The sequence below is a fragment of the Vicia villosa genome, linkage group LG3 (genome assembly GCF_029867415.1).
Source record: "Vicia villosa cultivar HV-30 ecotype Madison, WI linkage group LG3, Vvil1.0, whole genome shotgun sequence".
Taxonomy (NCBI): domain Eukaryota; kingdom Viridiplantae; phylum Streptophyta; class Magnoliopsida; order Fabales; family Fabaceae; genus Vicia; species Vicia villosa.
The window spans coordinates 184,120,565-184,180,772 of record NC_081182.1 but is presented as its reverse complement, the minus strand read 5'-3'; the positions used below and the strand labels follow the sequence as shown (position 1 = coordinate 184,180,772).

Below are 60,208 nucleotides of genomic sequence, written 5' to 3'. Positions count from 1 at the left end.
AAACTTCACTTGTTTCAATTATCAAACTCATACACATATCACAACTACATCAACTTCACATACTCAATTATCGCATAATTTTAATGTGACTCAATGCAAGATATGTGACGCTATGCATGTGGTACCGAATTGTGAACCCAAAGTTTCACCACTTTCCGATTCAATATCTAGAATCCAAGCCACGCTTCCGATCCGGACAAGACCAAAGCCCACCCAAAATGTAAACATATAGTCTACCGCTTCCGATTCACTCTAGAATCTAAGCCTCGCTTTTGTTTCAAAGCAAACCACCTTTGTTTCAAGGCACACTATGATATGAATGTATGTACAATGTTAACAAACATATGCAATTAAGATCATCTCTACCATCTTAACTTTCCGCATATCACAATAATTCAACTCTATGAATTATCCACCAATTTTACACAACATTCACAACACACACACATCATTAACATATAAGAGGCCAATTAATCAATTACGATTCACACAATCCAATTAACACTAGTAACCATACTATCTCATGTTAATTCTCATTTTGCCAATTATACATGAACACACACTTTCAACATCAAGCAATTAATCATTAGAATTAATATTAACTAACTACTCACAGAGAATCAATATTAGCACAACATCATTGGCATGGAAATATATATTTCTCAACATACATATTCAAGACAAAACACAATTACGGACAAATCCGCAAAATACCGTAATTTACCGACAAACCGAATAATTGATCCAACTTCAAATATATTCCAATCAATTAAACTCATTGCAATTAATTTAACTATTAATTAAATCAACTAATTAATAATTACACTTCATTTATTCTAAGTTACTAATTCATTTTTTTTATTTCCTAAAACTAATATTTAATTAAAAAGATATCTAAATTCACACTATTTTGGTCGGTTCGTAAATATCACTTTTCAACAAAATAACATCACCATGTTAATCTACTAATTAAACTTAGCTACCACGTAAATTTTCATTAAATTCCGGATAACTAATTATACCGCTTAATTCCGCTATTTGGTCAAACGGGACTGTTTGAATTACATACGGTACCTACTTTCTATGTTTTTTTCATTTGTGCTACAATATTCTGCAAACTACTCTCACATTTCCATTATTTGAATAATTCTCCTTGTAATTATTGCTTGAAAATTGTTAATAACTCATCCATGATCAAGGTGCTTTAAAATTCATTTTCTATAGAACTGTAAGCAATACTATTTAATATATTGTGACATAGCACATTGCATAATTTCAATTGAAATTAATTTCTCTCAATAAACATAACAGCAACGCGGATGGTTAATACACAGCCGCCACTGGGTATAGTTTACATCATAAAAGATTACACCAAACTACCAACAAATGAGGCGTTAAATACGCAACCAATAATTTGTATTCCATGAATCCCAATCATTCTAGCTCAATAACAGATACTAGTACTATATCACAGAAAATAAACATCCAAACAGGATCATATAATTTTTGCAAATAAAATTCTAATTTCAACATAATAAAAACTTAATCATGTTAATCTACCCATTGACCCAATCATACTAACCCATAATAATAAGGATTCTCCCCCTTACCTCTTAAATTTCTTCAAACCCTAGCTTTTGCTCTTCACCTCTCTTAGCCTCCTTTCTCCACTTTCTCTTCTCTTTAAAAAAAATCAGCAAATGAAATGGTAACTCTCCTTCTCATAAAACCCTTACTAACTTAATAACTTATTATCTTAATGGGCTTAACAAAATAACACCCCGAATTTATTTCTACTTCTAATAAATAGGCCCAATTCGATAAAATAAAATAGTCCAATAAATAATATGCTCCAACAAATAATATTATTATCCTTAATATTATATTCCGATTAATCCAATTAAATCCGACTTTTTCTCAAATAAGTAAAATTCAATAATAATATTATTTCTCTACATACTCCACTTTATTAATTCTTCGATTAACCGAATAAATTCTAACTTCACTTAATAATTTGAACACGTTTCTCAATAACATCGGCGATCCAATTAATTATCAAACTTCGTCCAAATTAAGTAAATAAATCCTTATTTAATTTAATTAGCCAAATAATAAAATTCGCGCTGTTACAAAGGGCATAAATCAGCTATCAGGAACATCATATTTTCAACAATACCAACAACAACAATTCCACACAGATTAGTCGATACACACCAAACCTTCACAGATTCATAAATTTCATCACTAAACACAAATATGACAGAAAATCATAACAATCCCAATCCCACATACCAACTATCATAATCTCGGTTATAAGATTCGAACCCCACCCTTACCTTGGATTTGAGATCGCCTCTAATATCCGATCGAGTGCAAGCCTTTTCCCTCTTTGCCTTTTCTCAGCAATCCTTGATCGATTCCTCTTCTGCTCAAAACCTCGTTCCTCTTTGTCGGCAACTTCGTTTCACGATCTGTTTCCAACAACTTCCAAAACCCTTATTTCTCTGTGCTCAGCAAAACCTAATATTTTTCCTTTTAATCCAATAAATCAAATAGTAATAATAATAATATAATTACTATTATTTCTTAATGGGCCAACTAATCGTACACCTCCACATCGCTATATATACCACTCCACAACTAAACCAAATTAAATAATAATGTTATTACTAATATTATTTCTTCAACAAAATCAACTTTATTAATTCTCCGATTAATCGACTAAATAATCCAATTTTTAACTTAATAATTTCGATCGACATATCAATCCAATTAGCCTCTTAAAATAATACTGATAACATCCAATTTCAAAAAAAAATCCGATAAATAAATCCTTAATAATTTAATTAAATAATTACTTAAATTCGGGATGTTACAATCTGCTGGTAGCTAAATCTAGGTATTCGGATGGGGAATGGTGCGTGGCTGGAGACTTTAATTTAATTTTGGATTGAAGTGAAAGGAAAGGTTCCAGTCAGCTAATCAGGAGCTTTGAGATTTCGAAGTTTGCAGGTTTCATTGAATAGTGATACTTGATGGATGTTCCTAGTAAAGGAAAAAGATTCAGCTTGTTTGGTGGTGAGGGGAGAGCCATGAGCATATTAGATCGGTTTCTTGTGTATGAAACTATGATAAAAAAATTGGATATTATGGGGAAAATAATAGGTAACAGGGACATCTCCGATCACTGTCCAGTTTGGCTCATGGTGATGGTTCGAATTGGGGTCCTAAACCGAATCGTGTCAATAACGAATGGTTAGGTAACAAGGATTTTCTAGATTTCATAGAGAAGGAATGGAAGGGAATCGAAGTAACAGGAAAAAGATATTTCATCCTTAAAGATAAATTAAGGATTCGGAAGAGTAAACTCATTTCGTGGAACAAGTTGGTTTTTGGCAAGCGGGAATTGGAGATTGATCAGAATGTGCAAGTTATTAATGAGGTAGATGAACTTCTTGCTTCTTGCAGGGAAGATGTTACTGGAGAAGTTTTATCCATTCGTAGTGAAGCGGTTAGACGGATGTGGCTCGATTTGACGATCAAAGAGAACATGATCCTTCAAAAGTCGAGAATGAAATGGGACAATGAATGAGATTGTAACTGCGGTTTTTTCATAAAATTTTGAAGGAACGAAGACGTAGGAATTACATAGGAGTGTTACCATCTAATAATGGCAGACTAGATTCAGTGGGGGAAGTCAAGGAAGAGGTTAGAAGACTTTTTTCCAAATCTTTCAAGGAATAAGACGATAGCCTCCCTTTACTAGAAGATATCAGCTTCATATCTTTATCTCAGGAGGATTCCAACTCCTTGAAGCTTCCATTTTCAGAATCTGAAATCAAAGAAGCAATGTGGGGATGCGATAGTTCCAAGAGTCCGGGACCGGATGGATATAACTTTTTTCTTCGTCAAAAACTGTTGGGCTTTTTTGAAGACTTTATCAGTTTCATCAATGATTTCCATGAATATGCGGTTCTATCCAAAGCGATCACATCATCTTTTCTTACCTTGATTCCTAATAATAACATACCGCTTGGCTTAGAAGACTATCGACCTATTTGCTTAGTTGGTTGTCTTTATAAGTTAATTTCAAAATTGTTATCTGCAAGACTCAAAAGGGTTATTGGCAGGATTGTGTCTTCTAGTCAAACGGATTTTGTTCCCAGAAGGTAGCTGATGGACGGTGCTATCGTAGCCAACAAAGTTGTGGATTTTGCTACAAAGGAGAGGAAGGCATATGACAAAGTTAGTTGGCAATTTCTTAGATTTATGTTGAAAAAGTTGGGATTCGGTGATAGATCGATGCGGTGGATGGAGGCAACTATTTTCTTGAGTCATATGTTTATTCTTGTGAACGGGAGTCCTTCAAAAGTGTTTGTCATTATGAGGGGCCATCGTCAAGGAGACCCTATTCCCCCTTTCTTTATGTTATTGTAGCCGAAGCACTGGCTGGTTTGGTTAGGAAAGCACCCGAAAATGGCAATTTTACTATTTTTTCAGGTTAAGGAAGCTTGCTCGGTCGATATACCCCAATTTTCCGACGACACATTGTTGATAGGTAATGGAGGATGGCAACATGTTTGGTCTCTAAAGACGATTCTTAGAGGATTCAAGTTGTTTTCGGGGCTGGGAGTTGATTTTTACAAGAGTAAATTAATCGGCGTTAACATTAGTCCGCATTTTCTAATAGCTGCAGCCAATTTCCTCTGTTGTAGAATTGAAGAGAAAGAGTTTACTTTCCTCGGATTACCGATAGGGTCGAATCCAAGGAAAATCTCATCTTGGATTTCATTGGTGAAAAGGATAAAGGACCAGTTTTGTTGTTGGAAAGGAAGAATGTTATCTGTAGGCGGTAGAATCACTCTGATAAAATTTGTTCTGAGTAGTCTAGCTATATTTCATTTATCATTTTTTAGGGCTCCGATGAAGGTTCGCTAAGAGATTAATTCTGATCAAAGTCGTTTTCTATGGGGCGAATACGTGGGGAAGAAGAAAATCCATTGGATAGGGTGGAGCTTTTTGAGCTTACCGTTGAAAGAAGGGGGTTTAGGGCTGAAAAAATTGAGGACTTCAATTCCGCATTGTTGTTAAAGTGGAAATGGACGATACTTGAAAGGGAAGATGCAAAATGGAGGGAAGTTTTGTCTTCTAGATACGAGAATATTCAGCTGCTTGTTCAAAATGATATCGTGTCTTATCGTAAAAACTCTAAATCTATTTGGTGGAAAGAAATTATTAATTTGGAGAATCGGTATTTTGGAGAGGAGTTTTTTAGAAGATGCAGATTTATTTCGGGAAACGTTGTTAGAATTTCTTTTTGGAAAGCGGCATGGATCAAAGACGAGAGTCTGAAATCTCTTTTTCCTAAACTTTATGCTTTGAGTTCTATGATAGGCTGCAGTGTGGGTGAGGCAGGGAGTAGAATCCGTAACAGGTGCACTTGGGGGGAATTAGGAATTCCAGTTTCTCTTGATCCTAGTGTTATTTGTGCTAAGGCATCCTTGAGGTTAGTTTTTCCGGATGTTAGCATGAAGAGTGACGAGAAGGATCTAGTCATATGGAACAATAATTTGCTGGAGGGATACACAGCCAAGAGCGATTTCAAGGTGCTCCATGTTTCGTCCGTGCAGAATGAAAGGGTATTAGAAGCGATTCAGCATCAATAATTTGAAAAAGTATGGAAGACGTCGATTTCGTTTAGAACCAAAGCTTTCGACGGGAGGTGTCTTTGGAACAGGTTACTGACAAAAGATTTGCTTTTTGTTAGAGGTATTGTGTCAACACCGTCGGAGTTGTCATGTTGTTTTTGTTCCTTTATTGAAGAATCATTACATCATATTCTTCTTACTTGTACGCTTGCGAAACGGGTTTGGGACGATATAGGAATTTGGTTTGGCATTTGAGTGGAGCAAGGCTTATCGTTAGGTAACAGTTTCGCTTTTTGGTTTGATTTCTTCAGGAGTAAGAAAGCGAGAGTTGGCAAGGAAGGCTTTAATTGGTTGGTGGTTTATTTGAGCATTTGGACTACTTGAAATGCGTCGATATTTAAGAGCGAATCTTGTATTTTGTCAGATTTGGTTTGGAACATCAATATTTTGGTTTAGAAATAGTCTATGGTGGGGATATTACTCATACCAATAGCAACTTTTATAATTTTTGCAAAGATCCTTTGCATTATTTAGTTTAAGTATCAATGGGTTTGTAATTTTCTTTTTGGCCATTTTTATATTTTTGTATTGATAACACTGAAACACGCTACATATTTGACTCGAATTGCACATGTTTCTTATAGTTTTAAGTGTTATTTTCTTGTGTTATGTTTGTTTTTGTCTTACTTCCAGGTATCAGGCTCATTTGGACCCCGCCTTGAAGAAACAAAGCTAAAAGGCCAATAAATTGAGTTTTTCAACGAAATTGTACTCATGGCGTTCAGCATGGTGGCAGCTCTATGAGACGTCATGACGTGTCTGCCCTCACATAGGAAATAACTGCCACGTTCCCACGTTCTCCACTATTTTCAACGGTGGCGGGCGCCGAGCTAGGGTGGCAGCCGCTGTCTTCACAAACTTTTGTCCCGCCCAAAAGGAGTAGGAGGGCACTCTTGTAATAGCATGCCTTGAAGTTCATCTAGAGTGCTCGTGTTCATTTGCAAGGATCCAACTTAGTTTACAGCATTAAGCCTATACTTACTATTTGTAAAAGCAATAATTCATCACATCGAGGGATTATTGCACAGTAGTTGTAATTGGGTTGCAGCACTTTTAATCTTACCTCCATTTTCTTTCAAGTCAAGTTTACTTTCTAGTTGTATCAGATTAAAGTCTCCAATTTGAAGCAGGTTTCTTATTTAAATTTTTTGCATTTTACTTATTGTTTATCTTGCTCTCGTTTAAGTTAATTTACTATCTTGTTTTGTCTTTATTGCTATTTTAACATGATCAACTTTAATATCCCTATTTCCGTTTCCATGTCTGGCTAAATATTTAAAGGTTAGAATGTGAGGATCATCGTCACAATAACATTCCATATATTGTATCTATAGAAACACTTTAGGGGGTTGTTTTGATTTTTAACACAAGTTTTCTGTACTTAAATGTTTTGGGTAAGATCGAAAGTCGTCCAATCTTCAAAGTTAAACTTGGTTAGTTTTTAATTGTTCAAAAAGGGCGAAAGCGTTTTGTCTAGTTAATTAGAAATCTTTAACGCTTTCAGAAAACGATTTTGAAACTATTTTTGGACGCGTTCATGGGTTTGAGCGAAAGCCATGAACCTCTTTTTAGTTAAATATTCCAAGTTAAAACAAGTTTCTATTAAGTCAAGAAACCAATTTCTTAAAAATAGATTTACTACTTTAACGCTATAAGCACATTTTATCAGTGACAATGGAAGACATTAATTAGAGAGTAAGTTTGGTTCTTAGTACGCGAAAGCGATAAGTTCCTGTTAAATTGATTATTTTCAAGAGTAGAAAATATTGCCCCATAAGTAGTTCTATTAAGAAACAATTAGAGTATTATCTAATTGATGTGAATTATATTCGAGCCTGTCTTTTTATCAGAATTTACATATCTTTTAGTTATTTATTTAACTGTGCAATCGAACATTGATTTGATCCGCCTTAGATAAACACCTTAATAATAGAAATCCATAGATTGACAATTGGTCTCTGTGGGAACGATAATCTTTTGTATTACTCTGACGTGATTCGTACACTTGCGATTTAAACCATATCATGTATCTAGGTTGGAGTACCCCTAGTTCTTCTTTCAATTTAACCTAGCTTACAAAAAAAAACTATGAATACATCTTAAAAACAAATAAAATCCTTTATCCTTAAATTAAGCGCCACATTCGATTGCATAATATTCCCATAATATTCTGCATCTTTAACAATCAAAACAAATTCCAAAAGTCCAGCTTAACTAGAGATGTCAAAATGGACTACCCGGCCCTAAACGGGCCGACCCTGATGGGCCCTAGGATTTTTAAGACTGGGCCAAAAAGGCCCTGTGTAATATGGGCTCGAGATTTACTACCCGAGCCCGACCTTAGATGAACTTCGGGCTACCCGGCCCTAAATGGGTTTTTTCATTTTTAAAAGTTAAAATAAAAACGCCATAATATTTACTATAAATAAAATTAAAAATTATGTTATTTTAAACATAATACATTTTAAGTGCTATATTATCTCTTATAAATACTATAATGTGTTTCTAAATATAATATATGTCTAAATTGTGTAAAATACTACTTGAATATTTATTATAAGAGAAAAAAATAATATAATACGATGGAAGAATGTTGATTATATTAATATATAATATTTAAAAGAGAAAGATTGGATAGAATAGAGTTATAGAGATAAAATTTAGTGAAATGAGAAAAATAAATGTGCTATTTTGGAGTAAGATAGTTTAAGGCATAAATAGTGTTTTTGTCTCTATAAGTTAGCGAGTTTTTGTGATTAGTCCCTAAATCTTTTTTTTTAGGTCTGAGTCCTTATATGTCAGGTTTGTGTTGTTTTTAGTCCCTGACGTTAGTCTTCTGTTAAAAAAAGGGTGAGTTGGCAAACGACGCTGATGTGGAATGTCATTTATTGTTTATTTTGTTTAATATTATGCGGACGTGGATTGAGACTTAATTTAAAACCAAATTAGGTCATTTTGGCATTTCGTCCCTGCAAATTAGGTTTTCCAAATTTGGGAGGAGAAGTGTTTCACCATTGGAGAATGGTAGAGTGGAATTTGAGACGACAACCACGATACGACGACAGTTACTTCTATTCTTCCTGTGTAGCATTTATCCTTCATTCCTGTGTAGCATTTATCTTTCATTCCTGTGTAGCATTTCATCTCCTGTGCATTTAGTTCTCTTCTTTCATTTATTCAAATCGCAGGTCATGAGTTTCACTTTGGTATTTCACTACTGTGGTGTCGTTTTTTTTACCTCCCCGTTTCACTTGGGAGGACGGCACGCTAGATCCTTCACGTGAAATTTGGAAGGAGAATGCGCCCGTGGTGGGATGAAGGAATTGAATTGAATAAAAGAAAGACAGACAGACTGACTGACTATTTTTGGTATTTTATTAGCTCGCTGAGATTCCTTGTGAACCTCATGCCTACATATCCCTAATGGAAGTCAGAGCTTAATGTAGTTCGGGGAACTAATTAATTATTAATTACTTTTGGGTGCCTTGCTTGGAGCTCAAGGTTGAAGCTTTGAATTAAATCTCTGTTTACAGTAAAGAGACATGAAGTCATCTTTATAGAGAGGTATTTCTACTATTCCACCACAAACATTTTAAAAGAGTGACAGAATGATTGAATTCATTTCATTAAGAAAGTGACCTTACTTGTGTGTTTGCAAGTATGCTAGTATCTCTTAAATGAAAGAAAGATGCTCGTCCAAAATAGGGAAAGGGTACAAGTATGGGTTTGTTTGCCTCAGAGCATGCCTTTCAGAGTCTTAAATGGGAGACTTTGATTGAAATTGAAATGTGTAATGTTTGTTTGTTTGTTTGAATGTGGTGAGATAGAAGAAAGATCTCTCTATAGAGATAAGCTATGTCTATCTACTGTATAAAAGATTTGACTTTTTAGCTGGCTTGAATGAGGCCCAAGCTTGAGGCTTTTGATTGATGTATTATTTATTGACTCTGGGAGATAACTTTACTGGGGAGAATTTAAACTAAGGAGTTTTTGTGTTCTGTACAAAGCCCAGAATTGAGGCTGACTCTACTTAGGGAAACTCTATTTGTGTGCCTTGTATGAAGCCCAAGGTTGTGGCTAACTGCTGATGATAACTGAGTTTTTTAAGACTATAGATGACTCTATTTTGTGTGCCTTGTACAAAGCCCAAGGTTGTGGCTGACTCTTACTAAGGATGGTTATTAATTTGTGCCTTGTATGAAGCCCAAGGTTGTGGCTACTCTAACTAGGGGGAATATTATTTTCTGCCTTGTACAAAGCCCAAGGTTATGGCGGACTTTCAAAGAAACTGAGTATGGAAGACTCTATGGGGAAAATATCCTAGAGATTAGGAATCTTTGATACAGGGGAATATGGTTTATCTGCCTTGTACAAAGCCCAAGGTTGTGGCTACAAACAAGAAGGACTCACTGGGGGAGTTTTATTCTGCTAGAGGATAAACTAATTTATTATTTTTTATGTTCTTTGGAAGCTAACCCTTTCCAGGGATTTTGACTCAGCTGGAGAAGTAGTCTATTAAAAGACTGAATTTTTATCATGTTTTTTTGGAGGCTTACCATTTCCAGGGGTTTTGACTCTTTTGGGGAATTATCTCTTAAGAGAATGAATCTTTGGAATTGAAGGAGTGATTTTGGAGGCAGACCCTTTCCAGGGGTTTTTGTTAAAATGAAAGAATGAATGGAGGCTAACCCTTTCCAGGGGTTTTTGAATGATGGCAGAAAGATTATCTAATGAGACTTCTTGTTTAAAGCCCAAGATTAAGGCTGACTCTTGCTGGTGATAAGCAAATATGGATCCTAGACTCTGCTAAGGAAGATTGATGAAGATAAGGGTGACGGAGACTGTCCATGTCTCTCATTCCAAAAAGTGTACTCAATATGAGATTGAGACAATCTTAGCTTGTTTAAAGTCTGGTTTAAATTGGAAGAAACTCACCAGGGTATGTTAAAGGGTGACTAAAGACCTGTTCCTATGTTTATAAGAAACCTGATGGGTCCTTGTATACAAGCTCAAGAGGAAGCTGGAAATGCTTTTAAGAAGCCTGTGGGTCCTTGTACAAAGCCCAAGAGGAGGCTAATCGAGGGTCATCGAGGGTCCTTGTTATAGCACAAGAGAAAGCTATGTGGTTTTGAACTTATTTTGGCTTTAAGCAAATGGGTAAGAGGTTTCACCAGGAATAATTCCTCTTTGGGTGGATGTGTCCTATTTTTTTGGATTCTAAGGTTTTTGCCAAGATGTTTCACCGGGAATAATTCATCTTGGGGGTTTTGAACTACAGATCTCTAATTAGGAAAGAGCCTTCACCGGGAAGACATTCTCAATCCTAGGCCATATTCCTATAATATATATATATATAGTTTAACTGTCCTAGGGTTTACACTCAAACGTAGTTCTAAACAATATATAAACAGTTCTATATTTGACAGTAATTTAAATAAAGACTGTAAATTGAAAGCTTGTAAAGCCTAACCTGGATGGAGTGGAGGCCTTTGAAGAAGTATGTACAAAGCCTTACCAGCAATTGATGGATAACAGTTGAATATATATGATAAACAGTTAATGGTTTTTGAAAACAGAAGAAGTGAAGATGGACATAGGTCACATAGGTATCTGAAGAGTTTCACCGGGAATAATGCCCTTCAAATACCAGAAGAATGTTTTGAAAACAGAAAGGAGATTTTGAAAATACAATTTTTGAAAACAAACTATGAAAAGAAAGAAGGTGTTGGACTTACACTCTATTAGAGGCCCACTTAAAAATGATTTACTGTTTATGAAAACAGTTGAAAAGATACGAGGTTCTGTTGTTTGAAAACCTCGATCGTCTGTTTACTTTGAAGTTTGAACATAATTTGAATTTTGACAAAAGTCAACTTAATTGAAGTACAGACAAAATCTATACCTAATTAAGACCTAAATGATTAGGGTTTTTAACACTAAAACACTTATGAAATATTAGGTTTTGAAATTTTAATGAAAACATATATTGAAATATATTTTAAAATACTTAAAACAACACCATTTTTAACCTAATAAAAATATATAAAATAAATAATATTTTTATGATTTTTTTTTATTATTTATAAAATATATATATTAATCAATAAGTGCATAAAAATGAATTAAAAAGGAGTTAATTTGATAGGTTAACTAATTGGTTAAAGTTGTGAAGAAATTAAGTGGAAAAGGTGATAAAAAAAATGGTTTTGTCACCTAGAGGGCTTGAACTCGCGCCCTCCAAGTCATTGGCCAAAACTCCCACCATCTGGGCTACGCGCGCAGTTTGTTATTCACACGCATCCAACATAATATATTTTAAAACAAGCCAGAAGATTCAAATTTTGCGCGCGCCATGTTCATCTTCTTCCTCGAGCTCAAAGATTTTCAAATTTCTAACTCTCTGGTTTCTCAACCAAATGGCATGATGTAAACATCAATCTTGTGCCAAATTCCCTCATGAATTCAAATATGTAACTAACATTTATTTATATTAGCTATAACTATCTAATTTCTCAGAGAACTCTAAGAACACATGAACACTAAATTTGAAATTAAATGACAAGCAAGATGAATAAATGAATGATGATCGAGGGTTTTCAATCCTCTGATGATGCTGAACAAGATAGAATCGAGCTTTATCACAAAGAGTACTTAAATTAAAGAGATGGAGTTCAAAAACTTACCTCTGAAACGGAAGGTCGTACGAGTGATGGAGAACTTCTGGGCTTGTGTGAATGATCCTAAAAGCTTCCTTGGGACTCAGTGATGCTAACTGGATGTTTATTGTGGCCTGAATCCTTCTGAATTTCTCTACTCGACTCCTTCGATTTGAGCTTCAAGTGAACAAGGAGGATGATGAATCTGCAGTTACAGATGAGCTGCGACCATCTGGATAGCTTCACTACCTCCTATGGAACGTGTCTGGATGACTGGTGTTCTGGCCTGGGCCGAGCAGGCCCAGCTCCTCTCACTAGCCGAGCAGGCCCAATTCATTGGGCCCATATACTGGATAACCGTCAAGGAGTTATCCACGCGCGAAGACCACGCGTCACGCAGCGGGGGATTCGGTCAACCACCTCCGAACCCTACGCTATGATCATCCGGAACGTGAGTCTCCTGCTGACTCAGCCCTAGCATGGGACGTTCTGGCAGTTCCCTAGCACGTGGGCCTCCAGTTGGATTTGGCCCAATTAGGGAACCTTGGCCCAGCGCTGGGGGCTATAAATACCCTCTTTCACTAGAGGGTCAGGTATTCTATTCTTCACTCTCAACCCTCATTCTCTGATAGCTACTAACTTAAGCATCGGAGAACCTTGCAGGTACCCCCCCCCCCCCCCATCTTGCTCTCCAAGCCAGATTCTGCTGCCTTGACGATTCTTCTTATCAGGTACGATCAGTGGCGCCGTCTGTGGGAACCTTGCTCCCCCTTCTTTAACAAAGATCAAAGCATAACCTTTCACGATCGTCATGGCTAACAACAACATCCCAAGCTCCGACCCCTTCCTTCTGGAACATCTGATCGAAGATTCTACCCGCGAGGTGACGAATCGCCGCCGGCAAGAAGAACCTCAACATGCCCTTGCCGGACAGGGAAGGTCGAGACATGAGACTTCGCAACCTAGGAGGCAGCGGGTCCAGAACGTCCAGCAGCTGCAGGGCCTCCAACAGGTCCAGAATGTCGAACAAAACCCTCCCGAGGGACACGTTCAGAACGGGGAAGACCAGCAGGCCCGAACCCACAATGGGCCTGAGCGCCCCCAGAATGAGAATGAGACCGACGCCAGAGATGGGCACGCTGCTTCCTCATTCACCCACACCTCCGACAGGCAGAGGACCCGTCATGTAGAAGAGGAGGAACCGCTCAACATCCCCGAGGATGTTGACCCCGTCACTGTCCTCCTGCTCAAAGAACTGCAAAAGACGAACAGCCTCCTCCGACTTCAGGACGACCGTATCCACGAGCTGGAAAGGAAGCGACGGTACCGCTCCCCTCCGCGGAGACATTACCGGTCGCGCTCCTATTCCTCCTCGCGCTCACCTCCGAGGAGGCACCGCCGGCGTTCCCCATCTTCTTCACGCTCGCCACCTAGAAGACACCGCCGTCGGAGATCATATTCCCGCTCTCCACCGAGAAAGAGCAGGAAGAACCAGAGACCAGAGGCCACTGAGGCAAGAAGCCTCTCCCCCGAGCAGGGTCATCAGGGCCCCTCCAAGGCTGTGCTGAAACCCCGCGAGCGTCCCTCTCCTCGGGATAATCGCGCCGGTCCCAACAATGACCAGGAAAGACCCCGACGAGGCAGACATTCAACTTCACCAAGACCGAGCGACGAAGAGGACTTCCGCAGCCCTTTGTCCGAGAACATCCGAAGAGCCCGCCTTCCTCGAGGGATGGAAAAACCCCCGGCGTTGGACCAGTATGATGGAACCACTGACCCCAACGACCATATTCGGAGCATCGAAGCGGTCATGGACTACCACGTCGTCAAGGGCTCTATCAAGTGCCGCATCTTCCCGACCACCCTCAGGAAGGGAGCAATGACTTGGTACAGAAACCTCCGCCCCAACTCCATCCATTCCTGGACCGACCTCAAGGAACTCTTCCTGAGCCATTTCACAGCCTCCCGACGACAACCAAAATCAGAGGCCAATCTCGAGGCCGTGATACAAGGGCCCAACGAACCTCTTCGGGATTACCTTGACAGGTTCAATAAGGAGGCCGTCCAAGTACAAACAGAAGACTACATGAAGAGATACCTCTTAGAACGGGGACTTCTCCCCGGCAGTGACTTTAAGAAGGCCATTAAGATTGAAAAGGTCCACTCCATGAACGCCCTCCTTCGCAAAGCTCAAGCGTTCATCGCGTTCGAGGAAGGAGAGGCTGCTGCCATCAAAGCCTCGCGAGGCAGTGACGCCGCTCGCAGTTCAAACTACAAGCACCCAGGTTCGAAGAGAGGGCATGAAAAAAGGAAAGACGATAGATCTCTCGACATCAAAGAGCGCCGAGGACCATCTGGTCGCTTCAATGACTACACCCCTTTGAACACCTCGCGGGAGAGGATCCTGGCCGAATGCCAGAACACCGACTTCAAGAAATCAAACATCAGGCCCCCAAAGTCGAACCCCGCAAGGCCGGGAACCGACAAATCAAAGTATTGCAAATACCATAGAAGTCACGGCCATCTGACCGAAGAATGCATCCATCTCAAAGATGCAATTGAAACACTGATCAAGGAGGGCCGCCTTTCAAAATACACACAGAAAGGGGAACCTTCCCGAAGGGACGACCACAGGAACTCTGACGAAGGGAATTCGCCGGATAACAGGCCCCTACAAGTAGCACTGTCCGTCACTCGCCCAGAGGATTTCGTGCCATCAGCCGGGATCCTCACCGCACTCAGCAAATGGGAAAATTTCCCATTCACCATGGTCGTCTCCAACGGCGGGGATCCAGGCTCCCTCACCATCAGTTCAGTCAAGAGAAAGTTCGATGAGTTACTCAGCGCCAACGCGGACCTCGGCCCCACACTGCAGAAGTTCCGGGGAAAGTCAGAACCAATCACTTTCTACCCGGAGGAACTGCCCGGCGGAGCTCCAAACGCCACAATCCCCCTGCTCGTCCGATCTAGAATGGCGAACTTCGACGTCCGACGGGTCTTGGTCGACGAAGGCAGCTCGGTCGACATCATGTACTCCCACCTCTTCCAGACACTCCAGCTGGACGACTCACGTCTCACTCCCTATGTGGGTTCGGACCTCCAAGGTTTCAACGGAGCTACCACCAAACCATGGGGTTACGTCGAGCTGATTGTCACCTTCGGAGAAGGGGAAGCCTCCAGGCAAGTCAAAACCAGATTCTTGGTGATCGACTGCAAAACCCTGTACAATTGCATTATCGGGCGCCCCACTCTAGCCGAGCTAACCGCCGTGCCCTCCACTATTCACCTAAAGATGAAGTTTTACACGAGGACAGGACGAGTGGCCACCATCAACGCCGATATCGAAGCTGCCAGGAGAATCTTTGACGCCTCCGTCAAAGGACTAGAACTGATCGCCCCTCCGACCAACTCCAACAAAAAGCCAAGAGCCGAGGACAAACATCCTCGAGAAGACCAGCATCAGACAACCAACGTCAGCTCAGTCGACCTTGATGCACGGTTTACAGAGGAAGAACTGAAGATCGGGGAAGAAACGCAATCAAAGGCAACTCATCCCGTCCGACCTATCCCCGACGGAGATTTCGAGCTGGTCCCCCTGGGCGACAACCCCGATAAAGCAGTAAAGATCGGCAAGGGCATCCCAGATCTACCAAGGAAGCAGCTCATGGCCTGCCTTCGAGCCAATGCAGACTTGTTCGCCTGGAGCGCCGCAGAAATGCCCGGACTCGACCCCGAGGTCGCATGCCACCACCTCTCCATCAATCCAGCCGCGAAGGCCGTAGTTCAACGTAGGCGTCGGCAGTCTCCCGAGAAAGCGGAGGCTGCCGAGAAAGCTGTAAAAGACCTCCTAGAGGCAAATTTTATTTCCGAGGCCAAATATTCTACTTGGCTCTCAAACGTTGTACTTGTTAAAAAATCTAATGGAAAATGGAGAATGTGTGTTGATTATACCGATCTTAACCGGGCATGTCCAAAGGACGCCTATCCTTTACCTAACATTGATAGACTGGTCGACTACTCGGCCGGCTATAAACTATTGTCTTTTATGGATGCTTATTCAGGTTACAACCAAATCCCCATGGCGAGGAGCGACAAGCAGTGCACAGCGTTTATGACGGAGTCGGGCAACTATTACTACAACTTAATGCCCTTCGGCCTCAAAAACGCTGGGTCCACGTATCAACGGATGATGAACAAAGTTTTCCGAGGAGAGATCGGCGACACCCTCGAGGTATATATGGACGACATGATCGTCAAATCTCGAGAGGACGCCGACCACACCTCACATCTCGAGCGGGTGTTCGAGCGGGCCAGATCCTGCAAGATGCGCTTCAACCCGGAGAAGTGTACTTTCGGCGTCCGCGCAGGCAAATTCCTCGGTTTCTACTTGACCGAACGAGGAATAGAAGCCAACCCGGACAAATGCCGAGCATTCTCCGAACTACCCACTCCTAACAGTAAAAAATCCATCCAAGTCTTGAACGGGATGCTCACCGCACTATCGCGTTTCGTCGCGAAATCCGCCCAACACGCACTCCCTTTCTTTAAACTACTACGAAAAGAAGCGACCTTTGAATGGTCCGAGGAATGCGAGCGAGCACTTTCACACCTCAAACAAGTGCTCTCCAAACCGCCCGTCCTTTCTCGACCCGATAACAACGAGCCTCTATACCTGTACTTAGCCGTTTCAAACGAGGCAGTCAGCGCGGCTCTGATCCGAGAAAACGAAAGCGGGCAAAAGCCCGTATATTTCACCAGCAAAGCCCTGCAAGGCCCCGAGGTGCGCTACCAACAGATCGAGAAAGTCGCCATGGCCCTAGTAATAGCGGCCAGAAGGCTGCGGTACTATTTCCTCGCCCACACCATCTTCGTCCGAACAGATCAACCCATCAAGCAGCTCCTTAGCCGACCAGATATGGCCGGCAGGATGCTGAGGTGGTCCCTCGAGCTATCGGAGTTCGACATACAGTACGAAAACAGGAAGGCATTAAAAGCTCAGACTTTGGCAGACTTCGTGGCAGAGATGACCTCGATGGCCGACTCCCCGGATCCGACCAAGAACAAATGGACCATTTACGTAGATGGCGCCTCAAGCAATTCAGGAAGCGGGGCAGGAATTATCCTAGAAAACGACGAAGGACTCATCATCGAAGTATCTTTAGTCCTATCTTTCAACACGTCGAACAACCAGGCCGAATACGAAGCCCTCCTTGCAGGTCTGAGACTTGCCGAGGATGTGGGCGCACGCGAGGTCAAGATCTACACAGACTCCCAACTCGTCGCATCCCATATCAGCGGCGATTACCAAGCCAAAAACGACGTACTCGCCGAGTACCTCATGCTAGTCAAGGATAAGATGAAAAAATTCATCAAAGCAGAAGTCGAGCATATCCCCCGAGAACACAACTCGCGCGCCGATGTGTTATCCAAACTTGCGAGCACGAGAAAGAAAGGAGGAAACAAGTCGGTCATCCAAGAAATCCTACCCAGGCCAAGCATAGGCGAAAACGCGCGGGCTCCACAAATATTCGCTATCGGGGACAACCACTGCTGGATGACCCCAATATATAACTTCCTCACGAAAGACGAACTCCCCGCTGAGGCAAAGGAAGCCTCAGCGATTAAAAGACGAGCCTGTTCGTATACTATCCTCGAACACAACCTGTACCGACGAGGCTTCTCCATCCCTCTCCTCAAATGCGTCGACGCTTCACAAGCACTTGAGGTACTCCAAGAGCTTCACGAAGGAATCAATGGCCAACACCTCGGCGGACGATCACTGGCGAGGAAAGCCCTCAGAGCCGGCTACTATTGGCCGACCGTGCAGCAAGATGCCAAAGAATACGTCCAGAAATGCGATAAATGTCAGCGACACGCCGACATGCACCTGGCGCCCCCGAACGAGCTCAAATCTCTCTCCTCGCCTTGGCCTTTCTCCACATGGGGAATGGACCTCCTCGGACCTTTCCCGGTCGGGTCTTACCAAAATAAATACCTAGTGGTCGCTGTGGATTACTTCACGAAATGGATAGAAGCCAAAGCGCTCGCCAAAATCACGTCCCAAAACGTGCTCCGCTTTTATAAGCGGAACATACTCGCTCGGTTTGGGGTGCCACAGGCGATCATTACCGATAACGGCACCCAGTTCACGGACAAAAAATTCCAGGAGTTCGTAACCAAACTCGGGACGAAACAGCACTTCACTTCGGTCGAACACCCTCAAACGAACGGACAAGCTGAAGCCGCCAACCGGGTCATTCTCCGTGGACTGAAGAGAAGGTTGGGCGAGGCAAAAAAGGCTTGGGTCGAAGAGTTACACAGCGTCCTCTGGGCGTACAGGACGACCCCACACTCGACCACAGGCGAAACACCGTTCAGGTTAACCTATGGCACCGAAGCTGTGATCCCCGTGGAGATCCGAGAACCATCTCGTCAAACTGAGTCACCTCTCGAAGAGGAACTCAATGACGAAGCTATGAGAGAAGAGCTCGACATGGTCGAGGAAATCCGGACAGGATCCTCCCTCCGAGAAGCGAAACTGAAACAACAAATAGCCTTACGCCATAGCACTAAAGTTATCAAACGCGGATTCGAAATTGGAGACTTGGTCCTCCGCAGAAACATGAAAGATTCGCGCGAGGGCAAAGTAGCCCCGAACTGGGAAGGTCCGTATCGAGTATACGATAAAACCGAAAACGGGGCATATTACCTCGAAAACCTTCTCAGCGAAAAACTTGCTCGACCTTGGAACGCTGAAAAACTCAGACGCTACTACAGTTAGAAACAACCTAACGCTACCCGACCGCTCGTAACGAACACGAGGAAAAGCTGGGCAAGGACTCGCGCCATGGTACAAGCGCGTATGCTCCACGACAGCTTCAGTCGGATAACCCTACCAGGAGACAAAGCCGACTACGCGGCGGGCCTTACACACAGACCCTCCGCGGAAGTACCTGCACGGCAGAACCCCAGCTCGCGATGGGATCGTTCACGCCGCGAGCACCTGGCCCCGACCGCGGCCTCGAGCTCGCTTATAGCGCACACCTGCTCTGCGCACCCGGACCGTTCCCCACACGCCCGGGCCATAAACCTCGGCCGAGCACAAACATAAATATTCGATTAACAGATAAGCATAAATATTGGAACATAAAACGCAGAACAATATTAAAAACCGACCAAAGTGGCCGGGGATATCCAAATATTACAAAAACTATCCGGGCATCGCCCAACTAACTACATTGGCACGCAGGCCACAAAACATTGGCACGCAGGCCACAAAACGGCGGGCACGCAGGCCACTATCAAGAAATTGTCTAGACATCACAATCCTCCTCCTCGGCACCGTCGTCCTCACCCTGGGGCTCCTGCTCATCTTCCCAGTCCTCGAACTCCGGATTTGACTCAATCCGACCGTCCACAACCTTGTTGTACGGACCGATGCCCTTCGTCACCAAGCGCGGATTGAGGGCTTTCAGCTGATCCACTGCGGCCTTAAATCCAACCCCCAGAGTAGCGACACAATCAACCTCCAGCTCCCTCACCTTGCCCAGAAGCTGGGAGCGGGTCACCAAAGCTTTCTCGTCCTCATCCTCCTCGGCAGCAGGGAGATGAGACCTCTCTAGCTCGGCAATTCGCTCACGGAGCCTTTCCCCCTCTGCCTCCAAATCCCTGACTTTGTTCCGCTCTTTGCAGAGGTCTTCGACGATGCCGCTCTGAACCTCGTACTTATCCTTGTACTATTCGAACTCGTGCTCCAGCTCATCATACTTGGTCTGCAGAGCATCATAGTCCTTCTGAGGGCAGACCCTTTGGGCATTGAGGGCCAAGGCCAGGGCGGCCACCCTCATCATTCCTTCAAGATCCTCGGACAAGTCCTTATCCCGGGCCGCCCGATCACGCCTGACTATATGCCTCACCTCCTCGCGCTCCAGCAACACATTCCTCTTGGAGAAGATCCCCCTGTGCAGAGTACATGAGGGCAGCACAATGTCCTCCTCGGACGGGTTGTCATTGATAAGGGGGCGGAGTTCGGGAGTCCCCTCGTTCTTTTGTTTTTTCCTGGTCGGAGAACTCCCCGAAGTCGTCCCAACCGACGAAGGGGAGCCACCGTCAGGCGCACCCGCAGCAGCCGCCTTGACCTCCTCTACCCGAGATCGCTTCACGGTCAGCTTGATGGGCCCCTTGTTCTTTGCCCTCATCTTCACAATCTTGTCATGCAGGTCGGCCATTTTTCCTGCAAAATAAAGAGTTAGAACCGAAAGGATATTATTCAAACAGGAAATAGTTATCTCACCTAACAAAATTATCGCATCCCCGTAACTCCCACACTCGAGGATGGCTTTGGTGTTGATATGCCGAGGCTCCAGCATAGGACCTCCATCTTCCTCGACTAAGGGATCCCCGTTGGGATAGGTACATACTGCCGGTCTAAACCCGTCCACGAAAGAAGCGAGCCGCTGATACCCCCCCCCCCCCGTATCGCGCTCATTGAGATCCTCGTCCCGGAAGATGTAATAGTCGGTCCCATGCTCGAAATGGTCGGGTTGCCACTCTAACGGGAACCGAGCAGCTGGGCCCACTCTCCTCACCCCATCCTCAATATACTCGCGCTCCTCGAACAAATGATTCTCGGCATCAGGAGTGAGCGGCTTAATTATAAAATACCGACTCTTGAAATGCTTGATAGAGTCCTGGTAAATGGCGAACAGCTTTTTCGGCTGCTTAAAGGACACCCAACTCCACTTGCCGTCCGGATCGCGCAACCTCTGCAAATGAAACACTCTGAAGAAAAGAGGCAGAGTCGCTTCGACCTCCAAGTACCCGCATACGACCTCAAAGGCCCTTAAGAATGCTAAAGCATTGGGATGAAGCTGAGACGGGCACAGGCGCAACCAACTAAAGACACTCCGTTGCAAATGAGTGAAGGGGAGACGGAGACCAGCCTCCTTAAAGACGAACTCATACATAGCGAAACGGGGACCGGGGAATTGCGAGCAGATCCTCTGGTGAGATTTGGGCACAAAGGCGCCCCAAGAAGGCTCCTCGTCTTGGTCAAGGTCCTCGATGACGTTAAAGGCTTCCTTGGGACGACTCGTGAAGCGCAATGCAATCGTCCTCGGAGCAACGGCCACCCATTCCTCAAGTTTCTTCGGGGAAGTCTCGACGACGGGAACACCCTCGTCCTGCGAGCAACCAACAGCTTCATCCCCGTCTGATATGTCGAAGACGACATCGTCTTTGTTCTCATCGGCCATTTACCTGAAAAGCAGAGGAAACAGTGAATTCGACTGGTCAAATCCACCCATCCACCGCAAGTCAAGTGAAAGGGCGAGGAAAAGAGACGAGGGGAGAATTCCACCCCCCTCGGACAACGACGAGCCAAATTAGAAGCACCCGCGAAGTAAAGCCGCCACGTACGGCGATGGACGGCAGGTGCATCTAGCTCCCCGGCAAACTCACACCCTAACTGAGGCATGCCGTCTCCTTCGCTCGTCTCACGCAAATTGTTCACTATTAAGTCTAAAGCATGGACGTCTAATCAACTATTCCTGTCCCGCTCACTCAAATCTTACTCGGCAAACACATGAAAGAAATAACAATCTCCTACGACTACTCGGCAAACTCATGAAGCTTGCTCGACGCACTCATCAATCCTGCCCGCCGCACTCGAAGCTAAAACATAAAACTTAAATAAAAGCAAGGAGGAGACGAGGAACTTACTTGAAGTAGCAGAAGAAAGAAGTGCGAGACGAAGAGGAGAGCTGTGAGCGAGTCTTGTAGGTTTGCAAAATGTTAAGTGACAAATGAATGGTCTTCTCGCTCTTTATATAGGGAAAGGAGGCCAAAGGGTGTCATGATAACCTAGGCAGCCTAGGAGACGCCATCATTGATTACACCCCCAAGGCAGCTCCCTCCACGAAAGGGTGCCACGTCACGAAACAACTTTGGAAACCCAAACGGCGCAGTCTGCATTTATGCCCAAAAACGGCGCTGCAATGATGACAATCTCCAAAACTGCCACCTGTCAGCCACACTCTGACAAGCAGCAACCCAGCATGCCAAGAGGAAACCAAGGGACAGCCATCTCCTCGACGGGTCTTCGAGGATACCATCCGACCACCCTTGGCTCTTATCCCCGGCAGCAACCTTTTCCCTCGCAGACGTAGTCGTACGACGAGATCCCTATTGACGACCAACATTCGTGCTCTTGCTCGGCCAGCCTCTTGGCTAAAGTCATCACTCTCATAAGACTAATGACTTGGGGGGCTCCTGTTCTGGCCTGGGCCGAGCAGGCCCAGCTCCTCTCACTAGCCGAGCAGGCCCAATTCATTGGGCCCATTTACTGGATAACCGTCAAGGAGTTATCCACGCGCGAAGACCACGCGTCACGCAGCGGGGGATTCGGTCAACCACCTCCGAACCCTACGCTATGATCATCCGGAACGTGAGTCTCCTGCTGACTCAGCCCTAGCATGGGACGTTCTGGAAGTTCCCTAGCACGTGGGCCTCCAGTTAGATTTGGCCCAATTAGGGAACCTTGGCCCAGCGCTGGGGGCTATAAATACCCTCTTTCACCAGAGGGTCAGGTATTCTATTCTTCACTCTCAACCCTCATTCTCTGATAGCTACTAATTAAGCATCGGAGAACCTTGCAGGTACCCCCCCCATCTTGCTCTCCAAGCCAGATTCTGCTACCTTGACGATTCTTCTGATCAGGTACGATCAACTGGCTTTGCTTGAAACCTCCTGAATTACTCTGTGGACCTCCAACTGCAAATGCTCCAAAGTGAAAGCAACAATGGCGTTCCTCCACTTACAGAAGTGATCCAGGTGCTTGGATCACCTCAAATGAACCCCCTTGAGATGTTAGAATGCTTACTTTCCAAAGAAGAGCTTTGGTTTGAAGAAAACGATTCTTCTTGCCAAAGAACTTTGAAAAACCATAAGCATGAGAAGAGAAAGAGAAAGCAAGGATTATAGTTGCTTTGGTGTGTTTTCTGAATGAGAAAGAGCCTTCTATTTATAGGCAATTGATTCAGAGCAATTGTGTATAGTGAGCTTGCTTAGTGAAGTGAGTTTGGTTTCTTAGCCATGAAGAAAATTTGAAAATATCCCAAATGCAATGATGCATTTTCGGGCTAGCTTCCCCAACCATTGATCTTGCATGATCTTAGGGAACATTTCTGATTCAGAGGAGGGTTCTAATTGGCTTAGAGCAAGATTCCTTGATGATTCACCATTTGCCATAAATTCAAAAATGCAATCATTACATAATCACATGCCTTTGTTTTTGGGAATCTTCTCTAATCCTTATGCAATGATGAATTTGGATGTATGGCATGTTTTCAGATGCATTAGAGGTCGGGTAGCATCATTTAGAGAAGTTACTTGCACAAAATTGCAAAGTTCAAAAATGATGCATGACCTATAATTTTACTTCATGAGGCCAACTTTGAACAAGCATAACTCTTAGCTCAAAATGAATTTGGGGAAGGTTGAGCACAATTTGGAAATCCCTAAACATGTACTTCAAATCATTAGTTTATGGTTTCTTCAGAATCATTTGGGAAAATTGTGAAAAATGAGCCCAAAGTTGGATGAAAACTAGGTTAAAAACACTTAGAAAAATTTCTAAGTTTTTATGACCTAAAGCTTCAAAATTCCAAATCTCTTAAATGGTTGATCTTTTGAAAAAAGTTCCCTTGTAAGATGTTGTTTTATTTTGCAAGATCTACAACTTTCATGTTGGAAGTTTTTTGAGTTGTGTAGGTGAAATTTTGAGTTCCCACAATGCCCTCAAAAACCCTAATTCCCGACTTTTTGCTCCTTGATGATTTTTCTTGAATTTCTTTCGTCAAATGACTTTAATATCCATATATTGATGATATTGATCTTTGAAAGTCATGGTTTGACCAAAAATCTTAAAAGTCAAAGGTGATCCCATACAGTTGACTTTTTCCAGATAAGGTGAGATTTTGGACTTTTGTGTGGAATTAAGATCTTCTCCTCAAATGAGTGATGTAAATGGGTTATATTGAGGTAGTAGAGGTTCTTGGATCATGTATTGAGTTTTGGATCCATGCCCTGATTAAAAGTCAATTATCCAGATGAATTAGGTTAAAAACCCTAATTGTCGACCAGATGAAATTGGTGACTGTGGATCTTGAATTGAGGTGTGATGTCCAGTGGATCTTATTGTATGGATCATTTGAAGATGATTGAAGTCTTTAATAGATGTCCTGGAGCTTTTTAGGGTTTCCCAAAGGTGATCCCTGATTTCAGTCCTTGATAGGCTCAAAAACCCTAGTCTGGTGACCTGAGTAAACCTGTATTCAGATGACTGGGTGTCTAATCAATCATAGGTGAATATAAAAGTGAAGCTTTTAAGTCCTATGATTGTGTTAGAGACCAATCCTTTTATTGATTGATCCTTTGCCTGAGTTTTCTTGTCTTTGAACATCCTTGATTAAATGCCAGATGAAGAAGTGACTGCTCTGGGTACTTGCTTTGACCTGATGAAAATCCTGAAGATATGTCATCTCAGGGGGGTCAAAAATTAGGGTATGACAACTACGGGGGTGTTTTTTTAAGGGACTACGTATTATACTACACAGGGGGTTGTGAGGAATTAGTAGAGATTGATCCTGATAGATGGAGCTTATTTGAGGCAACTAGTATAGTGAAAGACATTACTCAGCTTGAGCATTCGTAATATTTGTTATGGTGGTACAACAATGGGAGAGATAAGTATATTACGATGCTTACTGACATTGATGCTGATGAAGTATGTCAATATGCCATGAGAATGAAAACTGCAGTGCACATATATATTAATCCTAAAGATGTTGAAGGTAAACGTATTGTTGATGCTAAAGTTAAAGAAGTTGTTGAAGGTAATCGTGTTGATGATGTTCAAGTTAATGAAGTTGGGGATAATGTTGATAATGATCAAATAAATGAAGTTGGTGAAGGAAATGATGTTGGGGATAATGTTGATGATGTTCAAGTTAATATTGAAGGTGTTGAAGGTAATGATGCTGATGATGTCCATACATATGAAAATGAGGATAGTGAGGATAGTGAAGATAGTGAATTTCAAGTGGATGGTTTATAAGATAGTGAAGATGAGAGGGCACTTGGGTTAGATGATTGCTTTGATGATAATGATAAACAAGCTACTCCAATGAAAAAGGTCAAAGTTACACCAAGGAAACACAGAGATACTCCAAAGAAAAATCCAGTTGGTGTTGAAAATATAACATCATCAAGTGTTGTGGATAATGAGATGGATGTTGATAATGTTAGTGATCATCTTGGTAGCAGTGACCCTGATGTATCTGGTGGTGAAAAGGAACCAATGTATCCAAGGTTTAAGATGGAGGAGCTTAGCAAGAGTTACAAGTTCAAAGTCGGGTTGGAGTTTGGATCACTTGATGAGTTTAAAGAAGCAATTATAGAATGGTCAATATTAAATGGGGGAGAGATAAAGTACGTGAAAAATGACAAAGTGAGGGTAATGGTAGTTTGCAAAGGTAATTGTGGTTTTTTAGCCCTTGTAAGTAAAGTTGGCAATAAACGCACATATAGAATGAAGAGGTGCATTGGAACTCACACGTGTGGTAGGATTTTGAACAACACTTCAGCCACATCCAAGTGGGTTGCTAAAACGGTGGCGGCTAGGATTGCATCCTCAGATGGTGTTAAGATTAGAGATATTGTGTTTGAGATCAAAAGTAACTTTTCTGTTGGGATTACTATGAATAGGGCATGGAAAGCCAAACAAACAGCAAAGGCACTGATTGAGGGTGATGCAATGAAGCAATACAATCTTTTATGGAGATATTATGTAGAGTTGAGGAGAGTTAATCCAGGAAACACTTGTAAAATTAACATGACAAGGATTGCACCAACAATTAAACCAAGGTTTTGCATCTTTCTACTATTGCTTTGATGGGATTAAGAAGGGCTTCATAACATCTTGCAGGCCTTTCATTGGGGTTGATGGATGTCATCTCAAGACTAATTATGGAGGTACTCTTCTAATTGCAGTTGGTAGAGATCCAAATGATCAATAATATCCTTTAGCTTTTGGAGGACATAGATCAAGAAAGAATATGGGTTTTTTATCTCTGACCAACAAAAGGTATAGTGCATCTCTATGTCTTTTTCTGGTTATTTGGATTCAATCCCTATGTGTTTTCTGGTTATTTGGATTTAATCCCTATGTGTTTTCTAATTAATTATTTGGTTTTCATCCCTATGTGCTTTATGGTTATTTGTTTTTCATCCTTAATTCTTGAAAATTTGTTTGAATTTGGTATACAGGGTTTGATACCTGTGTTTGAAGAATGGTTTGAGAGGCTAGAGCATAGACTTTGTCTTAGGCATTTGTATGCCAATTTCAAAAAGAAGTTTGGTGGAGGAAAACAAATTAGAGACTTAATGATGGCAGCTGCAAAGGCCACATATGTTCAAGCTAGGGATGATAAAACGAAAGAATTGAAGGAGCTTGATATGAAAGCATGGGAGTGGCTAGCAAAAATACCTACAAAAGCATGGTGTAAGCATGCATTTTCCTTCTATCCCAAGTGTGATGTACTTATGAATAATGTTTATAAGGCTTTTAATAGCACTGTAATAGTTTCCAGGGATAAACCTATCCTAACTATGTGTGAATGGATAAGAAAATACCTAATGAATAGGAATGCCAACTTAAGAGAAAGGGTTCATAAATGGCAACATAGGATAATGCTTAGACATAGACTTAGGCTAGATAAGGAAGTGGAACATGCAGGTAATTGGGTTCCAAACTGGTCTGGTGAAACAATTTGGCAAGTAGAACATATCCACACCAGGAATATTTTCATTGTGGATACATAAAAAAAACATGCATTTGTAACTTTTGGGAGTTAGTAGGAATCCCATGTAGGCATGCAGTAGCTGCATTAGGTTTTAGGAACTAATGCCCTGAGGAATTTGTGGATGATTATTACTCCAAGGATACTTATGTGAAATGCTATGGCTATGGAGTAAGTCCTATTAATGGACAAGACATGTGGCTAGTGGTTGAGATGGAGGAAATGTTACCTCCTGCATATAAGAGAGGACCTGGAAGGCCTAAGAAATTAAGGAGGAGAGAACCATATGAAGACCCCAATAAGGGGACGACACAAACAAGTTATTATTGCACAACATGTGGTGTACATGGGCATAGTGCAAGAAGTTGTAAGAGTCAAGTGGTTGGCCTTGAAGCTCAAAAGGGAAGGTATGTATCATGTCCATTATCTGTTATAGAAATGTATATGTCTCAAGTAATCCTTTTAATGTTTTGATTTCCAAAAAATATTCAGAGAAAGCCAAAGAAAGTTGTTGTTGGACAACCATCTACAAATACAAGTCAAGCAAGTCAACCTCCATCCCAACCAACTCAAGAACAAACTCAAGCAACCCATCCTCAAACCCAACCAACTCAAGAACAAAGTGAAGCAATTATGCAATTATGCGGGCCTAATGGGTTACCCGCAACCTATATGGGCTAGCCCTAATGGGTAGCGGGCTTTTCAGGGCTGGGCTAAAAAGGCCCTGAAAAATATGGGCTCTGATTTTAAGGCCCAAGCCTTGTGATTTTTTGGGAGTGGTGGGCCGGCCCATATGGGCTAGTCCGTTTTGATAGCTCTAAGCTTAACACACGGTCACGATGTTTGATGATTCTGCATAAAACATCTTTCTTGACATGTTTCTCCATATGTCTTTGAAAATAAATCAAACACATAATTCTCATCCCAGCATAGAACAAACATACACTAGAGATTCCAGACAATCAGAGACATTAGCAGAAATGTTAGTCAGTGGAATTTGCAAGCAAATTGGTCTTCAATCTAGAGTTTCCTAAAATGTCTCAAAATTTAGAGAATAGAATAAACCAACAAAGTCTCTGATTCATCAGTCTTGGACACCACATAGAATCTATTAATAGTCATAGAATATTCAATAATCTGTAAGTAAACAAATGTATCCAAATTGAAAACTATGATAAACCAGTTGTCATATACTTCTGGTTAGGACATCTCATTCGATATGTTTAGTCTGAAAGTTGAAATATCTTTTTCAACATGTTGTTGCCAACCAGATGTCCTATACTTCTGGTTAGGACATCACATTCGACATGTTGAGTCTGCAACATGAAACTTCTTTTTCAACATGATCTGCCAAGTTAGTTTTACCAAAATTCATGTCAATCATAATTTTAGAGAAATAACAATTTATATTTGGTTGTATTGTTTTTTGTATTCTCGGAACAAGTTATGTATAGTCGGTACATTTTGATTTACTTTAATTAATGTTTGATTTTTTTAATGTATGTGTAGCATGTTTGAATCAATTATTGTATCCGTTTTTAATTTTATGGCCTAATTAAAATGACCTAAAATTTAAGTTGGTTTAAAAAAAATGTCAATGTTAGGACAATGTTTCTGCGTAAGAAGCATTCGGGTGGATTTTTCGGAGATGCATCTCCGAAATATCCCATGTCCAATACCTTTAAATGATCTTAAGGGATATTTTGGAGATACATCTTCGGACACACTCTAAATAATATATGAAGATATATCTTCCGACCAAATTTTATTCAAAAATGGGGTGTCCATTAGAAATTACGAAAGTTTGTGTGATTTTAAGTGCGTCCGAAGGTGCATCTCTAAACACATAAAAGACATTTTTCGTATTTCCATAAGTATATGACACACCTATAGGATGAAAAGAGCATTTCCTTTTTTATATACCGAAATTTAACAAACTAACAAGTTCAAACAATATTCAATGCATATGCTCGATATTAAGTGCATACACCCAAACCACATATTTGACGGGTATGTTTGGTTAAGAAGAAAAAGTAAGAAGAGAGAAATAGGTGAGAGACAGAGTAAGAAGAGAGACAGATGTGAGAAATAGCGTATATACAATTGATTGTTTGTTATAAGTGAAGTACAAAATTATACTTAAAATGAAAAAATTAATACATGAGCTTTTATCACGTTAATTGAGGTGTTTCTCACCTTATTATTTTAAAAGCTCAAGTTAATAGAGATATTAATATTTATGTTTATGACAATTTATTTTTTAAAAGTGGATCCTTAAGAGGGTAATAAGATTGTTTATCCTGTAGAAAAAGTTTGCTCTCTCTAATACTGAGAGGGTCTAAATAGAAGAAATCTTCTTTTATATAGGTTTTGTTCTTTGCTAACTTTGGCCTAGTTGGCTCCTAGTTTTGTCTCAATATATAGTTTTATTCAAAACATAATAATATTCAAATACTTTTCATTTATTTTTATAAATATTTTGTAATTATACTTTTTGACAATATAATTAGATTAATTAAAAAATAGTATTTAAAATTAGGTTTGAAAATGACATTTTTTATATTTTTTTAAAATGACTTTTATAATAACATATAGACTTGTTAAATAGTTTTTCATAAAATATTTTGTAGATATTATATTATTTTGTTATATTTTATTAAATATTAAAATTTGAAAAAATAAATTACTTAAATATTAAGCTATTTTGAATAGTTTTTCATATTAAATAAATTTAAGATACATTTTTTATAAAAATTATGTGATTTTGATTATGTTAAAATAGATAATAATAATAATAATAATAATAATAATAATAATAATAATAATAATAATAATAATAATAATAATAATAATAATAATAATAATAATAAATATTTAATTTTTTAGATGGCAAAATCAATCTCTTAATTTATAAAACTATTTGCGTTAAAGTAAATTCTACTATTTAAAAAAATTATAAATATCATTTTAAAAAACTATAAAAAGAATAAGCATTATTTTAAAATTTATAACAAATGAATCTTGAGTATCTTCAAATAAGTTGATCACCATTAAAAGGAATAAGCAAAATGAAGTAGAATAATATAAATATTTTTTTCTATTGTTTGAGTATTTTATGATGGAACAAATTGAAATTCTTTTTAATTTGTTCCATCATAAAATACTCAAACAATAGAAAAAATATTTATATTATTCCACTCCATTTTGCTTATTAGTGATCAATTTATTTAACATATGATTAACTTCCTAGGGAATTTCAATGATCCAAATCTAAATAAGAAAATTATTCTGATCAAGAACAGAACGGATTAATCCACTCACATGGCTGACTTAACTTTATGTAGATCTCTATGAAAAAATGCTTTTCTTCACCTCAATTCAATATATTATTATAATTTGCAAATTGCAAGCCATGTGAGGAACTGTATTATTTCTTTTATTTCCATTCACATTATTCAATGGTGGCCTAGGGTTTGAAGTTTGTGGAATTTTGGTTTGTGGATAACATTCAACACACATTATTTTCTTCAATTATACTCAAAGTGAATATTATGCACTAATGAGTTGCATATTCAAAACCTATACTTTGTTATCATAAAAAATAAATAAATTGACTACATGTAAATATGTAACTATCCAAAGCCCATGGTGCTTTTGCCATTATAGATCAACTAAATTAAACTAGCTTGTATAATACTCTCTTCTTAATTATGCAAATTTGAAAAGTTTTCAAGACCCACTAAAACCTTTCCTACCTAATGGCAAAAGTTATCATGAGATTAACTTCAACCACATCTTCCATGTCATATTAGAGCAATTATTTGTGTTGAAAAAACACTCATTCCCCTTCATTTCATACAGATTTTAAATTCTTAATGAGTTGTTCTTATGATTTTGACCCATTAACTACTTGTACTCTCTTGTTATTATTTATATGATTCATTTAGACTTTCTATGCATATTAACTACTTGTACTCTCTTGTTATTATTTATATGATTCATTTATACTTTCTATTCATATTAAAAAGTTTTAAATAGTTATTATTCAAATTTTTTTAATAACCAGTATTTTAAAAAAAAAAAAATCAAAATAACCACACTTCAAAAAATTTATCAATTTAACTATTTTTTTTAAAAAAATATCGCCACACAGGCCCACTCTGTGTGACGCATGCACTTAAATTAGAGAGGAGGCGCCACACTATATGGCGCATGCTACTGTGTCATGTCATGCAGTATGGCGCATGCTCCTGTGTCATGCCTTGCAGTGTCACATAAAGTATAAGTACAGTAGTCGTTCAGTGCGACTATTCAATTGTTTTGGGTTTTTTATAGATACAACCATCAATCTCCACCATTTTTCACACTTCTCTCCTAATTTAATTCCTAAAAATGTCTTCTAGTTCCGCTCCTAGATTTTCAACAATGATCAGATTAAATTTTGAAATACGCAGACGTTCGAGCATTTTCAGAGGAGTCTGATTAGATGGTTAGACGGAGACATTCTTGACGGTGAAAAAATCAGAAGAAATGATAGGCAAGTTACTGTATCCAACGAAAATGGATTAACTCCTTCATGGAAACCCGTGAAAAACGACTATGACTTTCTTATGATGATGCTTGGACCAGTTGAAATTGTCTTGATGGTTGTAATCTCTTAGTTTTTATGATGTGCTTAGTTGTTTTATATTTTCCTTGTTGTTGTTTGCGTGGTTACGTTAAGTATGTCGTACCCGAATGTTTAATGGAATATGAAACGAATGTCTAATTTAAACTTAAATTTCTTGGTTACAAAAAATAAAATACATATTAAAATTAACATAAAAATTTATGTTGCAGGCTAGACCCAATATTCGGACAATTTTTTCAATTGTGACCGGGTTGACGGCATGTACTACATAATCTAATCATTTTATTTACCGTATCCATTTCGTTTCGGATACGGGTGCTGTTAGGGCGGCCCTCTTTCTTCCTTTGCATTTGGTTGACGATTGAGAGAAGCCTGAAAATTCCTTGTGTTCAGGTATCATATTCTTTTCGATTTCTACACTTGAACTCGACAATTCCCCTCGAGTCTGTCTTTAAAACCCGAAGTAGTGTCATTTTCTCCATCTTCTAAAATATATCTTCCTGGCCATGCTGGAAAATCCGTGCACATATCTAGAACAACATCTGCATATTTAAGACCTGCAAATTAATTTGTGAAGCTAATGGAAACTTACTCTTGTTCTTTTTTGTAATTTTTCCTGCAACAAGTTTGCTCTTCATTTTTAGATTTACCTATGATGTTTGATGTATGTAAACAGAAACTATTTTTCAATGCAGATCACCTGTTATTACAGTCAAAATATAACTTAATTGTTGTTGAAATCCGATATTGAGTTAGTTTTAATAGCATCATCTATAATTAATCATAATAATACTGTTACGGATCCATTTGAGTAATTCCCTGCTCTTAGCAAGTAACTCTTGGATGTTGGAACCTGTAAAATTATCTACATTTATAATTTCTCCACTATCAGTAGTGTTGCTCTTGCTTTTGTTTATGTTATTCCATTTTCCACTTATTGTTATGCCCCCTATTCCTTTCTTTAGTGGTGTTACTACAACAATTTTTCATACATCCTTCAGAGCTCTATCCAGTGAAAACTTGCTCAGATAAAATCTAATAGTTTAAAATCTTGATCATTTATTTTAAAATCTAATGGTTTAGATTCATTCTCATGTTCTCAGATAAAAATGACATTCTCATAGTATACTATATATATATATATATATATATATATATATATATATATATATATATAATTTTTTAAATTTAATGAAAAATAATATTAACTTATAAAGTTTTTCATGTTGGACAATGACACAATTAAATCGATCCATTTCAATTATAGGCGTTCGGTCATATGAAAAATAGGTAGACGTTCATACTAAAGTACCACATTGAAGGAGGATTCTGCCTTCTTCTCAATAGTTGATATGCATCCAAAGACATTACGTCGAGATATTATTCATTCATACATTTTGAAATCTCACCTCTTTCATTTTTCTTACTTGAGTGCTAAATTAATCTTGTGAATATCTCCTCTTCACTCACTAGGCACATCTACCACTGAACCGGTAACCTTTAAACTATGGTCATCATCAACATACACTACTCATTATTGGGTGACCCCTCTAGTTTTTTTTTGTTCATTGTTGCAACTGAAGATATTGCATGATTGTTGCAAAATGTGTGCTCTTCATTGTGCTTCCATCCTTTCGAATTAGCGGAGAACTTGGAGTTTAATCTCTTGCAATTCGTGGATGAAATAATCATTGTAGAAAAGGCTTCATGGGAAAACATTTGGTCCATCAAATACGTGCTATGTGCATTTGAACTTGCCTCTAAATTACGTGTCAACTTCCACAAAAGTACAATCATATGATTCAATATTGATTCTGGCTTCCTGCAAGCAATTTATGACTTTCTATCTTGTGCCATTGGTCCATTTACCTTCTCATTCCTTGGTTTACCAATCGAAGAAAATCCTCATAGAAGTTCTATTTGGGATCCTATTATATTGAAAGTTCGTAATAGGCTCTCTTCATGGAAAGGTAAATGTATTTCTCTTGGTGGTTGTGTGACTCTCTTAAATGCAATTTTGAATTCAATCCCTCTTTTCTACTTCTCCTTCTATAAAGCCCCGAAAGTATTTGTTCAAGATATTATTAAGATCCAGCATGCTTTTGTGTTGAATGGTGAAGAGAACAAGAAGAGAATAATTTGGGTCTCATGGCCTACCATATGCAAACCGAAACTTGAAGAGGGTTTACGAGTCAAACAATGTTAATTGTTTAATATAGCGTTGATAAGTAAATGAGCCTAGAAATACCTATCATATGCTAATTTGGTTTGGTACTCATTGCTGAAATTCAAATATGGCGACATCAAAGGTTTAATCCTTGATCTTTCATGATTATTTAATAGTAGAAAGTCTTCGATTTGGTGGAGAGATCTAAGGTTGTCCATTGTAGATTATGGGAGGAACCAAATTGGTTTGGTAATAGTGAATCATGTAAATTGGGAAATTGCTCAAACATTGATTTTTGATGTCATAGATGGCTTGGTGTAGTGCTTTTCAATATGTTGTTTCTTGATTTTTTTTTTTTAGCTTGTGCAGGGTTCCAGGCCTAAGGTAGAGGTTGCAGGGCAACAAATCAATGATAATAGATCCTGGAACATAAGGTTTCTTCCTGGTCTAAATGCGTACATGGAGGGGAGCGAATGGGAGGAACTTGAAAACATACTTTTGAATGTAAATCCTAATTCGGCTTTAGTAGGTTCTTTCGTTCTGTGGTGTGATGTATTGGGCTTTTCTGTTAAATTTTCTTATCCTATATTGGTAGATATTGTAAGTGTGGGTTCTCATTTTGGATGTGGACAAAGCTAATGCCTTCAAGTTATTGTGGATCGCCAATGTACCAAGCAATATTCAAGTATTTTATTGGAAATTGCTTTTGAATAGACTCTAAACTAGGGATGAACTTGTGAAATGAGGGGTGTTTAAGGGTTCACATAACCTTGTATGTCATCCTTGCTTGGGACATGAAGAAACACACATTCACCTCTTTGTTCTTCGTCATAAGGCTGCGAGAGCTTGGCAACTTATTATTGACTGGTTAGGAATGTACATGTTACCCACTTGTGGCATGCTATCGGACCATTTGTTGGCTTTTGGTGTTCTTATGAAAGGAAGAACCAAGAAGAACCTGCGGCTTTTGTTTTTGTTATCAACTACTTGGTCCATATGGTTAGTAAGTGAAATTCTAGTAAACAGATCTTAGATGTTCTAAGAGATGTCAAGACATTGATCTGTGAACAACATATAATGGCCAAATATCCATGAATTAAAAACAATGCTGAACAGAAATTACATATAGAACTGTTAACCCAGTTCAATATAAACATTACCTACTCTGAGGGCTATCAACCTAGGAAGGAAATCCACTATTAGTAGTATCAATTCAAAGTATTATGCAAACAACCTCTGGTTCTCACGTAAACAACGTCTGATTTACTGACTTCTCATTTAATCTCTATCCAGTGCCACTTCTACCTAAGAACTTCCTAGATAAGAGAACCCCTCTCACTTCCAATCACTGCAATGATGTCTCACAATAACAATCCTGGTTACTGATATTGATGGCCCTTTATCTTAATCTTCAATTACAAGAAACACTTAGATTAAGAACCTCTTAATCAAGAATACTTGATCTTGCTTAAAAGCTTGAATCAAGAAAAATAGCTTGAAACACAAGCAACACACACTTAGAACAATGTATCAACGATACCTAAGTAACATACATATATTCAATAGTCCTAGTCTTATATCAAGAATGATATTAGAGAGGCTCACATGTAAATCCTAACCTATTCCCGTAAGTTCTGTTTTTCAATCAGGTTTGTAGTCTTCTATTTAAAATCCCCCGTAGCGGGGATGGGGAATAGATTTGAGGGAGGGGATTGTGATGGGAATGTATCCCCCGCCTCCGCCCCGTCCCATTGACATCCCTAGATCCTGCATAGGACATCTTTCTTCGACATGTTATACCAGTTGCAATTGATAGAACATCCTGTTCAACATAATGTTCAACCTCTATATTCTGCTGGTTGAAACAGTTTATCTAACATGTTGCTGTCTAATTTGTTTTACTAAAATTAATGCTAATCATTCAATCTTAGGCTTTGTTTGCGAGTATGGAGGGGAGGAGAAGGCTTCCGAAAACGAAATTTTAAAAAAATATAGGAAAATATTTGATATTTTTTGAAAAAAAAAGATTTTGTTTAGAATGATAAAAGAGTCATTATCATTACTATATTTTTAATTTTCAGAATATTATAACAACCTAAAAGATATTTGAAAAATTTATGTAAGTCCTTCAAAACCCTCATTCAATACAATTTTTGAGTTGTCCCATTTTATAGGATTTTTAGTGTTATGAATAAAAGCAAACCATCCAAAACCCTCCTACCCAAAATCTTTTTATTCTTTTCACCAAATTCTTCTTATTTCTTAAAGTTCTCCTCTCCCTTCCCTTGTAAACTCGCAAACAAATCCTTAGAGAATCAACAATCTCCTCATTTGATAAATTTTGGCTAAAACAAAGAGGCTCTTAGTCATAAGAGTTTGTAAGTTTTAAGCTGTTAATTATGAAGTGACATCTTTTGTGTTTGACAAATAGACTAACAAAATGTTAAGTATTTATTTTGGCTTGTTTTCTTATCAAATTATACTAGTACATTAGAATTCAATATACTATAAATTATATATACGACGTAATTGCTTGGAATATCTCAATAAGAATGCAACAAACTAACAACCCATTAAGTTGACTAAAAAAAATGACATGACATGGTTGTGTCATGATTCATATTATTGTTCTTATATAATCATTCATCTTAGCTAGTCAACAAGATTTTAATATACTCTGTTATTACTTTTATTTCTAAATACATTTTATAATTAAATATAGAAATTAAAAATACCAATTAACATATTAAATATATTGACATTTATTATATATTACAAGTTTTACAAGAACGAATTAGTTAATTGTTTTATTGATTATTTATAACAGTTTTTAGAAGAAAATAAATCTAATATAATTAAAAATATGTTGTTGTTTTTTAATGAAATACTATATTCTTGAATTTTTTTGACAAATATTCTTGATCTTTTAAGTGTTGATATTTTAGAAATATTTTATTTATTTTTATTTGTTGTTTTAAAATTTTTAAGTAGTATATGTTATTATTTTATCAAAATTGTCTATATTGATTTATAAAAAACAGATAAAATTATGAAGTGAGATGATAAATGCTAAAGGCATTATAGGTAATTAATGAAAAATAACTTAATAAAAAGTAACAAATTGATAAATTCAAGAGTGAAGATCCATTTTGGTCCCTCACAAATATTACATGAGTCAAATTAGTCTCTCACAAAAAAATTGACTCAACTTAATCCTTTACAAAATTTAACCGGATCATATTAGTCCTTCTACTAATATTTTTCTCAAATCGGTTTTTTTCTACTTCTAAACCGGTTCTTTTCATACTTTTAAACCGTGACTATACTGACACGTTAGATTTTTTTTTAAAATACTAAATTAATTTTTATTTTTAATTTCATTTTTAAACAGTTATCAATGAATAATATCAAAAAAGCCAAAATTATTTCTTATAAAGTAATTTTTAAACAAGTAATTTCCATGATTTCTACTAATATTAACAAATTCTATACATAAATTGTTACCTATGAGGTCTCAAATCCAAGTCCCTTCAAGTTAAATGATTTTCACTTTACAACTAGACAAATCAATTTCTATCGTTAATAAAGCGACTATCATTTACAACTAGAAAAATCAATTTCTATTGTTAGTAAAGCGACTATTATTTACAACAAGACAAATCAATTTCTATTGTTAGTAAAATGACTATCATTTACAACTAGATAAATCAATTTCTATTGTTCATAAAGATTATCATTTACACCTAGACAAATCAATTTCTACGGTTAGTAAAGTGACTATCAATAACAATTAGACAAATCAATTTCTATTGTTAGTAAAGTGACTATCATTTACAAATAGACAAATCAATTTCTATTGTATTAAATTGACTGTCTTTTAATCTGAAGAGACTTAGGTTCGAGACCATATTGATACAAATTTTGTATTTTTTATTTTAATTTTAGAATTGTTTAAGATTAACCACATGGGCCTGAGTTCAACTCCTTAAAAGAAACAATTTTTGTTTTTTTATATTATTAATTTATAATTGTTTAAAAATGAAATTAAAAATAAAAATCAATTTAGTATTTAAAAAATGAAAAATAAATAAAATTCAACGTGGCAGTCCAGTCACGGTTTAAAACTAGAAAAAAAAAGATTTGAGAAAAATATTAGCAGAAGGACTAATAGGATCCGGTTAAATTTTGTAAGGGATTAATTTGGGTCAATATTTTTGTGAGGGACTAATTTGACTCGTGTAATATTTGTGAGGGACCAAAATGAGTTTTCACTCTAAATTCAAATAACCTTAAAATATTGATTTTTAAAAAACAGATAATAATTTTATTTAAAAAGGCAAAATAAAATATAAATGAGAAAATGAATCCTTATAAGCATAAAATGAGTCCAACACCATGGTTTAGTGGTAATTGGTACTGGACTTGATAGGGAGATCACAGTTCGATCCCCCATAATTACAATCAGAGGGGTTGGAATCACTTGATGCCAGAACTGATTCCCAAATTAAATTAATTAATTCAATGAACCAGATATTGGTGGTGAAAAAAAAGATTCCATGGTATGTTTACAATAGAGATTCACAAAAATCAAATACATAAGAAAACAAAAACAATAAACCTAGTTATATAAAAGAAATAATAAATATTTGTAAGAATATTAATCCACCAAATAATTAAGTCACCAAATAATTAAGTTAAGGAATGTCTATGATCTCTTGACCTTCAGCGACTACTATAAAATGTTCTTGACTTTGTGCATTAACGAAAATAATCTTGATTCTTTGCTCAATGTCGTAAATTCCTTTCGTTTTGAATAACAGAGATGTTCATTAACCACATGATTTAAAAACACTTCCAAATGATTTCTCGATTCAGACTAGGATTAAGTTGAGTTGAACAAATATCGGTTTTAAGAACAATAGTCATACACTTTAATTTTTATGATAACAGAATGGAAGAGAACAATTTTATGTCTAACATTTGTTACTTATGTATATCACTTATAATAAGAGAACAATTTTATTGTTTATCATCTAAAAAGTAAAAATGATTCTACATGTGATCATTTGGTCTATATCTAAATGGTTCTATCTAACAAGTGATCATTAGCATCTTAGTACTAAATTGTTGAAGCAATCTCTAAGCATGTGTCATGGTGACTCGCTCTAGTACTTGGTGGTACCAAGTTCTCAACATTATCCTTTAAAGACAAGTAGTCGAACTCTGTCTGGTTTCTCTGGCCAAGTCAAACCTTAAAAGTAAACTTATGTGATCATATAATAGATGATCAAGTTTCTACCATTCAAAACTTTGTTTCTTTGAAAATTGTACTAGATCAGCCAAAGGCTCAAGATAAAGATCCAATCATGCACGAGGCCATGAAGGATTATCCAACGTCTAGTATATGTGAGATTCAAAGTACACTTTTTTTATCTCCGCTTTTCAATATAATCATCATGGGCTCTATAATTGACTTGAGAATTGAAATGTTAACTTTTCAGGTCCACCCTACACCACCATACAAGAGATTAACACCAGCGATTCTAAAGATACACCATCAATCAACACTAATTATAGTTTCATAACATAACAGTGGTACCGTTTGTGGGAATAGACTCCTAATTCCCGCAAAATTTCACAGATATATCATCCTCGAGATAAAGCCATGTCTCTACCGGAACCACCGAGAGATAGAGACAGTCACCTAATACATTACACCGAAGAGCTCTGTCAAATCTTTTGATCATGTTCAACCTTAATATAGTGTGGGTCGTCGATGAGATCTGCAACGCAATTAATTCCAAATCAAGCAGTACCTTATATATGTCAAGGCCATAAAAACGGTGACCTGGGTTCGAATCTCTCCAAACCATCATCAATGGAGAAGGAAGTCCACACTTGCATCTAGAGCTGTCAAATAAGCCCTATATTTGAAAGCCCCACTTTTTTAGCCCCATCAAAACCCTATTATATTAAGCCCCTATTATTGGAAATTAATTTTAGGCCCTAAAATGTTAGGCCCTTTACATAATGCTTTTTTTTGGCCCCATTGAGAGGGCCCTATTTTATTCCAAAAACTTGCACTAAGATTCTATTTGTTCCAAGACTCCATTGTACTGTTCAGCAAAAAATTGTAATTATTCCATTTGTTAAACAAAAAGTATTTTTATTTTAAATCATAATCCTTTGATTCTTAAATCACATTTATAGAAATAACTAATAGTCATAGAAAATAATTTAATTGGATCTATCTTTAGAAAGAATTGTTGTTTACATATACAAATTGAATCCAAATAATACATAAATTCAATTGTTTGTGTGTGTGTAAAATTTGATACCATATTGCATCCTGCAAATTATATTGTCAAAGCCTGTTAATTAAATTTTCTCCAAAACAAAATTAGGTATGAACAATTAATTTTTTATTTTTAAAAATAGTTTCATAAATTAATTTTCAAAAACTATTGTAAAAAAATAAAATAAAATAATAGTGTTTAAAACTAAAAAACAAAATTATTTTTTATTTTTCGATTTTTTAAAATTTTATTTTTCATAATTATGTTTTTTAATTTTATTTGGGCCTTGTGGCCCTTTTGAATTTTAGGGCCTTCTAACTTTAGGCCCTATGTATTTGAGGGCATACTATTGTTAAACTTTTTTAGGCCCTCTTAATAATGGGGCTGGAGCCCAAATTAATTGGCCTCTTAAATTGACACCTCTCCTTGCATTTGCCCATATTGGAATGCAAAACAAATCGATTGCTTGAATATGAATATTGAGACACGCTGAAGAGCAAGCGAATGTGAAGATAATTGCAATATGGGATTTAGTAGTGAAAATGGGCCAAAAAAAAGGTTAGGATTTTGACTTGGATTGGAGAAGAAGACGATGGAAACTCATTCGGTAGGTTTCATATATTACATTTTAGCAAATAATAATTATACTTAATAATTATTTATAACAAAATTTATAATATAAAATGTTTTCAAAGCTTTGGAAAATGACATGTCAAAAAATTTTTGAAATTATATCCACGTAGTCATTAACACATCATAGGTGAATTTGTCAAGTATACAACTATGGAGAGAGATAAAAATAATTAAGAAAATAGAAAAAAAATTAGGATTAAAAAACCTGACTTTTTTTTTAAGAGTAACTAAAAAATTAAAGAAGAAAACTAAAACTACATTAATTTAAGTCTATTTAAAATGAGATACCGGAGGGTCCAGCTACAGGAGAATCGGGAACGAAGAGCTTCTCCCCTGCCCGACTCTTTGGTCTTAAGAATGCGGGTTTTAAGAATGAGTAATTGCACTTCTCCGACCCTTAACTGTTCAACCTGAGAGCGGATAACTAATCCGTATCCAAATACATTGGAATGAGATGATTTGAGACACACTTTTGTGAGAGACTCATCACTTGTCCACCTAAAATCTTAAGATGATAGATGTGTGAGTTCTCTCATTTAACCAATGTGAAACTTCTCTCCAAATTGGAGGGATTTGGAGAGGAGAGAAGATACATTAATCATAATTTTATTATTTTCCCTATTTTAACCTCAATCATTTTTTTAATTCCAAGATTGTCCTTGTTGAATTATTAAAGACTAGATTTCTTCTCTGTATTATTTCACGTTTATTTTTTTTCTATTGTGCGGTTGCTATTTGTGCATTGTTGCTCTCAGGTGAGTTTTTTTCCTTTTTATTTTGTTGAAGTTTTCTTTTCGATATTATATATTTTTTATAATAATAATAACATACTTATACTTATATCAACTCTTATATATGATAATAATAAGGTTTTTTTATTATACTATTAGTAATAATAATAATAACAATATACAATATATGCAAATATAATATATTTATGTTATAAATAAAAATTTTAGCTCTCTAATATTATTTGTTCAATTTTATTAATATTCTAACATTAATTAATTTATTTTTAATTTTAGAAATTGTTTTATTGGGTTAGATGAATCATAGAGTCAGATAATGGTTTGATTTGCGTTGAAGATATGTTTACGATTATATTATGGTTTATGAATGAACTAGTTTTTATCTGGTGAAATTTACTCAATACTATTTTTATTTAGAATTATTTTTACTAAGCACAAATAATAATATTTATAAGGATAAAAAGGTAAATTGATTTTAAAATCCCTCCCCTCCCCTTGTGAACCAAACATACTTGTTGTTAAAAATCTCTCTCCTCCCCTCCCCTCCCCTTCTTTAAACCAAACATATATTTAGTTAAATTCCCTCCCCTCCCTTCCCCTCCATTCCCCTCCCCTCGATTAAATTCCCTCCCCTCCTCTTCCCTCCGTTGAACCAAACGGACCCGTATAAACTGTTCATTCTTTTCTTTTTTAATCAATGTGAAACTTCTTCCTCACACTCAATCATTTAAATTTAATTTTAAATATGTAATAGTTTCTAAAATTAAATGAAACGGATATTATTTAAATTCATAATCTTACAAACTAGTTTTCTAACAAACGCACCACATTAGCATCCACCATTAACATTCATTGGATGGATAATAGTCATGAATAATGCCAAATCTCACTTTATAAATTATGTAAATTAAAGTCAAAACTCATCCCTCTTAAATTAATCTCACAACAAAAACACACTTAACCTCACCATCTCCCTACACTTTCTCTTTGATTACGTATTCCCGCCAACTCCCTATCTATCTTTCTCTCACCACCACTCTTTCTCTCACTAAAAAATGAAAACACAATAGTGGGAGACTTGGTGAAAAGAAAAAAAAATTACTAACAATAACTTTCTAGATTCTTTCGTTCCACTCTATGGGGTTTCTCACGTATTATGTACGTTTTCAAAAATATCCCTACTTCTGAAAGTATATTTATGAAAGTTTATTTTTTTATTTAAAGTTGAATTGTTCTGTAGATACATCTACGAAATTTTTATTTAATCGGTTCCATAGATATACCTTTGGAACAATTTCTCACACATTATGTGCGTTTTCAAAAATATTTCTACTTCTGAAGGTATATTTGTCTATTTTTTAATTTAAAGTTGAATTGTTCCGTAGATACATCTACGAAATCTTTATTTAAACGGTTCCGTAGATATACCTATGGTACAATTCTATGTAAAATAAAAAAAATATTTCGAAGATACACCTCCATAAGCGATGGACAAAAAAAAAATTTCGCCAGGTGGTTAAGACTATTATCGGTGAATTGAGATATCCTCTAAATTTCTCTCTTCTTTGTTCACATTAATGAAATTATTTAATAAATTTATTTTTAATATTTTTAAGTTATAATATTATTTCATAATTACAAATAAAATATTTCACACTCTTATTATAAAATCTCTGTGTTCTTCTCAAGAACTTCCACAGAAAAAAAAAACAGAAACTCTCTTTGATATTTCAATGGCAAAATCCAAGAACAATGCAAAGAAGTTATCATACATATCAGTTCCATCACAAATCATAAACTCCATTTCATCTTCTTCCCTTCAATCTCTCATTCATTCTCCCAAAAAATCTTCAACAACTACCATCTTCACCAGAAAATCATCATTCTGGTTTATGATCACTCTCTTTCTCGTTGCTTTCCTTGGTATGTTCATGTTTGGCTTCAAAGCTGACACCCCATTTCCTCAAAAACCATGTTCAACTACTCACCAGAAGCTCTCAATCTCAAATCATCATTCAAAATCCAAACTTGGTATTGGCAGTGTTCTCTTAAAGAAAGAGAGAAAGACTTTGAAAGATGATCATAAAGATGAGTTTTTTGTTTCTCATGTTGAACTTGGAGTAAGAGGGTTTGGTGGATTTGAGAGAAAGAGTGAGTTTTGGAAGAAACCAAATGGTTTGGGATATAAACCATGTTTGAGTTTCAGCAGTGATTATAGGAGACAAAGTGAAAGGATTTTGAAGGAGAGGAGAAAGTTTCTAATGGTTGTTGTTTCTGGAGGATTGAATCAGCAGAGGAATCAGATTGTTGATGCTGTTGTTATTGCTAGGATTCTTGGAGCTTCTTTGGTTCTTCCTATTTTGCAAGTCAATGTTATTTGGGGTGATGAAAGGTACAGATAATGAATATTATCTCTTTTCCAAAATCTATGTGTCATTGTCGTGTTCATTATCAGTATCATATCTGGTGTCTGTGTCGTGATTGTAAATTGTCAGTGTCATATTTGGTGTCTGTGTCGTGGTTTATAGGTTGAATGAATCATATGATGTTTAGTTTGGCTTACCAATGAATTCAAATTTTTAATGGTTTTTGTTTATTTATTTGCAGTGAATTTGGTGATATATTTGATCTAGAACACTTTAAAAAAGTTCTTGCAAATGATGTGAGAGTGGTTTCAGCATTGCCATCAACACACCTTCTGACAAGGCCAGTGGAAGGAAGGCCTCCACTTCATGCCACTCCTAGTTGGATCCGTTCGAGATATCTCAGACGAGTAAGGATTCTTAGCGCCACTTCAAATTCTAGCTTTAAGTTCGAATCTATTCTGCAGATAAAAACGATAATATTAATATTCGAACGCGTCAAAATCAATTTTTTCCAAACACAACTTCGTAGACTTTAGCTTCTTCAAGTTTTGAGTCCTGCAGTTCATATTTATGCAGCTCAATAGAGAAGGCGTTTTGCTTTTACGTGGCTTGGATTCAAGGCTATCGAAGGATCTTCCTTCTGATCTTCAGAAGCTTAGATGCAAGGTATATCAATGTTTCTTCTCTTAGTCTACCATTTTAGAACCAAAAAGAAAATGGATATCTATCGTGAAGGAATCGCACGTGAATTTTGATTGATATGTGTCATCTAAATTTTCAGGTTGCGTTTAATGCATTAAGGTTTGCGGAGCCGATAGAGAAACTTGGCAACAAGATTGCAGAGAGAATGAAAAGCAAAGGACCTTACCTTGCTCTTCATTTAAGAATGGAGAAAGATGTATGGGTGAGAACTGGTTGTCTACCTGGTCTAAGTCCTGAGTATGATGAGATTGTTAACAATGAGAGGATACAAAGACCAGAGCTCTTGACTGCAAGATCTAACATGTCTTACCTTCAAAGAAAAATGGCTGGTTTTTGTCCTTTGAATGCTATCGAAGTTACAAGGTAAATTTTCTATCTATCTATCTATTTACTATTTATAGATAAAGTGTATAGACATGTCTGACAAATGTTGATGTTGGACACTGACATGATACAGAGCATGTGATTACGTACATTTATTTTTATCGATTTCATGATAGATATTTTGGTTTCATTTCTAGGCTACTAAAAGCTCTAGGAGCTCCAAAAGATGCAAAAATTTATTGGGCTGGAGGGAAACCGTTGGGTGGAAAAGAAGCATTGCTTCCATTAATCCAAGAGTTCCCTAACTTTTACAATAAGGAAGATCTTGCTTTGCCAGAAGAATTACAACCTTTTATAAAGAAAGCTTCTCTAATGGCTGCCATAGATTACATAGTCTCTGAAAAGAGTGATGTTTTCATGCCATCTCATGGAGGAAATATGGGCCATGCAATTCAGGTATATGATTCTGAAATTACATGAATTGCAAAATGTCTAGTGTTTTCATTTCTTATGACTCTTCTCAGTTTCCGACACCATCACCGATGTCTATGTGTAAGTCTTAGTGTCGTGTCTGATATCTGTGTATGATATTTGTTTCAGGGTTACAGGGCATTTAGTGGACACAAGAAATTTATAACTCCAAACAAGAGACACATGCTTCCTTATTTTCTAAATTCTTCACTCTCTGAAGAAGAGTTCAACAGGATAATCAAGGAACTGCACCGGGACTCGTTGGGGCAGCCAGTGCAGAGGGCTAACAAGGGTGGAAGGGATGTTACTAAGTATCCTGTCCCTGAGTGCATGTGTAATCACCCACATTCTCAATCCTTATTTACAAACTAACACCAAATCTTCTGGTATATCAATGTTGCCATGCAACTGAACAAGGAATCCAGTGCTATTTTGGACAGTTCTTGCATTTCGTAGCTTCAATGTTGCATCGACACGCCATATTGAAGGCTTGTATGATATCTTACATGTTTCGTGTCCAACACCACAAGCACAGCAACGACATTTTTTGATTCTTTATACAGTGTTTTCATTTTTATGTGTAATTCTTGTTACTACATGATATAGTTATTTGTGGTCGTGGATATTTGTATAAATTACAATAGATAGTGTAACACAAGTTAGAAGAAAAATACTGTAAAAGTTGTGATGGTTATTTCAGAAAGCCTAAAAATGTGCAATGGAAACTTACCTTGTACCACAAGTTACCAAAGCTTGACATTATTGTAACTTTGGCATCATGTGTTTGTTATGGCATTATGCTAGTTAAGGTTTCATGTTCACTTCAGGAACTAGTATTTTTCTATGAACTCAAGTGAAACATTGTCTAACCTCTTATATGAAAAACATACAATTTGTGTCAGCAGTCTCAGCATCGTCTTAAGGTAAAAAGGTTATGCCTCCATGCTGGCACTTTTGCATAATGTCCTTGATCATATTAGATGGTCCATATGACACAAACTTTGTGTGCTAAGGTTGAAACCTTGTGCAGTGCGGAAACTTATTCCCCATCAAGAAGAAAGGACGGGTTTCACATTACGTTAGAATATCGTCATGAAAGGCACTAAGTTGATACACCACTAGACAGGTTCAAATGTGCTGCCAGATTGGACAATATACTGTTACAATATGCTGATCTAACAAGTAACATTAACAAATGAATGTCGAAAGACGGAATGTCTTCGAATTCTAACTAGCAACATTCATAAACTGAACTAATGAAATCCCCTCTTGAAACTAACCTGCATTATGTCCTAATAAAAATGATCCTAAATAGATTATAACAAAAAATTCACCTAAACTATGGAAAGTTAACTAATCCAGGTAACTGTGGCCTTGGTCAGAAACTCTGGTGTAAATTATGATCGTGGGTTGAAAAACTAGCAAAACCTGTGCATCGCAATTTGTTTTATTCTAAATCTGCAACATGTTGAAGCAAAAATGTTCCAAAGTTCTTCAGTAGAAACCGCAGTTGTAAAGCAGAAGTTCTTCAGTTCCGCAAACATCGCAAAATGTATCCAAATCACATTAACCTTCAACCCTTTTGTATGCAGACGTAGTAATCCTTCATCTTCACAAGCTTCCCGGTAATAGTATTTCTCATAAACATCAATCATGCTTGCATTAAAGATGATTCTTGTTTTATAGGAATAGGCCAAAATGGTGATAACTCGACAACTTTTCCTATAATTAGCAAAGTTGGCGACTCTAATCCAGTAGATGCAATTTTCTCTGGAAGCTCTTTAAGTTCTGCAAACACCTGCATAATTGCAAATAATGAATGTATAATCAGTCGTTGGACTAAGCATCATGAAATCGAAATCTTGAACTCGGTCATTGGATTTGTATTATTACAATCATGTTTACCAATCATTCCAATGTTAACCAGACAATCACCATTCTTAAGTACAAAATAAAACCGTGGACGGAGAAGTTCTTGAAAACTCTTTTAGGTGTGCAAGCAAATGAATTATATAATCCTAAAGAGAAGCCAACAAGATCTTCAAGAAAAAGGGGATAAAGACCAAAGAAGGCCTTTGCACCACCTTTTTCATAGGCAAAGACAGTATAGAAGTTTTGGATGGAAAAAGTTAAAAAGTCATCGAAGTGGACTATATCAGTCAATTTGCTTCAGCCTGGCATTCATTTCAAACTTTCGAATGTAGTCTCTTGATCTTATATTAGCGTGAAGTTCAAACAGACATATAAGGATATTTCATTTTGTACGAGTAACCGATAATTGGAACTACTCATAGGCCTTTTATCAGAAAAAAAAAGTTTGTGGAACGGTTGATTGATGGAAAATCAGCAATTGAGGAACCAGTATCAGTCTCGCTATCAACAACTGAACTTTTGTCATCTACGAGGATAATTATAAATGGGATGAAAAAACATTTGATAGATAAATCTACGTAGAAATGGCCTATTACAATAAATTTCAGAACAGGAGAGGAGTTAATAATAGCTTAATAAGAGATAAAGGATTATAAGTTTAACAAGTATGTTGTGAAAATGGATGTGTGATCGATCTTACCGTACGCTGCTGAAGTGTGGTCCCTCGCTCAATGGCTACAGCCGGGGTGTGAGGTGACAAACCATGATGCATTAGTTTCTGCGAAAGGGAAGGGAATGTTGACAAGCCCATATAAACCACCAAGGTTGAATCAGGATCGGCAGCATTTTCTGATACAAATAATGGATCGCTTCCTCCTTTCCTCGAATGCCCCGTGAGGAATCTCACGCTATTTGCAATACCACGGTGAGTTAACGGAATCCCTAATTCCGCTGCAATTCCAGATGCTGCTGTTATACCCGGAATAACTTTCACTTGGATACCTTGTTGTTGCAAAAAATCCATTTCCTCGCCGCCCCTTCCAAAGACCTACAAACAGAAACAACATTCAAATTCACAAATCCTCATTATACAAGCCATGAAAATCAAACGCAGTAAACTCCTTCCCCGGTAATATCCTTTACTAAACAACTCAAAATGAAAACTCACCAACGGATCACCCCCTTTAAGCCTCACAACAGTAGCCCCAGCTTCGGCAAAACTCAAAAGAAGTTCATGTATTTCTTCCTGCCACAAGTTCGCCAAATCAAACAAAAACAAAATTTCATTTCATCGCTATATCAAGTAACCAAAATAACTCAATCCCAGCAGAATAACAATCATATCCAAATCCAAGAAGTCACCATAAATTGTCATGTAATCCATGGTTTTAAATTGCACTCCGCGACCGCAATATTGTTGATGCAGTAGTCTCTGCAACCGCAATTACAGCCGCAATATTGCTCTTGCTGATGCAGTAGTCTCCGTAACCGCATCGGACAGTAATTGCGGTGTCAATTAAAACCATGCATCCGACTGCCATTACAAATCATATCAAACAATTCTGCTCACGTTTCTTCAAGTATTTTCATCAAAATTTCAGAACTCAAAAACTCAGTTTACTTCCTATATAATGAAAAATCTTAACATCAAGTGTTGTTTTTTAACGGTATATTTCAAACACCTCCAATTAAAATTCCCGCCGCATCAGGCCGGAATGCACATCACAACAACCGCAATCGCAACACCCGCAACTGTATTGGCGAATTTAAAACCATGATGTAATCATAAAAATTTATCTTAAACAACCAACCAACCAACATAAAACCAAACCAACCCCATTTAACAAAACACAAAAAAAACATCAACTTTTCTCACCTGAGTTCTACTATGGTACCCAGCAGTTTTTCCAACATACAGAAGCTTAGCATTAGGACCAACCAAATCCAAAACATCATTAGAAACCAACCTATCATACAACAACAAATCAGCACTCTTAATAACTCTAACAGCCTTAACCGTCAACAACTCAGGATCCCCAGGTCCTGTCCCAACCAAAAACACATCACCAGGAACACACTTCCCTTCACTGCATTTCCCTTCACTCTCCCTCTTTTCCTTCAACACCTGAACCAGCTTCTTCAGCTCCGGAAGCTGTAAAGCTATATCATCCTCTCTAGTTGAATCATCACCAAAAGGGGTTTGAGTGTGGTTATTACACGAAATTGGTTTCTGGTAAACCCATTGGTCACGTTGGTATCTTTCTGTGGAGTGTTTCTCTGTGAAGGGTGAGGTGGGGGAGGTTGTGCAGTTGATTGAAGAAATGGGTTGGCGAAAACGGTGATTTGGAGTGGGTTGGGAATTGAGAGATGAGAAAGATGAAAACTTGTGGAGAAGAGCCATGTGGGGTTTTGGTTGGTGAAGGGATTGTAGGGAAACAAATGGGTTTTTGATGAAATTATAGAAAGAGTGGAAGTGTTTGAATTGGAGTTTGGGGAGATTGAGGAGACAGTGTTGAGGTTGTTCTTTGCCTTTGGGTTTTGGGAAGGACACACTTTTGGTGGCTTGTGATTTTTTCTACTTTGGTTTTTGCAACTTCAAGTATTATAATAAGAAAAGAAAAAAAAACTAATATGTAATTCATTAACACAAATTAATAAGTTACTCATAGAAATATTTATTTTAAACACGTGTATTAAATACTTAAAATTTCAATATATTTAATATTAAAATTTTAAATATAATTTTATTATATTTGATTATATATTTTTTTAATTATAGTATTTTTAATATGTGTCCTTAGGACACATGTTAGCATGACCCTTAAAATAATAATAATAATAATAATAATTTAATTTTCGCCCCTCGATTAAATGTCTCATTTTGTGATTTAGAATGTTATTTTAATTTTCAATGTTTTAGAAATTAATTCCAAATTTTCGATTCAACCAGTTAGATCAAAAATCATAAAATCAGAGTAAGTGTCATGTCTAGTCAGCCATAAAAATTGATAGACGATAAGAACGAGTATAAATCAAAAAAATTGCATTGAACCAACAAAAACTAGTAGACCCATTGAACCAAGCCCGATTTAGGACAACTGTTTAGTTCAAAGTATTTAACTGAAAATTATTTAGTTGAGACCAATGTTTTAAAAATCGGACTGAATCGACCAGTTCAACCGGTTGGACCGTGAAACGAAGATGAAACTGATTGGGTCAATCTTTCAAAACCGCTAGTGAGTCAAAACCGGAGTAGAATCGAAAAAATTGGATTGAACCGTCCAAAATCATTCGAACCATAAAACCTGAGCCAATTTTGTAAAACCGTTTAAAAGAAATGCATCAACTTGGCCTTTTTTTGTTTTTTTTTATAAAAAAAGTTTAATACCTAAATATCAAAACTTAACATACATTCTCCCATCACAAAAAAGAATTCCGTCTTTTTATTACAAACATACAAATTTCTAAATTTTGTCACTCTTTTATAATTTTTCTTTCAACCACACTCCATCATATGTTTGTCGTATTTTAACTTAAATTTGCTTTTTGTTGTTTAATTAAGTGTATTGTATTGTTTATTTTTAGTATTCTATCTTTTAATTTAGGTATTCACTTTATTTTAATTATTATGTTCTCTTATTTTATTTTTGTTTGAATTAGTTTAACTGTAATTCTATAATTTGTTTAAATTATTCTTAAATGAATGTTGAAATGAAGTGTACAACTATGTTATGTTATTATATGTATTATCGATATTATTGTATTAAGTTTGAAATTGATTTTAATTTCTATTTTATTTTTTAACCAATTTAAATTTGAAAATATAAAAAAAAAAGTCAAAAATTGTTGCTAGAAGGAATCAAACTCAAAAATCTTCAAACCGCATCTTATGTCTTTACCACTAGGTCAATGAACATTTATAAGTCTCGAACCCAACTCTCTAAAGATTAAATGATAGTCACTTTACAACTAAACCAATAGTTATTAATATTTTTAATGATGAATACTTAGCTTAATAATTCAGAATAAATATTTACTTATTTACTTATTTCAAATAACTCACAAATAAATATTTATTTATTTCAAATAATATATAAATTTAAAAATAAAATTAATAAAATGTATATCTTAATTATAATTAATCAAATATAAATAAATTAAATAATATTTAATTGAAATTAAATAACAAAAAAATTAAATATTTACTTATTAAAAATTAAATAATTTATTATTTTTTAAAAACATTTAATTAATAGAAATAACCTTATAATAAATTAATTTAACATTAATTTGATTAAATATTAATTTATTTATTTCTGTTTGATTAATTTTATTTAGGATTTATATTTTATTAATTTTATTTTTAAATTTGTGTATTATTTGAAATAAATAAATATATTTTCATTCTAAATTATTAAATAAATTATTCATCATTAGAAATATTAACAACAGAAAGTGATTGGTCTAGTTCTAAAGTCACTACCATTTAAGCTAATGGGACTTAGGTTTGTATTTTTTGTTTCAAATTCTAAATTGTTTAATTTTACTATAAATTATGGGAATTATTTGTCACTAATATAAATTGACCTAGTGGTAAAGATATAAGATGTGATTTAAAGGTCCCTAATTTAATTATTTTAGAAACAAATATTTGTTTTATTTATATTTTTAAATTTGAATGTTTAAAAATATAACTGTAATTAAAAATAAAAGTCAATTTAGTATTTAAAAAATAAAAATAAAATCAAACATGTGAGTCTAATCACGATTTAAAAGTGAAAAAAAAATTTGAGAAAAATATTAACAGATGACTAATATGGTCTGGTCAAATTTTGCAAAGGATTAAATCCAGTTTTTTTTTATGGAGGACTAATTTGGATTATATAATTTTTGTGAAGGAGCAAAATGGGTCTTCACTCTAAAAATTATAAGGGGAAGTTTAGTGAACCAAAGAGATGAAGGAAGAAAGCATTTGAAAATTGGAGAAAGCAAAAAGGATGTGAAATATACAAGTTGGACTATGGGTGGTAAAACAGGTCGTAGCCCGCTGGGTTGGCACATACTCGCCAAAAAATGTAGGATTGGGATTTTGAGTCCGCCGCCCGTCAAAGTTTGCCCCGCCTATACATCGCCTGCTAAAGTCCACCCTGCCTATTCGTTCACTTTGTCTCGCCTTAAGGTCATCCTTTTTTGGTTAATTCTAATAATTTCAATTCGTGATTTTTTTATTTTATACATTTATTTGTGAAGCATCTTTTTAACAAATTTTACTTAAAAAAAAAAAAAAGATATGCACTTACGGTGTAAATTAGTCTTACACTGTCTTATAATGGAAATATATTATTATGCCATGTCATATAAGTTATTTAAAATTTTCAATATGACTTGGCAGAATACATGTTCGTCATTGATTGACAGTGTGAGAATATTTTACACTGTAAGTGCATATCCTTTTTCTCCTATTTTTAAGTAAAATTTGTTAAAAAAAATGCTTTATAAAATTTTTTTCTAAAAAATAAGTGAAAAATCTAATTGGAAAGTAAAAAAAGTCTATTAATCTATTAAAAATAATAAATAAATAAATATGCGGACAAGTCCGCCACCTGCCAACCTCTCATCTTGGCGGGGCTGTGTAGATTTTTATGCCCATTTCCACTTGGTGGCCTAGCCCGTCCAGCTCTTTTTTTGGCAGGCTTAAGGTGGGGCGAAGCGAGTGACCCGTTTTGCCACCCCTAGCTGTGGCACATTTGAATGAAGGCAATTTCTTTTCGCACCCTGTTACTTTCTCCTATGCCCTAGGAGAAATGTCAAAAATGTCTCCTATTTTCGGAGATACATCTTTGAACGCACCATTTTCTCATTTTACCTAAATTAAATTTGGAGATGCATCTCCGGTAAAACCCCATAAACTTAGAAACTTAGTTTACAAGCACATACAATATAAACCATATAATCAAGAATTACACGATCATTATGTTGAGGTTATATATTACTTATGTATTAAATGGTATCAAGATTGCATCGTTGACGATAATACATTAAAAAAAGTTTATCGATTGCAATCTAAAATGCATCATGATGCATTCGGAAGTATCTTTAGATGGGTCACTCTAAAGTGGAAAAAATATCTCAGAGAAATCATATCTTATCAGATTGATACGCACTTGCTATAAGATGGCAAGATGGCTCACTTTGGGGAAGCACATCCATTTTGTATTCGGTGATGGACCGCTAACACAAGGAATAAGAGCACCACGAATTGCATCAAATGTTCTTTTTTCCCCATATAGTGATGTGTAGAATTCCCTATGCGCCGTCAACCCTTTCAAAAGCCCGATACGGCCCGATAACCGCAATTACCATCACCCTTAAAATTTACAATTCACTCAATGTGTTTGGGCATAAAAATATCATTGAGTGGTTAAATAATAAACCATCTTAATGAGATTTAATGTTCAATGTGTTTTCGAAGATGTATCTGCGAATTAATCTCAAAAAGAATTGGAGATGCATCTCCAAACTAATTTTTGGCAAAAAATGACATTTGATGTGTTCGGAGATGTATCTCAAAATAACCCAAGGATGTTCACTGTAGCACTCAGAAGCAACTTACATGTGCTGACCAAAGCTATCAAGACGGAATATTTCATCAATTTGATGGATGAAATTGGTGTTGTTGATTTAACTTGAATATGAATTAAGGGATAATGTTACTTGTAATTCAAATTCAAGGTGTTAAGTTGCATTTAGTGTGCATTTGAGTTTAACTTGTATTTAAGATTCATTTGGTTGACATTTGCATTTATGATTTATGTATATAAACGGAAGTAGTTTTCAGTTTTCATTGTAATCACTTTTAAAATTGAAAGTTAGTTAAAAAGTTTGTTACACTCTTCTCTCTTCTATTCTTTCATCTTCATCTTATACTTTAATAGAGGTTTTCCGTTATTAATCAACCATGAAAGGATCCATCATGTTCGGTAGTTGCCACTGCCACAACCAAGTTTTTCATATCTTCACACTTCATAGAGACCTTAATTCCTAAAACCATGGAAAATAGTTATTTGTTTCATAAAAATCATAAACGACATATAAAAAATAAAATGAGACAATTTTTTTTATAAAATACTTCATTATAATATGGATATAGGGAGTACTATATTACAGGCTAAGAAATTCAATGATAAGAATAAAATACATAATTAATTTAATCTGAAATATAGTAAATTAAATAATGAAATGAGAATTGAAACAAATTAGAGTAATCATAGTCCTGAGTGCAATTAGTACAAGTAACCATGCCCTTTACAATTTGGCATGCAGAAGGGTCAATTCTAGAAAGAGTTAATGCAAAAAATAGTGCTTTGTTAATTTGTAAATTAGGATTCAGAATGTGAGTGATTACACATGCACTCAGAGATAGGATACTTGGTAACATCACTCATTCCTTTCTCCACCGACACTTCTGAATGAAGACGCAAGTTAGTTTTGATCCGACGACCGAAAATACCTGAATGCAGCGTTTTGATCAGACGATCAAAAATAAGTTGAATGCGTGAATGCGTCGATTTTTAACTGGAGGGAACAATGGTCAATTCATATATGCTTAAATAACACTTCAACATTTCTTAGCCATTTGAGGGCCCCTATGACACCAGATCACGCACTACTTTGATGCTCAATTCAGCAAAAGAACAATAGGACATGCACAAGGTTACAACCTTAGTACACATAATTTGTGTCATGTGGACCATCACGTTATATGATCAAGGACATTATGCAAACAAGCCAGCATGGAGGACATAACTTTTCACCTAAAGATAATCCTGAATCTGCTGCCTTTTGCCAACTGACATACACCAATTGTACTAATATATAATTGGATGATTTTCATATAAGGGGTTAGACAATGTTTCACTTGTTTTCATAGACAAATAGTAGTTCTTGAAATGTACATGAAACCTTAACTAGAATAATGCCATAACAAACACATGATGCCAAACTTACAATGATCTCAAGGTTTGGTAACTTGTGGTACAAGGTAACTTTCTATTGCACATTTTAAAGCTTTCTGAAACAACCATCACAACTTTTACAGTATTTTTCTTCTAACTTTTGTTACACTATCTATCGCAATTTATACAAATATTCACAAGTATCTATATTATGAAGTAACAAGAATTACACATAAAAAGAAAACACTTTGTATAAAGAACAAAAAAATGTCGTTGTCGTGCTTGTGGTGTTGGACACGAAATATGTAAGACGTCATACACACCTTCAATATGGAGTGTCGGTGCAACATAGAAGCTACGAAATGCACTCGATTCCTTGTTCGGTTGCATGGTAACATTGATATACCAGAAGCTTTGGTGTTAGTTTGTAAATAAGGACTGAGAATGTGAGTGATTACACATGCACTCAGGGACAGGATACTTGGTAACATCTCTTCCACCCTTGTTAGTCCTCTGCACTGGCTGCCCCAACGAGTCCCGGTGCAGTTCCTTGATTATCCTGTTGAACTCTTCTTCAGAGAGTGAAGAATTTAGAAAATAAGGAAGCATGTGTCTCTTGTTTGGAGTTATAAATTTCTTGTGGCCACTAAATGCCCTGTAACCCTGAAACAAATATCATACACAGATATTAGACACGACACTGACACTTACACATAGACATCGGTGATGGTGTCGGAGACTGAGAGGAGTCATAAGAAATGAAAACACTATACATTTTTCAATTCATGTAATTTCATAATCATATACCTGAATTGCATGGCCCATATTTCCTCCATGAGATGGCATGAAAACATCACTCTTTTCAGAGACTATGTAATCTATGGCTGCCATTAGAGAAGCTTTCTTTACAAAAGGTTGTAATTCTCCTGGCAAAACAAGATCTTCCTTATTGTATAAGTTAGGGAACTCTTGGATTAATGGAAGCAATGCTTCTTTTCCACCCAATGGTTTTCCTCCAGCCCAATAAATTTTTGCATCTTTTGGAGCTCCTAGAGCTTTTAGTAGCCTATAAATGAAACCGAAAACATCTATCATGAAAATGCTAAAAATAATTTTACGTAATCACAAGCACGTGTATCATGTCAGTGTCCGACATCAACACCTGTCAGACATGCCTATGCACTTTATCGATAAATAGTAAATAGATAGATAGAAAATTTACCTTGTAACTTCCATAGCATTCAATGGACAAAAGCCAGCCATTTTTCTTTGAAGGTAAGACATGTTTGATCTTGCAGTCAATAGCTCTGGTCTTTGTATCCTCTCATTGTTTATAATCTCATCATACTCAGGACTTAGACCAGGGAGACAACCAGTCCTCACCCATACATCTTTCTCCATTCTTAAATGAAGAGCAAGGTAAGGTCCTTTGTTTTTCATTCTCTCTGCAATCTTGTTGCCGAGTTTCTCTATCGGCTCCGCAAACCTTAATGCATTAAAAGCAACCTGAAAATTTAGATGACACATATCAATCAGAATTCACGTGCGATTCCTTTGCGATAGATATCCATTTTCTTTTCGATTCTAAAACGATAGACTAAGAGAAGAAACATTGATATACCTTGCATCTAAGCTTCTGAAGATCAGAAGGAAGATCCTTCGATAGCCTTGAATCCCAGCCACGTAAAAGCAAAACACCTTCTCTATTGAGCTGCATAAATATACATTACAGAACTCAAAACTTGAAGAAGCTAAAGTCTATTAAGTTGTGTTTGATTACACTCTTACAGAAGGAAAAAATTGATTTTGAAGTGGCGCGAAGGCTCCTTACTCGTCTGAGATATCTCGAACGGATCCAACTAGGAGTGGCATGAAGTGGAGGCCTTCCTTCGATTGGCCTTGTCATCAGGTGTGTTGATGGCAATGCTGAAACCACTCTCACATCATTTGCTAGAACTTTTTTGAAGTGTTCCAGATCAAATATATCACCAAATTCACTGCAAGTAAATAAACAAAAACCATTAAAAATTTGAATTCATTGATAAGCCAAACTAAACTTCATATGATTCCTGACTCAGACACTAAACATGACACTGACAACCACGACACAGACACCAGATATGATACTGACACTAACATGATGCAGACGGATCATAGTCTATGGAAAAGAGATGATATTCATTGTCTGTACCTTTCATCACCCCAAATAACATTGACTTGCAAAATAGGAACAACCAAAGAAGCTCCAAGAATCCTAGCAATAACAACAGCATCAACAATCTGATTCCTCTGCTGATTCAATCCTCCAGAAACAACAACCATCAGAAACTTTCTCCTTTCCTTTAAAATCCTTTCACTTTGTCTCCTATAATCACTGCTGAAACTCAAACATGGTTTATATCCCAAACCATTCGGTTTCTTCCAAAACTCACTCTCTTTCTCAATTCCACTAGACCCTCTTACTCCAAGCTCAACATGAGAAACAAAAAACTCATCTTTATGATCATCTTTCAAAGTCTTTCTCTCTTTCTTTAAGAGAACACTGCCAATACCAAGTTTGGATTTTGAATGATGATTTGAGATTGAGAGCTTTTGGTGAGTTGTTGAACATGGTTTTTGAGGAAATGGGGTGTCAGTTTTGAAACCAAAGATGAACATACCAAGGAAACCAAAAAGAAAGAGAGTAAGAAACCACCAGAATGATGATTTTCTGGTGAAGATGGTAGTTGTTGAAGACTTTTTTGGAGAATGAATGAGAGATTGAAGGGAAGAAGATGAAATGGAGTTTATGATTTGTGATGGAACTGATATGTATGATAATTTCTTTGCATTGTTCTTGGATTTCGCCATTGAAATATCACAGAGAGATTCTGTTTTTTTCTGTTGAAGTTCTTGAGAAGAACATAGAGATTCTTATGTGTTTGGTGTGTGATATATATATATATATATATATATATATATATATATATATATATATATATATATATATATATATATATATATATATATATATATATATATATATATATATATATATATATATATATATATATATATATATATATATATATATATAAATGAAATTTATTACTAAAAGCAAATAAGTGGAAATAATGTTTTTTTTAATAAATTGATAGTATTGGTTAGATGAAGTAGTTCAACTTATAAGTGTTTATATTTTTTATTTTTTGCTCAAGTAGTTTAGTGACTAGGTCAAACTCGCATTATCTGATCTTCTTTTATAACAATCGACTGAATTAATTTAACGAAAAAGTTTAATTTATAAATATTAATTAAATTAAATAAATATAAATGATTAATTTATTATTTAATTTTTGACGGTATTATTTATTTATGAGGTTAACGGTATTATTTATTTACGAGATCAAAGGTAGTACACCGACCGTGTAAAATAATTTTACACTATCAAGTGAATAGGATTCATCAATCAACTATATTATATAAGAGTGTGACTTAACATTTAACATGGTCGTGATTGGTTGATAGTGTAAAATTTTAGATTGTCAAATCATTTTTTTCTCTTTATTTATATTTATGGATTAAAGTAAATAAATTATTAATATTTAAAAAAATTGATTGCATATATAAATCAATGATTTTTGAAAAAAATATATAATTTGTTTCAATAAGTCTTTCACCGTTGCAATTTATTTTTATTTTTCTAGTGAGAGAAAGAGTGGGTTGGCGGGAACACGTAATCAAAGAAAATATGATAAGAGACGTATAATTTAAAGACTAAACTGAGTTTTTATTTATTTATTTGATTGAAGAGTTTTTATTTATTTAAAAGTGATAACATTTGACTTTTAACTATTTCACATAGTTTAATTTTTAAAGGAGAAATGTTATTCTTACATTGTTAATCGACACTTACACCGTATAAATATACGGTTTTGTTTTTTCATCATGTTTCTTAAATAATTTTTCATTTTTCTTGATACAAACAAATGCACATGCTTAATGTATTTTGGGTGGTGTAGGATACGGTGTCAGTTTTTAAGTGTATGAATAGCAACTCTGTTTTTAAAGTGGTATTTGGCATTGTTCATGGCGTTATCATCCATCCAAAAAAAATTGATGGGTTTAGTTAGGGTGGATGTTAGGTTAATGTGGTGTGTTGGGAACTTATTCGTAAAGACTTTTTTATGAGTTTGAATAATATGCATCTTATTTTAAATGTGTTTTATACTAACTACATCTAATAAGAGTTTGGCATTTTATCACATCATGTGTAAATTTAAATTTTCTTATAAGAAAGAACAAAATAATAATTGTTTTGTGCATAAGATACTTTTAGTGAGGAGAGAATAAATGAAATAAAAATTATATTATTAAATTGAATTGTACAAATAATGATACACTATGATTATTTATATACAATTCTGATTGGATTTGAGCTTACATAATTTGAATTATATTTGATATTATTATATTAGATTATATTTAATATTATATCTAATATTTAAATAATATTTCAATCCCAATAATATTTCAACATACCCCCTATGTGATCAAAGTGAGAGGTCAATGTACAAATTACCTTCTCAACTATCATCTTATCAGTTAAGGTTTCACCACAACCCTTCATGAGATGGACGAGTTTCTGCACCTTCGACACATACTCTGCAACCTTTTCATCTTCTCCCATCGACAACAATTCAAGGTCTGCAACTTGACAACCTTGACTTTCTCACCTTCTTCATAATACTTGACAAGAATATCCCATACGCCTCCTTCGCCGATTCAGCATGAGAGATTCTGTCGAAGTTAGTTGTATCAACCGCCGTCTGAATGCAATAC

At 36.5% G+C, this 60,208-nt stretch overlaps 3 protein-coding genes and 1 pseudogene across 3 annotated transcripts; 2 read left to right on the top strand and 2 right to left on the bottom strand.

Moving 5' to 3' along the window:
- Positions 1–13,175: 13,175 nt before the first annotated feature.
- On the top strand, positions 13,176–17,269 carry LOC131659511 (uncharacterized). The gene is made up of 2 exons (XM_058928694.1): positions 13,176–14,122; positions 17,065–17,269. Exons 1-2 carry the CDS (start codon positions 13,176–13,178, stop codon positions 17,267–17,269), a joined length of 1,152 nt encoding a protein of 383 aa, XP_058784677.1.
- A 26,144-nt stretch (positions 17,270–43,413) lies between these two features.
- LOC131662661 (O-fucosyltransferase 20-like) lies at positions 43,414–46,312 on the top strand. The gene is made up of 6 exons (XM_058932509.1): positions 43,414–44,089; positions 44,305–44,470; positions 44,640–44,729; positions 44,845–45,128; positions 45,287–45,545; positions 45,690–46,312. The coding sequence occupies exons 1-6, from the start codon at positions 43,431–43,433 to the stop codon at positions 45,930–45,932; spliced, it is 1,701 nt and encodes a 566-aa protein (XP_058788492.1). The 5' UTR covers positions 43,414–43,430; the 3' UTR covers positions 45,933–46,312.
- Positions 46,313–46,609: 297 nt separating this feature from the next.
- LOC131662662 (S-adenosyl-L-methionine-dependent uroporphyrinogen III methyltransferase, chloroplastic-like) lies at positions 46,610–50,002 on the bottom strand. Its single transcript, XM_058932510.1, has 4 exons — positions 49,309–50,002; positions 48,601–48,678; positions 48,133–48,480; positions 46,610–47,358 (listed from the first exon to the last, which is right to left on the bottom strand). The coding sequence occupies exons 1-4, from the start codon at positions 49,831–49,833 to the stop codon at positions 47,212–47,214; spliced, it is 1,098 nt and encodes a 365-aa protein (XP_058788493.1). The 5' UTR covers positions 49,834–50,002; the 3' UTR covers positions 46,610–47,211.
- Positions 50,003–55,472: 5,470 nt separating this feature from the next.
- LOC131657001 (O-fucosyltransferase 20-like) lies at positions 55,473–58,282 on the bottom strand (annotated as a pseudogene).
- Positions 58,283–60,208: the final 1,926 nt, after the last annotated feature.

What these genes read in the sequence shown, in the direction of transcription:
- LOC131662662 (XM_058932510.1), bottom strand. Translation starts at nt 49,833, where the DNA reads ATGGCTCTTCTCCACAAGTTTTCATCTTTCTCATCTCTCAATTCCCAA. An exon ending in GGTACCATAGTAGAACTCAG is followed by an intron (nt 48,679 to 49,308) that starts GTGAGAAAAGTT and finishes AACTTGTGGCAG; the next exon opens with GAAGAAATACATGAACTTCT. An exon ending in TTAAAGGGGGTGATCCGTTG is followed by an intron (nt 48,481 to 48,600) that starts GTGAGTTTTCAT and finishes TTCTGTTTGTAG; the next exon opens with GTCTTTGGAAGGGGCGGCGA.
- LOC131659511 (XM_058928694.1), top strand. Translation starts at nt 13,176, where the DNA reads ATGGCTAACAACAACATCCCAAGCTCCGACCCCTTCCTTCTGGAACAT. An exon ending in AAACCCCCGGCGTTGGACCA is followed by an intron (nt 14,123 to 17,064) that starts GTATGATGGAAC and finishes CAAACGAGGCAG; the next exon opens with TCAGCGCGGCTCTGATCCGA.
- LOC131662661 (XM_058932509.1), top strand. Translation starts at nt 43,431, where the DNA reads ATGGCAAAATCCAAGAACAATGCAAAGAAGTTATCATACATATCAGTT. An exon ending in AATGCTATCGAAGTTACAAG is followed by an intron (nt 45,129 to 45,286) that starts GTAAATTTTCTA and finishes TTTCATTTCTAG; the next exon opens with GCTACTAAAAGCTCTAGGAG. An exon ending in ATATGGGCCATGCAATTCAG is followed by an intron (nt 45,546 to 45,689) that starts GTATATGATTCT and finishes TATTTGTTTCAG; the next exon opens with GGTTACAGGGCATTTAGTGG.